Source organism: Rhynchophorus ferrugineus, unplaced genomic scaffold (genome assembly GCF_030347505.1).
Source record: "Rhynchophorus ferrugineus isolate W39M unplaced genomic scaffold, kcgeb_rfMv2 rfM6, whole genome shotgun sequence".
Taxonomy (NCBI): Eukaryota; Metazoa; Arthropoda; class Insecta; order Coleoptera; family Curculionidae; genus Rhynchophorus; species Rhynchophorus ferrugineus.
Window position 1 is genome coordinate 13,123,185 of NW_027472585.1, and position 72,089 is coordinate 13,195,273.

Here is a 72,089-nt window from a genome sequence, read left to right on the forward strand (position 1 = left end):
ACACTACTACTATATATATCACTACTATATTGACCAATATGAAATCTAATTTTATCATGAAAAATTTACACAAATAGTAACAGAATAAATCAAGCAGAAATGCAGTGATATCAGAATGATTTGACAAGACAACACAGTAACGAAGGAAACATCAACTAAACATAGAAAGGTAAATATATTCTCAAATTAAAATAAAATGCTTTACTTGAACGTATAATTATTAATTAGTTGGATTAAGTTTCCAGGGCATACCATAGATGGTTTAGGAAAAGAGTTACATGTAAATATAATAAAATAAATTTAACCTACAAAATATTGTGATACCATAATGATAAAATAAATGATATTTTATTACATTTTTATTTCATTACTTCATATATATTAGAATGTTTCTTGTGCTAAATGTGTTGCATTTGTGTTGTAGAATGTGCCAAATGTGATAACTTAACATTTCTAAGGGCTTTTCGAGCTCTATGAAAGTTAATTTATGCAGCCGCGACCGTCAGAGTAACTACGTTTTTTAATCGAGCCGATTATACAGTGTTTTATGTTGCACAACCAGAATTCTTCAAAACTTCCAGTTTTCCAGTTTTATTTTTTTAAATATATTCACTTAACTATTTATTTATATATTCATTTATCTATTCATTTATCTACTCAGTTATCTATTCATTTATCTATTCAGTTATTTATTCATTTATCTTTTCAGATATCAATTTATTATGAACATTCTCCGCTATTTATTTATTTAATTATTATAACTCATAGTCACTATAAATCAAAGATAATAGTTTTATGGTTGCAACTGTAAATATGAATTATATATGAATATATATATATATATATATATATATATATATATATATATATATATATATATATATATATATATATACATACAATGAAAATAAAGAACATTTTAGATGAACTACTCAAAAATGAAAAAGATGGAACAAATTCTCCGCAGATAGGATTAAGCTCGCCGATATATCGGTCTCAACATACGATTTCGTTATATCGTCGGATCCGAATACGTCGCGTTCCGGTCCTTAACATCTCTATCTCGTCTCAGATTGCCCGCAATGTCGCACTTTTCATTCCTATCGGGAATACGAATAGAGATAAGGCGATTTCTGCCGAGAAAATACCCTCTGTTTCGTCATTAGATTGATTAGGTGCTTTGTCACTACCTAAGGAGGGTCCTAATGAAAAATTATACGGAATACGGGGACAATTTGTCAGGATATTTACCGCTTTTTTTCTGTTCGTGCATCTGCGTTTAACGTTATCAAAATATACTGGAGTTTGCAAGTACTTATCTCGACCTATTTCACATTTTTTAATGGTATCACCAGGAATTATATTGTGACGTTAATTAAATATTACAGGTCAATTGAAAAGTGCCCGGCCTCCATAGTAAAACACATTTTTTGGCAAAATTAGTTTTTTTTATTCAACATAATTCCCTTCAGGGGTGATACGCTGATTTTAGCAACCCTCCAACTTTTCGATGCCATTTTTGTAATACGATTTGTCCTTTGCTTCAAAATAGGCCACAGTTTCGTCGATCATCTCTTCGTTCGACGAAAATTTCTTTCCAGCGAGCATTCCTTTGATATTTGAGAACAGGGAATAGCCACTGGGGGCCAGATCTGGAGAATACGGTGGATGGGGAAGCAATTCGAAGCCCAATTCATGGATTTTTGACACGGTGCATTGTCTTGGTTAAGCAGCACTTTCTTTTTCTTGAAATGCGGCAATTTTTCGACGATTTTGACCTTCAAATGGTCCAGTAGCGCTATGTCATTATCGCTGTTGATGGATGGTCTTTCCTTGTTCAAGGTAGTCAATGAAAATTAGTCCACGCGCATCCCAAAATACAGACGCCATAATCTTGCCAGCCTACTATTGCGTTTTCCATCGCTTTGAGCGTGTTCATCGTGTACTGTACATTCGGATGACGATTGGACTTCGGAATCAAATGATGCAGCCATGTTTCATTCATTGTCACATATTGACGCAAAAAGTCGAATTTATTACGCTTGATCATCTTCAAACACTGCTGCAAATCATCAACTCGTCGTTGTTTTTGGTCAAATGTGAGCTCGCGCGGCAACCACTTTGCATAGAGCTATTTCATACCCAAATATTCGTGAATGATATGATATCTTTAGAGTTTCATTCAGTTTAAATTTACGGTCAATTGAAATATTTTTTTTTAATGTTTTCGTCGGTAACAACCTATTTTGGCAAACTGTTTTAATATTTTGCTCATTTCACCACGTCTAAACTTAGCATACCAATCCTTGGCGGTTGATTTTCCTGAGGCAGTGTCCGGAAATTCGGCATCAAGCCAAGTTTATGTTTCATCTGTATTTTTTTCCATTCAAAAAGCAATATTTTATCAACACACGAAATTCGTTTTTATCCATTTTTTCAACTAACTTTTCAATTGACATATTTTCAGTTTCTTTAAGGTTGTGATTCATGTAACAATGTGTTTTTTCTTTCTCATCTGGTCTGATTTTGATGATTGTGCACAATAATGGTTGATTAGTAGTAGTAGGTGTTAGTAGTACTAGTATTTGTTTATTTATTTAATTGGTCATTGAACTTTTTATGTATAATTATATACAATAATCTATGCGGCGGACTCTGAGATGACTGAAAATCGGACCCGTAACGTGATGATGATCCATATCTAATTAAATATATGAGTATTTCTCATAAAATATGATTTTGTTAATACCTAATATATAATTTATTTCATTAAATTTCAATTTCAAATTTACTGAAAAGTCTTCTAAATATCCGTTTTGCTTTAAAACTTTCAGCGATATTTTTTTGATGTAGTACCGCTCTCTTGTATAATGGAATATAATTTTTAAAAATCAGAATATGTTATAAACTAAAAATATGATTGCATATACTTTTATACTTTGTAAATTATTAATTTAAATGTTAGATAATTGGTTGGTCTTTAAAACCTTTATATGTTTAGTTATTAAAGGCCTATAGTAAAATCAGGGTAAAAATGTCGTATAATTGTATTCATAATTAAAGGAGTGCTACACTCATTCACTCTAGGTTTCAATATTTCTAACATAGTCGACCTTTAACTAAATGATTATAACGTAGTAATAATTATAGGATCAACCATATATGTACCTGTATCTTCTATTTTTATTGTATTATATCATTTTACTTCTTAATTGTTATCTTAATTACAAAATTCCTTTTCTTGCATAAAATAATCAGTCAAAAAAAGTACGAAGTTAAATTTAAACAAAATTTAACTGAAATATACCAAAATAAATAATTCCTGTCTATAACACAGTTTCAAAATATTCATTTGAATTAACCTGAAATCAGAAAAAGTTAACCTTAATAACGTTGAGTAACAGTTACCAGAGATCCTTAGATTCCTTGAATTATATCCGAAATGAAAATTGATACCAAATTTTGCTCCCCAAAACTGCTTGTTCTTTCACAGCTAGTGCATATTTCTTGTGAATTTATTCAGCTACATTTACTCTATGTAGCTAATATTACTAATATCTAAATAAATTAAACACTTTTCAGTTTGCTGCACATATACGTAGGGTACATATGTTAGGTCTCAAACTAGCATTAAAAATTAATTTTAACACTCAAAATTACTAGGATTAATCCCAAAACATTTGTTAAGTTATATTAATTTAATTCCATCCATTCCATTCCATTTTATTATCAATCCATAGCCGGCGCAAGATTAATTACTTCTCAAACAAGACGATACTGTTGATGCCGCAATACGTCATATCGCAGTAATAATTTTCACTAAATTTTTCTGGTTAGCTGCAGCTGTAACTAAGCCTGGACAATATTAATCTCCCTGCAATCTGAAAACTGTTTACATAAGAAGAATTTGTCTTAGCGATGAAATTTGAACAATTTCTAGCTTTCAGATTTTGGACTCTAACAGTCTGCAAGCCTTAAAGGCAAGCAGAATAATTTGCAAGATAAATGCTCAAAATAGGAGGATTATAGTATTCACTGTAATTTTCTCTCTTTAACAGGCATCTCAAAAAAGCCGAACCTTTTGCAGCTTAACCGATTCGGATTATTACATATGCCACTCTCTTATTCCTGCCACTTTTATTTCGAGAAATACTGATCCCAAATACTTTAACTTCTGTACTCATAAACTTTTCGCATAATTTCAGTCACTATAATATGGAAAGTAAGTGAGGAGGCGATATCTCCTTGGCATACACAAGCTAATAGATGGTCCAGAGACTGGATAATAGCAATAAATAAAAACTATATTCGCATGCTTTTCATATGTATTACAGAATTGTTTCACAATTACTATTTATTATAAATATTCCACACATTAAAATTAACATGTTCTGTATAAATATACAGAATTTAGCGTATATCTAATATAACTTTTATAATTATTTCAAAACAAAATTGTAATTTAAAAAGATTGGCTTTCCATTATCGAAAATTGAGTTTATATTAATAAAAATCGAATTATTAGGTTTTTGTTAGCAGGTTCTCTACTGCTCTAATACGTATGCAAATATCATTAAAACAAATAACGACTTCATCTACCGACCTATCTCCGTCTTATATCCGAATATAATTGACGAAACTAAAACGAAACCCCATTTATATAAATATGCTTTTCCACTTCGGGTGGTTGCTTAACAAAAACCACACATATAAAATTCATAAAGCAAACTTACTTCTGCTTAACAACCTCATTCTTTAAACAAACCCACTTATTACACATTCTTTTGTGTTCCGCGGTCCTCCTTCCGCCGTCTAACTAAGCACAATAGAATACGAACTTCGGTCTGAGATATTTATATTTCATTAATTTTTGTTCTGTTTTGCTAAAAATTAACTATGCAATGATTCGGTTCCGTTCCTTTTGTCGGCGAACGCGGCCGCTTCTTCTTACTTTAATAGTTGAATAAAGATGAATCGGAAAATACCTCAATGGCGTAGATGTTGGTATCATGATTTATTTATTCTTAACGAAATTTATTTTTAAACATCATTATTGCTTTCTAATAGTAAAAAGTTCTCAGTAACGTAGCCATCACAGTCAGTATCGACAACTCTTACTGGAAATCACTATATAACATACAACCGTATAAAAATTTTATTATTTTTTTTATCATACAAAATAATTAAAATAATTATTTAAGAAATAATATTTAGTATTTATGTTAATTATGATAATATAATTAACTTATTCTAAGAAAGGAAGTGCGAAAGTGTTTAAAACAAACTTTTATTTTACTTAAAAAAGTATTTTATTTTAATGAAAGAGGAGACGACTAAACGGCGATAACTAGTGCCTTTTTACATTTTTAGAGGTGCCACTGGTTTCACCATTCAGTCTTGAAACACATGGCCATTGCACATAATCTCCCAGACTTCATAGATAATACCATAACATGTGTCCACAGTCTGTGTTTTGAAATAGCTAAATCGCTGCTTTTAGCTTCATATACATTGGAAACAGACAGTTCAGCATCAAAAATATCAAGAATTAAGGGTGTATGTTGTAAAATTGGATGCAACAATGATTACTGTATGATTTTCTTTTATTATTCTGCTATTATTATTACATAATAATATACTTTTAGAAGATTTTTTTTGAAGATTCTATTTTATCTAACATAATTAAATAAAAAGATTATGGCATAAACTATAAAAAAAACATACTGGGAACTAAAATAATGAATAATATCAAAACGTATTCATTAAAAACCCCATAGGACGCCTCTGTCCAAAATTCAACAGTACGTAATGTCAGTTATAATTACGAGAAGAGCTCTGATAGTCTAGTAATGAGTACAACGTAAAGGACTCATATAATAGAACAACTGTCCTTTGTGAGATCCTTATTTGCCTACGACAAAAAAGCGGGAGAAAGCGACCAGAACTGAAAATATGAGGAGAAAGAGGAGAGTTTGATACATTCTTTGTTTTTTCTTCTTTCGTGTGGTTCAGTATCAAAGCAAAAAACAACTTAAAAAGATAATTTCCAGTCGCCTTAACAGTTAGCCTTAATATATCGAATACCAGTGAACTCACGTTATCAAGATATATAATGTATTGACAAGTGCAGTCTCTAACCTTCTTTAATACCAGACAATGCTGTCCGATGCATTCGAACATGTAACCGAATCAACCAATAAAATTCGTCTAGTTGTTAAATATCTGCAAAATTCTTCAAACCATTATTGATATGAAACATGATAAACCTGTAAACGATGGTGCGGCACTTTGCTTGTTTTGATAAATTTCAAATAACTGGTTAATAGTCAGTAAGGTCAACAAAGGTCAGTCTGAGGCCAAGTAAATAGTCAGTCAGAAACAGTTTAGGTCTCGAGTCAATACTTTCGAACAGATAAGAGGAAGTGAGGGCCCCTTCTTACCAGTAAAACATATTAGTGAGGTAAATATAGATAATATTGAATATCAAGTTGCTGGGTTTTTGAATGGAAATATTTTTCTTGTATTGCAATTACACTGCTAATTGCAACAAATTGCAAAAACCAATAGCTGTGTCAAAATCTCTCAAAAGAAGAAAAACAATATAACGTTGGGTTAACAGAAAATAATACATCTACATAAATTGGCGTTAGTACTATTTGAGCGTGGGTTCGAATCCTGCTTGGACGTGGGCACACTTTATGTTCGTAATTGTTAATCGTGTTATATTTTCAATATAAACTTAATTTAATACAATTATTTCAGAGATAACTGTATCTAGAGAAAACTTAGGCATATGCAGCTTTCTTGAGTGTTGTATATCCCTGCAAAAACTGTTAGAAGGCATATGATTTAAGATACATATTACATAAGAAGTTAAGAACAGGTCTAACGGAATTTTCAGATATGTGACAGTCCAAGAGCGACTATTATGGAGTAATGAACCATAAATTTTAGCTCTGGTTTGAAAATCAGCTGTTAAATAAGAGGCACTATTTGTAATTATTATGAGCAATGTACCATACCATAATACAAAATATCTTAACAAATGGATCAGCAGAGGCTTTACTTAAGGAATGGTTTGCATAACATAAACAAAGTTTTCAAAATACTATGTTCAAGAGTGAATTATTGTAAATTGTCATTTGGTAAACATAAATGAAAATTTTAATTATGTTTTATGTATTTTACGTTTTTAAAAATAAGCCTGAAAAAAATATATGGCTGTATGCGGTATGTAAATCTTATCCTTGTAATTTAAGTCCTTAAAATATGCATTATACATATATTACAATATTAAAATAAATTATATAAATATAGTAAAATAACCCGAATCTATAAATTATTGAAGCTGTTTAATTAATTGTACATTAAGTCCTTAGATAACATATGTATTTTATATATTACAATGTTAAAATAAATTATATTTTATACTATTTCTTTCTATTAATGTTAAGTTTATTATCTTCACTGGGATTTGTTTGTACTTATAAGTTATATATTTGAAAAATTTGGTTTAATCGAAGATCTGAAAAGCGAAAACTAATATGTCCAGTTTGGACCATAATAAAAATTAAAACAATTGATATTAAAATCTTTATAAAATTCATATCTCACTTAGTACAGATTATGCATATGAGGATAAGACAAGATCCCTGATCAGCTGGTTAAACAAAAATGTAATAAATATTATTTTATTTAAGAAATCAAATAAACAAATAATTGGAAAAGGATGCGGCAACGTCGCATCCTATCGCCTCTAGTCTATTTAGTAGATAGGGCAAAAGAGAACTATTGGCCTTGGCTGCCATTAATCTGTCCCCTTAAAGGACGACGGGGGTAATTCGTCACTTAGCCCCGTTCAGCTGGAATTAAAATTTTTTACGTCACTTGGCCCGGAAGGTCGACAGAACGAGATTAGGCAATTTCGAGGCTTTTTATTAATGATGTCGAAACGTTGCGATAATGGAAAATCCTCGTGATTTTTTTCCTCGTCCGCTTATTATGAGAATTGCACTAAATATTTAACAAATGCAGGGAAAAAGTATCCATCCATTATCTTAATTGTGCTCGGGACGGACCTATTCCTTGTTTGCATAATCTGCAGATCCATCAGGGCGGCTGAGAATATAGAATGCCGAAAAAATATTGACTTAAATGATTTTTTTAATGGCGTTGACGCTTTATTATTAGGAATCGATTTGACGATAGTCTACAACTAAGAAGCAATGAAAAACACCTACCAAATTATTGATTACATAAGTGGCTCTGCTATTATAGCCCGTCCGACAAAACAGTCGTCAACATTGATGACTGTTTGACAGCATGCCGCAATGTTGCCGTATCAAATTTGATTTTTGGTTTATTTTAACTCACAACAAAACAATATACACAGACAACAAAATACTAATATGAATATATAGTATATCTAATGCATAAATGGTATTCTCGAGTGATTTTCTATACTTACTATACATTTAATTATGCAGCCACAACAGTTCTGTTGTGTATGTTGTGTAGATTTGTTTTACTATATATACATTTAACTCTTTTCCTTATCACCTATCATATAGAATTCTATGTGCATTTTTTATGCAGTGGTATTTCCTGAAGTCCTAGTCCACCTAATTAACAATTGTATATCTAGTAAATGGATTTTATATTCATTAGAGAGCCTATTTACGTTTTTGCACTAAGCACTTGCTTTCTTCGTTGTTGGGTTTCGATCTTATGCTTCCTTTTATAGTCGTATTTATATAATAGTATTATTAATTTATTCAGTTACTATATATATATATATATTTTCATTTATAAAATTATTTGTATTTACTTGTGATTTAATCACTGCATTCCCCCCCATCAATTTACCATATTATCTGTAAAAGAGTTTATTATCTGCATTACCCTTCTCTCTTCATATTTTCTAACCATTAAACACATCTTTATGTATGCAAGCCTTACACACTCCTCAATACGTTATTTCGTTCCTTATGTTAATTATGTTCTCATCTTTCATTTGTTCTGCAGCATGGCGCATTATCCATAATAATAACTAATAGTTTCCTCATGTTCTTTAACAGTTGATTTTCCAGTCATTTATTCATGGTAGTTGCCTTGGAACTTGGAGGAAAATACTAATCCTGCTCCAAGAACAAGGCCAGTTCTGTTTTTTTACATATTATTATCCATTTTGGACTTACCATGTTTCCTAAAGATAGACACGTTTAAATAACTAACGAATCTTCCGTATTTTATTATGTACCATCTATTATACCATCAAAAACTTATGTTCCCTAATAGTGTTCTAAGGAGTGATCTACATCCCTCAAAGTGCTTGCTGCCTTGATTAAAAATTGTCTCTGACTTAATTGTATTAAATAATATTTATATTGAAAAAAAAACATGTTTCTGCTCTAAATATTTCGTTGGAGACGCCGGTTTTTATTTAGATAATATGAATTAGGCAATTGCTAACAGGGCCGACCAGTACCAATCTAAGTCGAATTTTATAGGTTACAATTTTTATAGGATTCGGTTACAAGTTCCGGCAATGAAAAGGATAAATATGCTCTTAAGATATATTATTTTATTATTTTATAGGATTAGTTATAGATATTAGTGTGGTCAAGCAATATCATGTATGTTCGAATAGGATTTCTATTTTTGGATTAAAAAGCAAAATAATAAAATTTTAATTAGTAAGTTTTATGTTCTGAATTCTGAATGTTCTTGAATTCATTTTAGTATAGATATTGAGTTTTTCAAGATAACATTCGGGTGGATTATATTGGACGAGTACCCCTCTCATCATCATCTTCTACTACACAATGGAGGTTCATTTTTCGTTAAACGCGAACCAGAAATAGTTTTAAAACAAACGAGTCATATTATAACAGCACACTCATAATTCTTTAGAAATCGCCAAGTGTTATGTTCGTTTCTAAAAGAACAATCTCAAATAAGACGCTTATTTTACCCGGGCTACAAATAGCCGGGGTCTTTACTTTTATGTGCCGCTATTACCACATAAATTGTGCTTTCCACCGTAAATGTCACACCAAATCTTCGAATTTAAAGAAATATACTACGTGTGTACGAGACGTTCAATAAAATCTAAAAATTCAACTTACGACGAGATAAAGCTTATATTACCACATGCAAGGATACGGATGTATAGTAGAAATAGTTTGAAATTAATGTGAATATATATTTAAGTCCCGTTGAGACATGCCGTTGTTGGATGGCTAGATATCTGTATCAAGGTATCGATTATATAACATTTCTCAGTGATTATTATTAAAATATATTGTAACATATCAGTTATTAAGATTAACATTAAATATATATTTTCCGAAAAGCATAATTTTGTAGTATATGATTTTCACTTTATAAATTAGTAGCTAACTAAATTTGCTTGTGAAAAATATGTAAATATGAACAAAATCTTGAGAATAATAATAAGAATAATCTTAACCATTGAATGTTTTGATTGCAAATAATACTGCTGTATTATTTCTTTATTTGAAACTTGGAATTTAAGGCTTTCTTAGCTTAAAACCTCTTTTTTTCTGATAATAGGTCCTAATAGATCGGAGATGCTTGAAAATTTCAGGGTACGGTTCAATAATAGACGCTTTACCGCCACTAAAGCAAATATATAAATGTTTATCCGTCTTAAATAATATTAAATACAGATTAACCAAATTCCTATACTTATTTAATACACATTTTACTATCATCTCTTAACAAATTAATCATCTGTCATCATTAGTAGCTACTTGCTGATAGCATAATTTAATGGAATATGATGTACACTTCATAAATTATATTGCTATGTTTTATAAAGCATGTATCATTTTGCTGTGTATGGTTTAATTAATTCTTACAATTATCTATTATCACCTTAATAACTTATAAATATTAGTGGCTATTTGAAAAAATCATAATTTAGTGGTACATGATTCTCATTTACTTATATAACTATATTATTACTAATATAATATAGTTGCGGTTCTATATCTTTCAATAATATGAAAACGACGAATTCAAAATGATAAACTTCTGATTTTAACTAATATTACATTTTATAATGTAGTTAAATATAAAGTATCATTGTTTTAGTAAGTTTTTGCTTATAATTATTAAATGAAGAATGATATTCCTCCCGATAACGTTTTCAACTATATATCAGCTGACCTGTTGCCATTTTAGGCATGTGAAAGTGCAAAGTTAGTCACGTATTTATTTTATTGGGGACGCCTGATACAAAGGCCTAGGGTAAAAGTGGTGAGAAATGGAAAATTCCCATCGGGTTAAAATCTGCAACTTGGGACCTGCCCTGGAACACTTATAATGGACTTGGACTAAATGTGTTATTTTCCTTTTTGCAGCTTAATAGTTCTGATTGTTCGGTCTGATAAACTACAGAAATGAGTATATTTCTATACTATATATATTCACACAAAACCCAGAATTTCAGCAAATGTTTAACAATATAGGACAAAAACACCCACGTTGAATTTGTACTTACACAGAAAACCTTGAACTATTGAAGTTATGAAGCGTAGGTAGAATTGAATAAAAAATAATATAGTATTTATTATTATGAATATTATCACAACTAAAATCTAAAAAAACGAAATCTAAAAAATTATTATACTGGAGTGAAACTATAGACGTGAGCTCCATAGTTTTATTAAATACATACTATCCAATAGCTGCAATATTAGCTGTGTAGTTAAAATTTTTTTCATTATTTTTACCTGTTTAATTAGAAGAGAAATGTTAATAACTGTTACCCTGTGGTGTTCGATTTTTAATTACATTTTCACCATACGTTTTCTAAAGCAGCCATTCTAGCTTCAAAAAAATGTTCTGACATTTTAATGGGTCAAAATGATATGAATTTTTTCAACATAGGTAGAAACATACACAGTAACCAATAATATGTTGAAAATCATATGATGAAAATGAATAATGTGTATATATCTGATTGCCAACAAACATTCTCTTAAAATATATTTAAAATTCTCTTCATCCCAAGTTTTTGTTGCTTTAAAGATTTCTTCTATTATAACTGGCACTGTTTGTAAGATTAAACGGAGATGAAGTTGTTTCTTCGAATTCATTCAATTACCGCAATTTATTTAATTACAAAGAAATTAAGACAAATTTGCATTGTATTGCCAGTCGTTCTTGGTGTACCTTTAAGTGAAGTTCGGGCAAATGTACCGCAATGAAAAACTCCTATAATCCGTTGACTCCCAACACAAATATCGTACTGAGTGCTTGTGTACTGATATATTTTATGAGAGTTCAGTAAAAATTGGGAAACCATATAGCGTACCAAGTGTATTTGAGTAAAGTAAGTAATACTCAGAAGGTTTTTAAAGATAAACTAACGGAAAAAGATATAGGCGATATTTACAACTATAAGCTGTTCAGACGAAACAATGACCACGTACATCCTTTTATTTATTTCTTTAGGAGAGAGCTATAATGCTACGCGACTCGAAAAATTGTGAAGTTGTGAAATGTGTGTCCGATAGGAACAACGCCAGGAGATTAACTTATGTTTGAATGGTGTGATCAGTGAGATGTCTAGAGACGGGAAGATTTTAATCTTCGGAATAGTTATGTATCACTGTGCTTTCAAAAAGTCGCTATTTATTTCATAAAATCAGGTAATATAATTTACTTGTTGTCTTAAACTCTCCACATATCAAAAGTTATATGTAGCGTTAGAAACTATCGACTGAAAGTAGTCGAATCAGTCGATAGTCGCAAAACAGTCGATAGTAAATAAACTAGTGACTGAAAATAGTAATTTCAATTTTCAAAAAGCAAAATTATTTTTTTCGTGATGTCAGACGAAGATATACGAATCCTTTCCTGCATAAATTGTGAGGGAGGGAAGGACGGAGATAATTGCTTGGGGCAGTTAATTTTATATGCTTATATTTTCCAACGGTTGTATAAGCAAGACGGAGATGTATATATTCCTTCACATACTAATCAATAACATTTAAAAAAGAAAAGGAGAGATAATTATATTTGAATGTTCAGTGGATCTGTAAAAAGGAATGTAACTTTTCTATGGAATGGAACGATACCCCACAAATGTTTTATGGTATATTAACGTGTTAATTGTTATTTTTAAATAATATACTATAATAAACATGGACAATACAATAGAACTGACACAAAACCTAAAAACTGAAGATGTACAATTAACCATAAATAGTATATAAAAATTAACATATACCTAATCATAGAAAAAAACTAAACCATGACATAAATAAAAATGATCTGAATGAATAATCGAAATATAGCTTATTATTGCCATAAAAACAGTTAAAATATTTTAATATATATCATTCCCAATTTTAATCTTTTTACCCTATTTCAATTTTGACAAATATCGTTCCAATATACTGCTATATTAATATACAGTACATTGTTATCCACAAGGAAACTACCAAAAAATTCACAAAACTATATACATATATTTCATATAAATCGATGTAAGCATAAGTTGGGTACCTTTTGTCAAGGTTTCGGCTAGAACAACAGATCCAGAATGTTAAAAATCAGTCGAATGAAACGAGTGGAACCAAAAATAGTAACTAAAAGTGCACGACTGAAACAATCAATAGTAAATAGTAACAAAATCAGTCGGATCGAATATATCGACTGAAAGCAGTTGATAGTAAAAATTAGTCAATTACTAAATAGTCGATAGTTAATTTCAGTCGATTCTTCCAAACACTAGTTATATACACATGTGGTTGTATGGTACAACTTTAGTTAGGGCAGATATTTCTTTAGATAGCTTAGAGTTATCTAAAGCAAAGTAAAACATAATGAGAAGGGCTTGATAAATAGAAGATAAATTATAACCAATATGCACTTAAAATAGCATCTTCTTGAAAAGTATAGATATTTATATTTGAACTTGTGCTGCTGCAAAAATATATTTATAATGATTTATCTCCTAACAGCAATGAAACTTAATTGAATAACTATATAAAAAATTATATAATGAGATAATGAAACAAAAGATGGTAATTTTATTCGGATAAAAAAAAACAAAAATATGATACCATACTGAACAAACAATGTATCACTAATTTATATATAGAATACATTGACAAAGACCCTCGAAGAATGCGGACTTTTCTAAAAATAGAAAACTGAGTGGAAGTTGTTTCCCGTTGAGAAATATCATTCCTATAATGTCAGCACACCTCATTAGTGGTCGAGCAGGACCACTGCTGCGTTCCTGCAAGTGTCGACCTTTCTAAAATGCCATCGCGAACATATTCCCGCTTTATTAATAACTGGAGATGCTAGGGATATTTTGTGTTTTAATCATATAATATAATAATATATTTAAAGAGAATAGTAATATTTGTTCTATAATAAATTAATTTTGATTTAATTTTATTGGATAATATATAAAATATAAAACAAATCATTTGTATTTATGAAACAAAAATATTGATATTGATGATGCTTTTACATGAAAATTAAATTACCAACTTGTACTAATTTATAGGCGAATAAAACTTTATGAAATATATATACAAAACCAAATAAATCCAATTATTTTATATCAGTAGAAGTCATTAACGTAAATTAATGCTGTGTAAGTTCATTTATATAAAACATATTAAAATTTCAATATGTCTAAATGTATTCACATATTTAGGTTGATGGTCAACTGAAAATTAGCAAAATTAGTTTTTTTATTCAACATAATTCCCTTCTAGGGCGCTACACAGATTATAGCCACCCTCCGACTTTTTGATACCATTTTTATAGTACGATTTGTCGTTTGCTTCGAAATAGGCTTCAGTTTCGTTGATCACCTCTTCATTCGACGAAAATTTCTTCACAACGAGCATTATTGAGATCTGAGAACAGTAAATAGTTACTGGGGGCCAGCTCTGGAGATTACGGTATGTGAGGAAGCAATTCGAAGCTCAATTCATGGATTTTTGACACGGTCCATTGTCTTGGTGAAGCAGCATTTTCTTTTTCTTCAAATGCGGCCGTTTTTCGGCGATTTCGTCCTTCAAACGGTCCAATAACGCTATTGATGATCCGTCCTTTTTCAAGCTAGTCAATGAAAATAATTCGTTGACTAGCTTCGTAGACTACGCTACTCGCCTTTAAACCACTGTTGATATAAAATGGATGATAATCCATGATTTTGATCTGATTGAAATTGGCTTGATGGAGATTTACCTTTTAAAATGATTAATACTAAGAATCGAGCATTTTGGTGAAGATATGTTGTTGACAGGTTATTCAATACTCATTTGCATTTGTTTCATCCCTGAATCTTTTCTCTCGTGTTCCTGGTAGTGACCGAGAAAGGTGGATTAAAAATATCTCTTCTGCTTTTAGATTAATGTGATTTTCAGAAGGATAAGAAATCGCATAATTGAAAATTTTTTACCTATTTAGGACGCGTGCTCTTGCAGGTTCTTGGAAAGCTATAAAATTTAATTGCAATATGATCTATTCTGTCTGCCTCACATTTTATTTCTTAATGTTATGATCAAGCGCATTGCGTTTGTAGCTCTATAATTTTGGGTACACAACAATGAACCATCGCCTACTTACTTTTTCGCCAGCCTTTTGTTGCTGGTTCCGCAAGACATGTGATATTATATTGTTGTTTTGTCTAGAAAGAAGGGTTATAGTTAGTTTTTTTCGATACAAGTACCTGACAAGTTCTTATAATATAAAACCTGGAATGGGGTAACAAATTGGACCCATAAACTGCCTACATATTTCTTTAGAAAAATACGTATTTTTCATGAATCAAACTTAAAATAGAAGTGACTTTTTAAATTATGCTGTTTGGTATGCCTCGTTAATGACAAAAATATTAACATAATAATGCAAGGAATCGTGTTACTCTAGCATGAGCCTCCAAAAAAATCACATTCCGCACTTGCACTTAATTAAATTAAACCGGCCCGTTAACCCGCATTCGAGACGTCTATTTATAAACGTGTGACGCCACTGGTGCCATCCAGCTCACTGTTGCTTCACGCCGCATAGCGGCGCTGTCACCCGCAGGGGCGGCGAGAGATATATAGTCGCATGACGAAAAGCATCATCCACGGGGGAACATCTGATTGCGAAAACATGCCATCAATTACGACGAAAGGGGTTTATCTGTGCATGTGAACGTCACTAAGAGGGAAGTTCTATTTAGGAAAGTTTTATGCGAGCTTTTTACGTCCTTATTTTCATAGCGTCGCCGTAATCGTACGTGCGACCGTTTGATAATGCGGCCCATCAAATTTATTCGTTCGCATTCCCATCAAAGCTTAACCCTATTCAAAATGTCGGTGCTGGTTTTTCGATGAGGTTTCGACATAATCGTCGTAGTATAATTGGGATATTACTAGAAATTTAGAGTTAACGGTCATTTAATACATCCGTTTTTAATTCTCGAATATTGAACGTGCTTATCTGAATGAATTTATGTAAGTACTAGTTGTCGCCCTGCGGGCAAAAATTCGACCAAAGTGTGCTAAATTAATCAGGTTTCTCTTGAAATAGACTAAAATGACTAATTTAAAAATGACATGTCACTAAAAGTTGTTTTCAAGATATATTCAATGTAAAATCATATTGTTAGCGATCTATAACTGAACCACTACCATTTCACCGCTACCGCCTACTCCCTCTCCATGACCCGTGGCATGGATTACAAAAGGACGCTTTGAGAACGTCGAGGATACATTCCTCGATACCATCTCATACAGTTCACATCTCTCTTATAACAATAATAGTCCTCTTCATAGATACGTAGATACGTGTTTAAGGCATTACTCATTGTCTTACTTAATATATGCCATTATCCTCGTTTATATTTTTATTATTTAAAGAATTAGTATAATATACGTCTTAAACCCGATCGAGAATTTTATTTTCCGATCCAAATCTCTAACAATATATATATATTTGATATATAACATTAACTAAAATAATAAATGCCTGTGTAATATAATAAAATAATTTATATGCAAGTTATCTCAAGAACTAACATTCACTAACATTTTTTAAATTGCATTTATTTAAATATAATTTCCAGTAACTTTCAATAATCAACAAATTATAAATAAGTGTAAATTACCACGCCACTGAACATTATAAAAAAGTATCATAAGGTTATTTTCAGAACTGTAACAACTTCAGAGCATCCAATATAAGTATACATGATCTTTCTTTATTATGATCTCTTATGTTATATATAAGTGTGGAGTAATAAATTAATTAATACATGTTTGTATATTAAAACAGAGTATACAAATATTTGAAATATCTATATTTGACTTTAACATCAATTAAGTAATTTATTTTTTACAATTTAGAGATATTAAATTATTAGAGATTATATTAAATGCAAGTATTTACGAAATAAATACGTAATATAAAGTAAATAATCAAACTAACTGATACAAATTTCAAAGAATAAAATGTCATATAATCACATATTTTACTTCATTAATCATTAAACACCTTAATATTTATTAATGTTTTAAAATATTTAGACATATACCGTTAATAATACTTAATTTCTTCTATTTGTCCTATGTCTTCCATCCTTGCAAGTTATGTGGTTAGTTTCATTTTAAATCTTGCATATTTTCATTACAACATTTATGTACTCATAGAGTCCTTAATTTTTATCCATATTTATCATCTAGAATCCCATCCCATCATCAAAAAATCACCGTCATTAGGTTGTCTTCTATGGCTTTCACTTATCTATTGCTTTCTACTTTTTCCTTATGTCACATGTGTTCCTCTTAATAAATAAAAGTCTATAAAACTATTAATATTCTATGCAATATTAATTTTAACTATTGATGCACAAACTAACTAATTTATTTCTTGCAATATTCGGATAGTAGTTTGTTAAGTAACGCATTTACTACGGAAACCTACAATTAATCAGAATTGAATACCACATTTTAGTACAGAAAAATCTTAAGAACTTTTAGAATTACCTTTAGTACAATAATATACTATGTCTCTAGAACCAGATCAATTAAAAACAGTCCTTAGCAAGACATAAACATCAAATTAACTGATATCTAAGGTATATAAACTTCATAATACAATATTTACTGAAAATCCAATAATAGTTTATAGGTTTTTTTGATTAATTTCGTGCTATAAATGCAATAATGTAATAAAAAAAGTATTTAATCAACCTAAAATCTTCGTTTCAATGTCATAATGAATGTCAATAAATAATTTTATATAATGGAACACATAGCATCTTTTTCTATCACTAACATATCGATTATCACTAAAGCAAATGTAGTTTTTCTTTAAAAGCAGCAAAATAATTTGAATTAATATGCTGTTAAAATAAAAGGGAAAATGCTAAAAGCAATATACAAAATAAAAGCTGTCAAAATAAATGGTTATATCACTACATAGTATAAAACAAAGTCGCCTTTTCTGTCCCTATATCCCTATGTGCGCTTAAATCTTTAAAACTACGCAACGGATTTTGATGCGGTTTTTTTCAATAGATAGAGTGATTCAAGAGGAAGGTTTATGTGTATAATACATGCATAATATACTAAGGCAACATTGCTAATTTTAGAGGTTTCTAACGTGATGTCGTAAATTAACCTATTTTTTAGGCTTATGTAGCAATTAGCAAAAACGCTGCCTAACCCTACGAGTTAGATCAAATTAATGTACTACAGTATTGTACACCATAAAAAGGTCTACAAAAAAGTCCTGGATGGTATATGTTTATCTTTTAGGGATAACCCACATTAACCATTTTTATTGTTTACTTTTTACGTGAGAAAATGGCTTATTTACGAAGCTATTTTAAGCAATACGGCATTAATCCTTATCGAATTAAGTACCTTAAATACAGTGTGCAATTAATATAGATCAATATGGTTCCTTACAGCATGTAAATTAAACAAATATTTTCGGAGATATTACAAATTTAAAATTTGCGTTTAAAAATGTGTAATGTAATAAAAATTGTATGAATTTAGATATTCCAAAGATAGCAGGAAATCTTCATAGTAAGTATAGGGGAAGAGGAATTGTTTTACTCCAAATTTAATGCGTGCAGGCCAAGGGCAGTAATGAATGAACCAAAAATACTGGATCGATTTTAATCATGTTTTCATTGAGTGACATAGGCATATATATTTTATGCCCGTGCAAAGTCGGAGCGGGCCGCTATGTTTTTATATACAACGTTCATATTTTTTCTGTAGTGTATTTAATTTAGTATCAGCATTGCACCCGTGCGAAGCCGGGGCGGATCGCTAGTATAGAATATATTAGCGTCAATAAACTCTTAATAATGCTCCAACTTCAATACATTTTTCAATCTCTAATATATCGATTACCACTAAAGCAAAAGAAAACGGGAATCCAACTCAGATCCTAATACAAAAATGAGAAACTCTCTCGTCTAACCGAACCGAATCACTCGGTGTGACATCCATACCAAACAGAACATTTAACCGCGATTTTATATCGTCCCATCTCCCCCAACGATAAACTGCAGACATATCTTATAACCAAATTATTGCAGAGGGACCCCCCCGAGCGTTCCGTCGCCCCACTCCTCCCTCCTGCCACCGCCACCGCCGAGATGGAGACAATAATTCATGACATTTCCTCTTATTCCGTCGTTGCCGCTGCAACATTTGCAACTCCTGGGCGCGTCTGCGGCGACCGGTTTATGTGGCGACCTGTTGGCAAACGCGAATACAGGGTGAGTAATTCGCAGGCGCCAGGAATTCAGCAGGTGTATTTTACGTTCGCGGAGGGTGGATTATTTTGGTTTTGCGGTGTCGGGAATTAATGAGACAGTTTCGGGGATGATAAGTGTCGAGGGCGTTACAATTAAAACGGATAATAAGGCGCCCCGTTCGAATCCCGTATAATAAAGTATAAAATTTATCATTACGTACGTTTCGAAGGAATTATTGTTAATGCCGCTATCAAAACAGTTTTAGTATAGTGATTCGTTCACTTATTTATTTTATGTCATTATGGAAAGGAGGATATCTTATAATGCCTATATTTTATTTGTTATCTGAGGAGTTGTTATCACCGTCATCATTAATCTATAGCTGGCGCTTCTTATCCATTCTGGACAATATTAGTCTCGTATTCTTCAGATCTCTTTTTGTGACCTTGGTACCTTCTACAGAAGCTCGATTTTGCCACTGAATTTTCTGGCCTGACACATAGATGGCGCTAAAATTAAATCCATATGTGTTTTAGTTAGCCCGAACTCTCATAAGGTGCTTGTATAAATTTGACAGCTGTCGGATCATTAGTTTGTGAATTATAGCATTTCGAGTGAAGCAACTTTTGTTATTGTGGAAAAAATGGATAAAAATACAGTTAAAGCAAAAACTTGGCTTGATGCCGAGTTTCCGTACACTGTTCCAGGGAAATCAACCATTACGGATTGGTATGCTAGGTTTAGACGTGGTGAAATGAGCACCGAAGAAGTTGAATGCAGTGGACGCCCAAAAGAGGTTGTTACCGAAGAAAACATTTAAAAAATCTACGAAATAATTTTGAATGATCCTAAATTGAAACTAAATGAAATAGAAGACACTCTAAAGATATCAACTGAATATGTATATCATATCATTCACGAATATTTGGGTATCAGAAAGCTCTGTGTAAAGCGGGTGCCGCGCGAGCTCACTTTTGACCAAAAACAATGACGAGTTGATGATTCGGTGCAGTGTTTGAAACATGGCTCCATCATTTCACTCCGAAGTCATCCAAGTGGACTGCACACGACGAACCCGCTCCAAAGTGTGGGAAAACGCAACAGTCGTCTGTTATTTATGTTATTTCATTAGCTACCTTGAAAAAAGAAGGACTATCAACGGCGACTGTTACATAGCGTTATTAGACCGTTTGAAGGGCGAAATCGCCGAAAAACGGCCGCATTTGAAGAAAAAAAGTGCTACCACCACGGCAATGCACCATGTCACAAGCCAGTGAAAACGAAGACAATAATCCATAAATTGGGTTTCGAATTGCTTCCCCATTCGCCTTATTCTCCAGATCTGGCCCCAGTGACTATTTCCCTTTCTCGTATCTCAAAAGAATGCAGGCTGGGCAGAAATTTTCGTCGAATGAAGAAGTGATCGACGAAACTGAGGCCTATTTTGAAGCAAAGGACAAATCGTACTACAAAAATCTCATCGAAAAGTTGGAGGATCGCTATAATCAGTGTATCAGCCTTGAAGGAAAAAAAATTGTCAGAAACTTTGTTTTACTATGGTAGGCGGGGGACTGTTCAATTGATGTGTGACATATAAATTTCAAGTGATATATACATTTACTTTATACTAAATATATTTAAAATGTAACAAACCTACAGTAAAACATTATTTATGAATGAATTGATGATGCCGCAAATAACGGGTTAAAAGCAATAAATAATACTTAGTGAAACGGGATAGCTGCAAATAAAAGCCCTTATTTAACCGATATTTTAATACTCTGAAACACGATTTTGCAATTAGCGAATCTTTTTGCTTTATTAGAAGTAGTTGTTAAATTGAAATGATAATAAAACGCCAGATATAACTCTCGAAATGTACACTGTTGCTATTTTAATTCCTCCAAATCTGTATTTGACATGTCTGATTGTAAATGACACATTTATATTTTTTTAATGAATTTGTGCGTTAATTATTATAATTTGTGTTTTTTAATTTTGGAGTTAGTGAATTGGTTTTATTCATTCGAGCTATTTGAAAGTCAGAATTTCAGTAATTTGGCAAAAGTTGGTGATATAATTATCTATTGGTGAAAATGTTTTATATCAACACAAACTAGTCCAAGTATTAAATTTAAATTAAATTTAGACATTCCTCTACACAAAATAAATGTTTTTCGTTTATTGTTATAGAGTTATTCGGCATATTCGACAGTACTATGACGCTAGTCATGGGACTCTCGAAATTGCAAAATTTTCGTTACAATCGTTACTTTTGTTGGATGATTTGAAGAAACATATTATGATACTATTTCGTCACATATTAGTTGTAGGATATTATTTCAATGATGTATTCGCAGTGATTCTTACGTCAATGACAAAGAACCGACAAGAGGACCAACAAAGTTAAAGACAATAATTGCAATAAATTAAAGTGTTGTTCGATGCAGACGCAATTCAAATGTTCGAATAGTTAAGTTCATCAATTGTTTTCGGAAATTTGCATGCGATAGGGAGGAGTCCAAAAAGCCAAAAGAAAAGAAATGACTACAACATGATTTTACTGAAAATAGCATTCCGAACATATCGCGGCTTCGCTTGCCAGGAAAAAAAAGAATTTTCTGTACCGTATTGTGAACTGTGATGAAAAGCGGATGTGACGCGACAACTCCAAGCGCAAGAAGTTCTATCTGCCTCATCTAGAGTATTCACCAGACATAACTCTATTTGATTACCATATATTGTGGTAGAGGCAGCCTTACTTAAAGACAATAAAAAGTGCGAAAACTGTAGAAAATGGTGGACCCATCCATTTTTTTCAATATATATATATATATATATATATATATATATATATATATATATACTATATATATACTAGCGACCCGCCCCGGCTTCGCACGGGTGCAATGCTGATACTAAATTAAATACACTACAGAAAAAATATGAACGTTGTATATAAAAACATAGCGGCCCGCTCCGACTTTGCACGGGCATAAAATATATATGCCTATGTCACTCAATGAAAACATGATTAAAACCGATCCAGTATTTTTGGTTCATTCATTACTGCCCTTGGCCTGCACGCATTAAATTTGGAGTAAAACAATTCCTCTTCCCCTATACTTACTATGAAGATTTCCTGCTATCTTTGGAATATCTAAATTCATACAATTTTTATTACATTACACATTTTTAAACGCAAATTTTAAATTTGTAATATCTCCGAAAATATTTGTTTAATTTACATGCTGTAAGGAACCATATTGATCTATATTAATTGCACACTGTATTTAAGGTACTTAATTCGATAAGGATTAATGCCGTATTGCTTAAAATAGCTTCGTAAATAAGCCATTTTCTCACGTAAAAAGTAAACAATAAAAATGGTTAATGTGGGTTATCCCTAAAAGATAAATGTATAACATCGCGGACTTTTTTGTAGACCTTTTTATGGTGTACAATGCTGTAGTACATTAATTTGATCTAACTCGTAGGGTTAGGCAGCGTTTTTGCTAATTGCTAAATAAGCCTAAAAAAATAGGTTAATTTACGACATCACGTTAGAAACCTCTAAAATTAGCAATGTTGCCTTAGTATATTATGCATGTATTATACATATAAACCTTCCTCTTGAATCACTCTATCTATTGAAAAAAACCGCATCAAAATCCGTTGCGTAGTTTTAAAGATTTAAGCGCACATAGGGATATAGGGACAGAAAAGGCGACTTTGTTTTATACTATGTAGTGATATATATGTTTAATGTGAAAAACTGATCAGAATATATGCAAACACTTCATATATAGGCGTATAAATTAAATTTGAAGGATTTAAAACATATGATGCTGTAGAGAAAGAGCGTTCTGGACAGCCAATAAACTTAAAGATGAGGATTTGAATGCATTACTCGATGATGATCCCTGTGAAACACAATGAAAATAACCAGAATTGTCGGTAGTAACAAAAGAAAACTTTTACAATAACTTGAAGGACATGAGATTAATACAAAAGTTTGGATATTTTTTGTCATATGAACTGAAACCAAGAGACATTGAAAGGTGTTCGTTTATGTCTGAAATGCTCTATTGTTATTGGTGATGAAAAGTGAACCCATTATGGTAAAAGATCATGGGGGTTCATGCATCAATATCAATGGCGGCTTTAATGGCGTTCGCTATCGACTACATTTGAAGCATTTGAACCAAGTACTGTGCGAAAAATGGCTAAAAAAAAACATACATACCAATTCCGTTACATATCAATTCCGAATATGCATATATATGTCTTAATCAAACTGATGATATGTTTTACGAATATGATTATCTATATAGCGTTCTTAATATCATTAGCTTCATGAATTTTAAAAAGCTGAAGCGATGATACGTCTCTGGAAAAAAGAGCATCAATCATTAAACGCACACAGCGAACTTTATTTCAATATATCGTTCATAAATCAAGCGGCTTTCTTTAAAACGCACCCCCTTCCCACCGAAATCTTCGATAAGCAAACGCCTGCCTTGAATCCATCCAGAATAATAGAAACTATGACCAGTTTTCTCCATATTTCTCGATTATACATCCATTCATCCCGAAATAATCTAAATTCATTCAAATATCCCGGGAGGTCATGGGAATGGTGATATATGAGCGCGGAAATAAAAAGATTGCGTTGCCGACGATCTTTTGTCTGGTTTCTAAGGCGCCATTGTGGACGGCAGTTGTTTGGATCAGCGTAATTCTTCTGTCAACACGGGCTATAGGATATTGGAAGTATAGCGGCGAGAAATATTAGGAGATCGGTTCGGAAAATTCTCGGTCTTGTTATCCTTATTATATGCGGTTAAAAGAAGTGTCAATAAATAATAAATTGTGCGGGGTGAATGTATTCGGTGTTGAAACATAATATGTGTTGGAAAGTTAAATATTTTAACGGTTACACCAGTTGTCACGGGTGATAAGGGTTGCCGTTGCATGAATAACATTTTTGCGTTACCAATTTTCATACGTAAAACACCTTTACATTATTAAATTCAGTTAAACATTGATAAAATATTTACCGTGCTGAAGCAACAAATTGGGAGAAAAAAATTAATAATTCATGAGCTTTTAGTGACGGCAAAAAAAAACAAAATATTATATTAAAAAGCCATTATTTTACTGAACCAATTTTGATTATATATAATATAAAATAAAAATATGAGTAGCATAAATGATTATCATTTTTCATCAATTATCAATTATCATTTTTAAATTTAATTATTTAAAATATCAGAGATATCGATGACCTGAATATCTCATGTTTTTCTATGAGGACTTTGAATTTATGAGGGAATTCTTGTATTGTGAAGAATTTATTATTTATATATGATTATTATTATAAGTATAGAAGTATCAATCGTCTATCAATAATTACTCCAAAACAACCTGTATGGCTATTGAAGATTTTCCATGTTTTATATTATTACTAGCTTGCTATTAATTTAATTATAATATGTGTTACATGAATATCCAGTTTTAAACTTATATACGTAGCATTTTGCTTTCCCTAAAATGTATATTACTAAGATATATATATACTAAGAGATTGGATAACTTTAATAAATGCATGTGGTATAATTTCAAGGTCATAGTTTACAGAATTGATGTTCTTCAATTTGCATATAATAGCAGAAATAATCACTGTGATAAAACAAATTGATGGGAACTAAGAACAGAGTAAAGCAAAATATTAAGAAACACCCCACACTATCAATAACATTAATAAGAGTATATTAAAAAAATCGCTAATGTAGGTTTAATATCTTGAACAAATATGCATTAAAGTACAAACTTTTTTTTTACTATTCGAATGAAAATCTTATATTTGAATAATACTGATTTTGATCGACTATGTTAAGCAATATTAACTTTTGAGTATTTTTGTTCGAGTTTCAAAGCATCTTGATTGATATAGAGTACATGAGTAATCAGTCATGTGATATGATGTATATAAATGGGGGATTTACATATATTAAACCACTTTCGAATAAGTAGGGCCAATTATTTCATTAATGCATGACTCTTGAAGTAATTTTGTTCTCAGAAACCAATTGAGGTTGCTTAAAACAACATTTCCAATATTATAATGAAACAGTACATGATTTGTTGTGAGAGGATTCTTATCATTGATTATTTAATGCAGAATAAAATTTCTGTGTGATTCAATTGTTAATCAATGAATTTTGTTTAACTGAGATTATATCACCTTCTACTTCATAAATTACGCTTACATGAAATTGAGATGGGTGAATTGTACGAAAATATTTAAAATTTCAAACTTTGCTAAAACTTTATTAAAAAATTAGACCCATTTCTCATGTTACGAAAATTAAGAATATAAAAACTAATTAATATTCCTTTGCATTAGACATACCAAAATTCGCAGTGAAGAAAAATTCGAAACCGCGTAAAATATCCTTTAATGTACTATTAATCTAGAGCATACATTGATTCAACTAATTTAGTACTAAAATTACATTATAAATAGTACAGTTTTTCAACGTCTTTATTATCTTATCACTATCTTATTCAATGAAACCTACTTTTATGTAGCTCTATAAAATCATAAAGTCTGCTGTCCATTAAAAGTAGAAATATTGTTAGCTTTGTTATTATTTGTTTATGTTTAGGTTTAGTTCAGTTTTATTTTATATTATGTGGAGATTTTTACATAAACATAGTTCTTCAATTCGAATCATTGATAGGAGCTGGGCTTTAAATAATACGCACAAAACCCACATGTTTGAGAATACCAAGAGAATATTTTAAAGTCAAACGTTGAATGAAACTCTCAAAACTGGAATAATTCTGAATAAACTCATGTTTTTATCAGAATTACCAGTTTCCAAGAAAAGCTGCGCTAAATCTTAATAGACTGATTAACATATAATTTTGATTTAAGTATGCAGTAGTATCAGTTATCTGCTTTTTTAAAATTACATGAAAAATACTTCTTAGAAGATTAAAACCTACAAAAGAAGAAAACAATCTGATCTTCTATCATTTTAGTCTTAGAGAACACCACCCGACTGTGGATCCGCAGGATTATAAACGTCATTGAGACATCACTAGGGGGAAGAATATTCTGCTCCAGTATATTCTTCGAAGTCGTTTCGACTTTCAGCAAAGTGTGGCATGAAGGCTTCATTTTAAAACTGAACTTGAGTCCACAATCATATGCGTAACTTTTACAAAAATGTATCTTTATCAAGATTATGTAACTTTACCAGAAAATTATTTTAGAATTAAGCAAAACTATCCTTCTTAAAGAAATCAGAACATGTGTACTCTACTGTATATAACTGATATCTTAAGTCATGAATATGGAGCAATCACAACTTTTTCTGATAAAACTACAGTTATTGCCGTAGGAAAATATCTTGAAGAGATTGCTGAAATTTCAAACCTCCATCATTAATAGGTTAATTTTATGTCACTTGCTAATTAGACTTAAACTTAAGTTCGGATTAAAGGAAAGTAGGTCTTTACAAGTAAAATTTGCCAATAAAAATTGGCAATATTTATTTAATAGAGTAAACGATGCTGAGAGCCTTTTTTCTTCAGCTGAGTATCAGCCAATGAAATGTTTCATCTCAAACGGATTTAAACTAAGGAAATGGTTAGTTTTAAGAAATTCAAAGTTGTCTACATTGTAACAAACTGGGCTTATATAAGCAAATCTTGAAACCCGTTTGGATTTAACTCATTTAACTCTAGCGTTTTGCAAGAGGATCATCCAAGTAATTGTACGTTTCCAGAATAAAGCACAAGAATGTAGCTGATCTATCTGGGTATTGCCGAAACAGATTCACTCAACTTTCAAATGATTACTGTTTATCAAACCATTGCCAAATATGCCAGTAACCACGAATAAATTTATTCAACCATATGAATGACGATGCTATGCAGCTGCTGGACAACACAAACCTAATTAGAAGGCTGAAGAGGATGAAGCTTCATGAGTTCTAGAAATAATGCAAATGCAGAGTGTTGTGCTACTTGTGCTATATGTTAGCTTTAGTATAGTTAAGCTATTAGACTTTAGATTTAACATCACGTATTAATTTAGGTTAAAACAAAATTGCTTATTGATTTATACATATAATTAGATTTGTAATGGGATTTAAGGACATATAATAGATGCTTTAAATTAATGATTAACAAAGTTTTATTTATTTTCTCTAGATTGTTGCTGGATAGACTATAGTGTGTAAATTGTAATAAAAATTGTTAGTAGCCAATTAATGGTTGGTTTAGGAGATCAATTTTAACAACAAACAATTTTTTACAAAAATTACATTAAATATATTTTAAAAATATGTATTACAAAATTCATGTAAAAATATCAAACTTGTTTATTAAAAACTTAATTTGCTTCTAGGACATCATGTATATCGCCAACTTAATAATATGCAGCGACTAAGCACCACGGCGGTAAAAAACTAATAACTACGAACGGTCGCCGATGGAACTTATCAATAAACCATTATCTTCTCGAATAAAAACAAGGTGCCGGAAGAACCCTTTCCGCTCTCGGGGGGGTTCGATATCACGCAGCAGTATCCGAAAACTAATACACCAAGGTATTGCTACAATTTCCGACTCAACCGACCCGGTTCACTTGCTCGAAACCTGACCTGAATAAAATCACAATTCCGTCGCTTTTTTCGTTTCTCTCTCCTATTGCATAGCCCAGAAGATTTACGTCTTACACGGGGATTTATTTCATAAGATTGTATATTGAATCCCACGTTAAATATGCAGACGGTATAGCTAACCAAAATAAACTGAAAATATAAAAGCATTCAGTTAACTAACATAGGGTAAAAACGAGTTGTATTCGTATTTATTTTCTCGATAATAATTTTCCTAAAACGTAGATAACGACATGTGCCATTCAAGGAAATCATAAATCCTTTCAAATATGTATGGCACTTAAAATTCCATGTCGAAGGTAAATCGATATTTTAGAGCACTTTATAATTTTCGCTCATTTATGTTTAAAAAGATTTGAGCGATAATGTGAAATGAACTAATCGAGATTGTCGTTTGTTTTTAATTGTGAGATTTGTCGCTTCAGCGGATACCCAGCAGTAGAAACAATTGCCATGAATGGCAACATTTTAGGTCTTTTTTCTAGGGCTGTTAATATTATCTCCAAAGGTCGCTAGAACCTCGTAAGAGTTTATTTGTGAAGAAATGGCGCTCAAAGTCACTACCTTTTCTTCCTTTTTTGGTTAGTTGATTTTATTGTGATTTCTGCTGCCGAACCAAAGTTTCATCAAATGGTGAGTATGTTCACCAAGTATTCCAGTTCTCTCTTTTTAATTTCATTCTATCCTATTTATTCTGTATTATTATTTTGTATTTATTTATTTATCTATTTTTCCAATAATCTTATTAGGTATTTTATTATTTATTCTTATCTTTCCCATACATATTGAATTACGGTAAATTAAAGATAATAATCTTATGCTTGAAACTATGAAGTATTAATTATAACTATTTTAAATATAACCATTAATATATAAGTCGGTAATTGATACTAAAGTGGCCAAAGTAACTGATGTGTAGTTACGAATTGTTGATTATATGGAGAATATATAATATAAACGCCACCTACAGTGATTTTTACTAGCTTTTGGTGGTAGCGTATTTAGCGTGGTTGGTTTTTCCTCTGTGCGCATTATACGTTCATTATAGTCGGAGAAGTGGGTGTACAATCGCAAGAGTGTTGGTTATTTATTTATTTTAGTTTTTAGCTTTACCTTAGCCAGGCCTATTAGTTCAACTGGCAGTATCTTGTACGTTTGCTTCCCTTAGTCTCATTGTATGACCATTATTATTAGTACTACGCCAGAACCAGAAATGTCGCGTGTTGCCTTCCACTCCTATTTATGCAAATATCATATTTTATACTAATATATTTATAATTGCTATCAGTTGTTGCTATCATCTGTTGTATGTTATTTGTTTTCTGTTATTGTTGTTTGCTATGATTGTGCGTCATTGTTATTGACTATTATGTAATAAGATTTTTGTTAACCGTCGTAATTATTACGTTATTGCTAGTGACTATTATTGCCATTGTCTGTTGTGATTATCAGTACTATCAGTACCATTATTTTTCGGTATTATTATTTGTCAGTATTATGGTCCAACAGCACAATTATTTACCTGAACTATTTGCGGATATATTAAGTTGTTTTATACTGTTTTAATTAAATATAATTTTTTTTACGTCTTTGGCTTAAAGCTTTCTTTACAATAGAAAAATAATCCTGGATATTTTATAAGCAGTTTCACACTTTAACAAAATGATACATACTGTAAGGCTTCAATATGAAGTTGGTTGTAAATGTTCCCGAGCCCATTTAATACATAGTGTTACTATTGGTTGTGAATTCCTTAAAATTTATTGATAGGCTTGCATAATAATGGTAAATCAATGATGCTTGAAGTGCCTGAAGTGCCACTAATATCTACCTAGAATATTCTAATAAAGTGGAAAAATTTACCAGTCTTACCTGATCTAACTAAGCACATTCTTATATAGTTAATATTCTTAATTTTCACTGTATGTACAACACAAAGTGCTTCACATTAATTATATTTTCAAATGTTAAACTTAAGTGTACGCATCGATTATTGATGAAAAATTATTTGCGCAATAAGTGTTCATTCAGTAAGAACTATGAATACTAAAGTAACAAACGGATTGTTTTTATAACATTACATGATATATTTGTTGTTAAATCCTTAATGAACTAGTGTGAATTAACGTTTAACTCGTCTAGTTTTTTACATAATAATAATGATAATGTTTAATTCATTATAATTAATTAATTTTGTCCAATAACAAAGCAATATCAACAAATATCTGGAAGAAACTAATGACATTGTAGTGGATAGATCAAAGGAGGCCGAACTGCTTCTACGCGACCTTAGAAACGCTCCATATATATTCAAATTATCCCGTCGTTATTTCTATTAAATGGATGCAGCCGCAGCAAAAATACACCCTCTCCACGACCGAGAGCAGGAAGAGAAAAAAAAACTACTAAAGCGGGACCCTTTTATTCCCTATACGAAGCCGGGTATAACGAAAATCCGCAAAGCCTACTATGACCTTCATTACCGTAAAATTTAATTGAACGATTCCGGCCTTTTAAAGGGCCAAATTGCGCGTAGAACGAATTTTAAGGGAGCCCCGGGGTAGAAGCGTCGGATTATAGTCGATCAGGGCAGTTTTCAGTCGGCCCGATGTGTCGGAGATAGAATTAATTTTATGGCCGGGGACTCTTCAAAATAAAACGCTGGCGGTACTGATTAGGCCTTTGTCAACTTTCGGCAGAAAAAAAAGTAACGGGAAGAAGAATTACGTAATCGTTGTTCTAAGTATTCAATAGGAAACAGATCAATGTTTGTTCTTCTTTTAATGCATATATAATAGAGATTTGTTTATTATCATAATTCCCTTTAGTTCAAAACTGAAATCTCGAGGTATTTTTATTTAAAAGTGAACTGTGGACTTTCAAGTATATAACTATTATCATATGATAGGAAATAATGTTATTATGGACTTTATAGTATCGATATTTATAGCATAGAATGATATCGAAAATCTCATAGAATGAAGCTTTTTTCGTAACTTTACGTTCTTGTTCTTCTAGTCCCAAAATGACAGTATTGATTAGGCCCTTGTCAACTTTCGGCAGAAAAAAAAGTAACGGGAAGAAGAATTACGTAATCGTTGTTCTAAGTATTCAATAGGAAACAGATCAATGTTTGTTCTTCTTTTAATGCAACGATAATAGAGATTTGTTTATTATCATAATTCTCTTTAGTACAAAACTAAACTCTAGATGTATATTTATTTAAAAGTAAACTGTGGATTTTTTTTCGTTCGGGCCTAAAACTAGGCGGTGGAATGCATGACGCATTCCCGGTCGCAGAGACTTGCCCTGGAGTGACAAGTTGTACCAATTTATGTGAGACTGCCTCTAGGCTTACCAATACACAAAACCAAAACCGCCCCACAGTTGACCTCTGTGGGTCGCTACTGCTACTGGATTAAATTTGGGTATATGGCATCCGCCAACTGGGCAGCTGCTATTGAGCACAAAGACACGGCGATTTTATTGATTCGCGAACTTGAGTTAACACACGACTGGATATTATTATATGGGAGCAAAAGTTATGACTACAGCGATGGATGAGGTCGTTTTATACTGGAAAAGGGAGGGATGTCGAACAACCCGCGAACAAGCGAACAAGCGCGTTTTCAGAATAATTTGAGCTGAGTTGTTGTTTGTGGAATGATTGAGATATGAAGTGCTTGATTTCTGGAATGTCAGTTTTCCAATGAATTTGATTATTTCTGACAAACCATGGAGCGTTTAAGATTCTTCTGAGGGGCTTATTTTGGAAGACTTGAAGCCGTTTCACCTGGTTTGGTGTAATAAACTTGAAGTAGACATTAGGCCCGTAGAGGAGTACGAACCGAATTAACATCTTTTAAAATAAGCATTTGATGGACATGAGAAGTCTGCTAGAAGTATAGATCACAGAAATTAGCAGGTTTGCTATCCCCGAACCTTTCTGGATTAGTTTCTAGATTTGGGAATGCCAACCGAACCATCGAAGTGGAGACCTAGGTATGTGACGTTATCTAGCCATGGAATTATTGCGGTGTGAATCTTAAGTTCCGAGACGCGCAGTGGGTAACGCTTCTTATGGAAAATGATGGCCTAGCTTTTCAGGGGGTTGATTTGCAACCTCCAGAATTTGAACCACTTGACGGCATGATCGAGTTGCTTCTGTAAAGGTTTATGAATTGTAACTTCGAACCTGGTAGCCGTGAAAAAAACACGTCGTCGGCGTCAACACCAACAATCAACAATTTTCAAAGGAGCGAATATTTCTACCATATGAATTAACTTATAATTATATTACAAATCGTTTCACTAACGCTATGGTTTAATGGAGGTACTGTAATTGTTCTACTAATAATTATTTGCCTAATTGCTCCTTCAAAAGATTTAGAGTTCTCCAAATAACTGTAACTTCATTTTTTAATGATAATATTCATGAAATATTCCTTTATAGTCTAGTCTAATAGCAAAATGCTAAAATATATGTTCAAAGTCAAAATTATGGCCTAATACGTTATTATACGTTATTAAATTCTTTCAGTTTCTTAAATAATATAATAATTTGGTTCTTCCGCACCTAGAATAACCTAAGATCCAAGAAAAACCCTCAGTAAACTACATAATTTTGAACCGTCTTTGATAGAAAATTTTAGACAAATGACAATGACTAAAATTTCTTTCCCGTTCTTTTATTAATATACAAGGAAGTATCATGAACAGGACAAGATTAGAGGATACGCAGTGTCCATGCTAATATTGTTTTTTTATAACTTAATATTCAATAATGTCAATACTTAGCTTTATAATACATTTTACCATCAAGAGGAGGCCCTCGGTATCTCGTTACTGTTCTCTTTAACTCATTAGAGCCGACATTTGTTTCTGTTGACACTGACCATCTGTTGGCTTCGGCATTTTCAATGAGAACAGTCGTAAATATTAAGCAGCAATTTGAAATTTATAAAAAAAGCCAAAATAATGTTTGTTGTTTTATAACCACTATTTATTATCACTAATATTTTGAAGAATTTTAAAGACATTTGAAAATCAGTCACTTGCATTGTAACATATCTCTTTTTAAATAGAATAAAATAAGAAGAAAATAGGATTTTATTTTAAAACATTGTCTATTGTTATTCTGGATTTACTCTATGTAGGTTGGGGCAAAAGTCCCTCTGCCATTGACGCAATTTCCGCTGAATGGCAATAATGGAATGATTATTTTCAACAAATATTGTCACTATGGTATTTCTGCTCGTTCTTGTGGCATATATTTATCCATAATAAAATTTGGACGTCTACACAACAAAACGGTTAAAACGATGGTAGCGGGACTTTTGTCCCACATTATGTTTACTTTACGACTCTTAAATAAGCTTGCAGCGTTTACATTAATAATATTCTCATTAAGAATCACAGGTATTTATAAGATGGGAATAATTCACGAACTCTAGAATATTTTCCTATGCTGATTGAGCGAATCGTCAATTTAATCATAGACGAAGAACAATAAAAAGAGGAGGAAGCACGGCGAATATTTAAAGCGCAAACTACTCGAGCCCGTCGCCGTACCGAAACAGAAAACAAATAGAACGGGCGCGAAATAAAAAGAAGCGCGCCGAATATAAGATGTAAATTTAACCTTCCTCTAATCACCACTTCACACGGAAAATTTCTCGTTCCCCGTTTTATTAAGTTCGACGCGAATCTTCCTTAGTTTCAATCAAATCGCGCCTCTTTTGATGGGCACTTTTTCATTAAGTCCCACTCCAATAATTTCTCCCCCTTTCTTTTATTGGAAAGCACTCGGAGCGAGAAACGCGCAAAGCCGCTTTCTTCCGAGGGGTGGTTCGTCTTCGCGATCGTCTCCGTGACGGTTTGGTTCTATTGATGACACTACTTGTTGTCGCGCCATTGGGCGGAGGGAATCATTATTTATTAGAATTGCCGTTTGTTGCAATCGATGAACGGAATGAAAATTACGTTCCACGGTACCGAGAATAAAACATGATATCAGATTCTGGTAATTTTTCTTTCCGAAATGGTACTTAATGAGAAACATATACAGGATAGAAAATTGTGAAGGATGTAGAAAATAAAAAGTATTAATTTACTTTAAATAAACTATTTTGTTTGACGGAAAAAAGAAGTGACTGGTTGCACGGTAATATAAAGCTACACTAAGGGTAAAAAGAGGTAGAAATCATCCCGACGATATTCCGTTCATAAGATCATTCAAAACAGATGTAAACCCTTTAGATTACAGAACAGTCCATTGTCTGTATCAATCGTACAATGTCTTTAAAAAGACCACAGAGCCGGACGTGGTAGTTTGATTGAGTACCCTCCACTCGCCAGTTCGTCTTTCGTTCGTTCGTACTCGAAATAACACTGTTTCTGTTTCACCAGGGCTAAAAAACTGAGCTACTGCAATCAAGCCTTAGAGCCGTTCACCCTGAACTGCAAGCTTCTATTCAAGATCCATTCAGTGCTATGAGAAGAGAATTTCCAACTCCCCTCTAAATCCGGAATATTGACAGCAGAATTGCTAGCCATCTATAAAATGGTATAAAACATACCAGGTAATCTAAAAGTGAATGCCTCCAATTTAATGAGCTCTTTGGAAAGACTTAAACAAACTCACAAACGCCATCAGCCATTAGTAACAGTTATATGCGAATTAAATATTAACTTGAAAGTAAGCGCTAAAACCATCATGTGGATTTCCTCTAACACTGAAACAAGGGGAAATGAGAGAGCGAATCGTTTGGTGGTGAAAAGTGAAGGGTCTTTACCGGAGAACTTCCTCTTCTAAGGCAGAGATTCGAAATCATCCACTACTCTGGTCTTTATGTAATTAGGCCAGATCGAATGGGACTTCATGGAGAATAATAAGCTGTGACAAGTGAAGAGAGAATTCTACAAGGGTTTTAAAACTGTTGTTATTAGCAGACGCAAAGTGAGTATATTTTCATGACTTCGAATAGACACATGTATTTCTCTTTAAGGAAGAGAAATCGCCGTTATACAATGAGTGCTCATTGCCGCTCACTGTTAAGCAAGTGCTAATTGAGTGTCCTTTTGTGACCTTAGAGCTTCCCCTTCCGAGCAGATACGATACTTTTACCCGAATTCCTTTTAACTATTCCAATAGAGGAACGATTGCAAATCGTTCCTCTATTGACTATCTATCGACCAGTGTCAACTGGTCTCCTTTTATTTATAATTAAGTTTATCACAGGGTATCAGGATATTGTCAATAATATGGGAATGAGTTGTAGAAAATAATGGACAATACTTTGATTATAAATTATATATGAGTTTTTCCCTATGAATGCATCTTTGTAGTGAGAAAATTTTCAGAACATAATATTTTCGTTTTATTTTAGTCAACTAGTTTGTTAATTAAAATAATTTTAAGATAAATAATATAAAATAACACAAACTTTGATCTTTCGAGTTCATAGTTCATATTTTGTACAAAGTTTAGGATAATTTGTAAACTTGGGAAAAACATAATGGCCATAAGAACCAACAAAACAAATAAAACCGATAAAAACAAACACTAGATAAGATCAAGTAATAGCATATGTTAGCATGGTAAGCATTATTTTATGTTAAAATATTTTTATGTTTTAGTGTAGGTATACACTAATAATTATTAACTGTCCCTTCAAAGAAACTATAGTACTCCAAATAATTGTAACTTTATTTCTTGATGCTAATATTCTTAAAATATTCCTTTATATTCTAGTCTAAGAGAAAATGCTAAAAAACCCAAATTCAATTTCTTATATAGTATAATAATTTGATTCTTCTGCACAAACCTTCTACCTTCTATCAGACTTTTTATCCGTTGACACTTAAGACCAAATCAACCGTCTGTCTACTATAAGATTTTGAACCGTATTTAATTTTAGTCTTACAACAATCCACTCCCTCATTCTACTCCTTTCCCACTCTTTTATTAATACACAGGGTATTGTCATGAACAGGACAAGATCAGAAGGTATGCAGTGCAGATCAAGAAAATTCTTAATAATATATGAACTCTCTTAATCAGATCTAAATATATCGTAACAATTGCCGAAGAAAAACCTCTAGCTTTACAGAATATGAATATCTGTGAATGTATTTTAATTTGGTCCGATAATTGATCATTTTTCTCATCATAATGTGGTACTACGATGTACTTTGGCCTGATGGAATAGTCTGATTTGGTACTGCCATTTCCTTAAATCAATGGAGGTTTGGAAGGTCTCGATAGAAATTCATTTCTGTAACTCTATGGAATGTTAAAAAGGTAAATTTCATTCTTTGTATTTAACGGAATATTTTGAAGAAAATTGAATAAATAACAAAATTAAGAATAACTTATTAAGAACATCTTTAAATTCATAAATACCGAAACCCGTTTTATATAAATTACACGAATATAGGAAAAAAATTTCGACCTTTGTCCTATAGTTAATTTTATAATTTTCCGCTTAGTTATGGAAAAAAACGAAAATACATTTTCTTTGGTATAAAGTTTGCTTTGGTAATAGTTATAGTAATATTACTCATATTTGAATTTCTTATAAATTGTGATTATTTTTAATACATTTAAAAATACCGCGTGATCAGAGTGGGGTTTAAACGTTCCCACAGCGCTGGTAAATGGCACTAGAGTGATAAATAACGATCAGGTGTTTTGTATAAATCTAGAATACCTTAAAATTTCGTCGCGAAAGTGTAAATATGATGATGATGTATTTTGTTATATATATAGGGGCAATTTATTAAAGTTCGCAATGTAAAATTCGGATTATATACATGTCACGTTCTCTGTGAAGCCTACTGTTCCTTTCCTGTTCGGAATCAACACAAGACATGGGCTCCACATGTTGCTTGTAATAATTGTAAAAGATGTTTGGAAGGTAATCAGCAAATTTCAATTAAGTGGTGAATTAAATATAATAGATATATGAAATTCTATTTCTATATTTTAAGTTAGTATCGAGGTGATAAAAGTTCAATGAAATTTACAACACCAAGAATCTGGCGAGAACCAAAAGATCACGTTAACGACTGCTACTTTTTCACTGTGAATCCGAGTAAAAGACGTAGATGTAAAAATACAAAACCTATCGACTATCCTGATCTGAAATCCTCTTCTCCAGTCGCACATGATATGACACGACCAGTACATGAGCCACCGAAAAAATTATCGCGGAAAAGTAGCTCATCTCTTAGTTATCATAAAATTAATTCCGATAAATAGTTTTTACCTATACCAGAACAACCAAAACACCATCTTTTTACTACAGAAGATCTTAATGATTTAATTCTGCATTTAAGTTTGCCAGAAAGTAAAGCAGAGCTATTAGGCTATCGCTTAAAACAGTGGAATTTGCTTGATGATGTTAATATTACGGATCAGCGGTCTAAGCATGAAACATCCTCAACAATTTTCACAAAAGAAGATGGACTTTGTTTTTGCCATGACATAAAAGGTATGTTCGAAGAAATTGGCATACCTTGTTTCCTAGCGAATGGCGTTAATTCATTAACAGCTTTACAAAAAGCTTAAAAGCTGTTTTATTACACAACGGAAATGAAGTCCCATTTCTTCCAATCGCTCATTCAGTACATCTTAAAGAAAATTTTGAAAGCGTTAAATTTTTGCTTGAATTTGTAAAGTATCGCGAGTATAACTGGAAGCTGATTGGAGATTTTAAAATGGTAGGATTTTTATGGCAGTTCTAAGCGGATATACAAAGTATCCGTGTTATTTGTGTTTATGGGACAGCAGAGAGGATGCTAAGCATTATACTCAACGGCCATGGCCTGTAAAAACAGAACTTTGTGTTGGCAAAGAAAACGTAAAATTTGAACCAATTGTTGAAGCAGAGAAAGTGTTAATGGCGCCTCTGCAGATTAAGTTAGGGCTGATGAAACAATTTGTTAAAAAACTGGATTAAACCTCCGAAGCGTTTGAATATTTGAGAAATTTTTTTCCGAAATTATCAGAAGCAAATGTTAGTTGGGGTTTTTGTTGGTTCGCAAATCAGACAGATTTTCGCCCATGAAAAATTTCCAACGCTGCTGCATTGTTCTCAAAAAAACGAGTTGGAACAGTTTCAAAGCAGTCTTTTCTGGATTTTTAGGTAATGACAAGGCGGAAAACTGCAAAAAGCTAGTTGAAAATATGCTGAAAAATGTTAAGACCATGGGCAACAAGATGTCATTAAAAGTTCATATGTTGCATGCCCATTTAGATAAATTTAAAAACAACGTGGGATCGTATTTAGAAGAGCAAGGAGAACGTTTTCACCAGGACATTATGAACTTCGAACAATGTTATCAAGGCCAATAGAATGAAAACGTTATGGGATACTATATTTGGGGTTTATTAAGAGATGTAGGGAGTACCTATGAACATAAAGCATAAAAGAAAAAGCGTGCACTTTTGAATTATTTTCTACATTTTTGTAAGTTATTTTGCTAGTAAAACTTAATAAAAATAATTAAAATGGTCATTTATATGGTTTCATTTTCAATTAAATATTAACAACACAGATCTTGAAAAATATCGTTCAAGCAGTTTCCCAAAAAAAAAGCAAACTTTGCCAAACTTTCATGACATTTTTTTTCGTCTAATTACCCACGTGTTGCGTTGACCCACGTTATCTAACTATTTATTCCTCGCTGTATTATTTTCCAATTGACTGACACTCAATTGACTGCTAATAAACTTCTTAAAAAATCCCCAAGATATTACCAATTGGCGTCATAGCAGGCGCCGTAGTCGTTTTTTTCTCCCTCCCGAAACGAACCCGCGCTCACAAAGTGAATTTACCTCCCACCGCTAAATTAATAGGTTGTAATTTAGGTTCACCACCTCACCTGTTGTTTTTCGGGAGATTTATTTATGGGCCTGCGGTAAAATAAGACAGCCGAGCAGAAGGTGAAACTTTTCGCAGCAACAGGAAGGGATGAAATTGGGGATTAAAATAAATTGGAGTGATTTTTTAGTGTGTACGAGATTTTCCGCCGGCATAACTTTGATAAATACGAAAAGGGTTCGGACGAATCAAATCGGTCTGATTATTTTAATTGACGTATTTAATGAGGATTAGAATATATTCGTTATATATGGAACTAATATGTCTAGGGTTTATAAGGCTGTACGTTTCGGATCTAGATAAATAATATTTCCTCTCCATAAAAATATGATAAAGGTAAGGAACAGTTTTCAACATTTATCTTAAATTAAGTGTTTTAATTTTATTTTTTTCTCGTACATGGAATGAACATGTTATAAAATAAAATGAAGATCGAGCGGTAATATAAGCGTGAGTGTTATTTTTAACCGACTTCGAAAAAGAAAGAGGTTCTATGTTAGACTGTATATTTTTGTAAATATATATTCGTCGATTTCTTCGTCAATTATGGGTCGACTTTCAAAATTCTTTTTTTATTCAAAAGAGTGCACTTCCGAGGTGATGCCATTGGAACCCAATCAGGATCTGTTGGGGGAAGGGGGGAAATCGAGGGAAGCGCTCAAATTACAAAGGCACGTACAATGTTTTCACATATTTTTTAACTATGATAATCAGATATTTGTGTATAACGTTATCCCTGAGCTAATGTGACGGAAAAACGGATGTCGTTCAGTGCAAAAGCCATTCCTATTACTTTTTAAGCACAAACTTTAGCATATGGCGTATTAGTTAAAGAGTTCAGCTCCTAAACAGAAGTCGTGGGTTCGATTCCCGGCAAGGACAATATTTTTTTTCAGTTTAGTTAGAACATTTGTCAAATCACTTGGACTAGGTAGCGGGCCCCAGTGCCTGAAACATTCCTAATTTTCTATCACTGTTTTTCCTATTTTTCCTCACACGGGCTGTACTTTTACTTGGGCTATCCATTGTAATACATAATAATGAAATAACAACGTAATTTACTGAGTAAATATCTAGCACTAAAAAGAGAAAAATAAAATATCTTTACAAAAAAATTTAACCGACTTCAAAAATAAGGAAGTGGCTAAAAAGTAAAAAAATAATCAAAGTTATACTTTTAACACAAAAGAAAATCGTTTTAAAATAAAATATGAGCGTAATAATCCTTTTAAACATTAATCATTAGTGATACCCTAACGATCTAATGACTACAACTCCAAAGGTGAAAGAGTGGAAGAAAGAAAAAAAAGAATATATTTTTATAAAACAGCATAGGTAAATAATTATTGTTTTGCAAAAAATAATGTATTTTTCGGGTGAAAGGTATGAAGGTGTGTAAGATGAAGATTTTGCGTTGAGATACATGCATTACATACACAAATATTTTTTCCGGACTTTTTGTAAACAATATTGAATTAATAATATCAAATAATATTAGATAATATCAACTCTTTATGTAAATATGTTTTATGGACTTGGTCTAAAAATGTTTCAATATGATGTCTGTATGTATATCACTACATAGTATAAAACAAAGTCGCCTTTTCTGTCCCTATATCCCTATGTGCGCTTAAATCTTTAAAACTACGCAACGGATTTTGATGCGGTTTTTTTCAATAGATATAGTGATTCAAGAGGAAGGTTTATGTGTATAATACATGCATAATATACTAAGGCAACATTGCTAATTTTAGAGGTTTCTAACGTGATTAACCTATTTTTTAGACTTATTTAGCAATTAGCAAAAACGCTGCCTAACCCTACGAGTTAGATCAAATTAATGTACTACAGTATTGTACACCGTAAAAAGGTCTACAAAAAAGTCCGCGATGGTATATGTTTATCTTTTAGGGATAACCCACATTAACCATTTTTATTGTTTACTTTTTACGTGAGAAAATGGCTTATTTACGAAGCTATTTTAAGCAATACGGCATTAATCCTTATCGAATTAAGTACCTTAAATACAGTGTGCAATTAATATAGATCAATATGGTTCCTTACAGCATGTAAATTAAACAAATATTTTCGGAAATATTACAAATTTAAAATTTGCGTTTAAAAATGTGTAATGTAATAAAAATTGTATGAATTTAGATATTCCAAAGATAGCAGGAAATCTTCATAGTAAGTTAGGGGAAGAGGAATTGTTTTACTCCAAATTTAATGCGTGCAGGCCAAGGGCAGTAATGAATGAACCAAAAATACTGGATCGATTTTAATCATGTTTTCATTGAGTGACATAGGCATATATATTTTATGCCCGTGCAAAGTCGGAGTGGGCCGCTATGTTTTTATATACAACGTTCATATTTTTTCTGTAGTGTATTTAATTTAGTATCAGCATTGCACCCGTGCGAAGCCGGGGCGGGTCGCTAGTAACAATATCATTATAATCTCTATATAAATATGGTGCTTTTCACTCCTTTACTGTAACTCCCTCAATTTTTTAAAGATTTGTAATACAATTTTCTAATAGAACATGACTTTTTATTTATCAAATATTTCTCACTTTTTATTTACTCTGTAAAGGAAATTACAACACTCGAATATTAAAATGTGCATTTTAATTAGTATTTAATTTGAAATATTTTATAAAAAATTAACGATAATTTTCATAACACTATCCTCACTGGGCTTTAAATGAATTCCCAGGACTTCCTTTACAAAAAATTTTAAACAGCAGTTACAAAAAAAATATATGCATTTACGTAAAACTTGCCACGAGACCGCTTGTTCACTCAGACTATTTCCAATAAATGAAAATGCGTATGTACTAAAGTGAAATTACCTGTAGCTTATAGTATCTTAATTTTGTGTAGAGAAGAGCACTTAATGGTAAAAATACTGAAAAGTGTATGTTATTTTATTAGATACTAAGTAAGAACCAATGGATCTTCCTAGATAAGTACTTACTTTTGAGGCACTGCAGAGACAAATTAGTGTACAACTACTAGTAATGAACTAAAGAATGGACCTAAGGAGCAGCTGCGTAATTAATAAAATGTTACAATATGCTCTTGCTTTGTCTAACGTTCATTAAAAAAAATCTAATATAAAATAGATCATTATGCTTGTTAAAAATAAGACTGTAAAGAGATTACAATATGAGGATTCGGGAATATTTTCTACAACCAATGTATGGGTCGAACGAATAAGCCATAACTTCTTTCACTTGAAATACAATATTTTATTTAAAGTAAAAGTCTGCTTTTATCCCCATGTATACCAGAACTTGTATTTCAGAGATAATAGCTTCATTTTCTTTAAATGTAAATATATAAACAACGTGTTGAAATGTTGGCATTCATTATCGCGCGACTAGGGGACATAAGAGACGTAATTCGTTCATTTATCATTTCGAAAATGTGCTTATGAGGCACAATACGCAACCCCGGAATATCTATTTATTCAAATCAGATTAGGACGTTATTTCAGAGCCACCAACGACAAATTACAGAACTCCATAATTGAATTATATCGTCGAACAATTCCGGCCGGGCAAAAACGCATTTTACCACCGCACAAAATATCCAAAATAATTTAATTTCAACTAATTTCGTTCGGTTTTTATGCCGATAAACTTTCGCCGATCGATCGGTGGAAAATATCCGACTGGTTTTTAATTAAAATTGAATAAATATGGCACGTTTTAATTGTAAAATATAAAAGGATTTAAGTTAAAATTAATTTTATTGATGACTTGATATTGATATCTTTGTAAAAGCAAATAATGTTTCTACATGGATGGAGTACTAAGGGTCTATAAAATATGATCTTACTGGGCATTAAATCACATCGGGTAGATTTCTAACTAACTTCATGTTGAAGCCTCACTGACAATCTTCACTTTTTAGTATCTGCCATTTCGTCGAAGTGTGAAGAAATATTATTTTCAGTGCGTTGAAAATGTTTTAACTTATGCTGAATAAATCGAATTTGGGAATTTTTACTTCTTTATTTCAGTTTGAAGAAAATGACGGCTGAGGGTCATCGAATGCTGTGTGAAGCTTATTGCAACTTTGCACCATGGACTTCAATATCCGAATACTGGTTTCGTTGCTTTTTAAAGTAGTGATTTCAACCCCGAAGACAAAGATCGTTTTGTATAGCCTAAACAATTTAAATGCGAGTATTTTTAGGCATTCTTCGCTGTTGACACGGGTAAAAGGCAAGAAGAATGCGCAAAATTGATGAGAGTAATACAGTACACCATTTCCAAGTTACTGAAGAACACGGATCCAAAATGTAGAATATTTTGTACAGTTTGAATTGATGCCGAGATACACCGTATATGGTTATGTGTGAAATGCTGTTTTAACGGCAAAATCGGTAAGGTTTCTTGCAAAGTGTTGTTACCGGTTATGAAGAGTATCTCCACTATGACAATTTAAAGCAAAAAAACAAGCTAGAGCTCTATGTTTGGTGGGATTAGTTAGGTAAACTATACGATGAGCATTTAAAGCCTTTAAAGCCAATGGGGATCGTTACCCACTACAATTGATATATTTGAGCCAAGAACTGGGCAAAAAATCGATGGTCGTCGATGAATACGAGTGATACGAGTGGATCACGCAACAATGTTATTCATTTGCATAAGAAAGTTTGACCACATGTTGCTGAAGTGGTGAAAACTCCAAGGTGTAAAACTGGTGAAAGAGATACTCCTGATTATTTGAATAATTAAAGACCCTAATGGCAAAAACTTCATATATTTACATGCATTTTTTTATAAATATATATAAACTCATGTACTCGATAAACACAAAAGGTGATGAATTTAAATCACAGAGAAGTTTTGCTTTACTTTAAAAACTATTTTATATATTGTAAGAGATGATGGCTTGTTCAGTCGCGGGATATAATACCTCCCTCCTAAAAAGATGTATGTAGTTATCCCGTTGGAACAGCTTATAGTTGTAAAATTAGCAATAGTTAACGGATGAGAAACTGGCTTACCCAAATCTACCTTTCAAGGCCGTACACTCTGCAAGATTATCTCCAAGTTTCTGTGCACTATATTGGTTCACAGCAAATTTAGTCTGCTTTTGGCGCTTTTACATCCTGAATTGTGGTGAATATTGCAGAAGTTTGTGGACTGAAAATGTTTTTCAAAGCTTGAATATTTCTTGGTTGAAATAATTGATGGTCAAGGAGCATCTTTAATTCATATTTTGTCATATTACATCTTCAGCTATGATACTTTTGCATACACTCCACTTAAGTACAGCAAGAAGTAGGTTTCGAGTAACTGAGTAATGATTGCTAGTCCAACCACAACCGGTACCTATTATGAAATATGAACGGATTGAAACACGAATATCTCAAATTTACCTTAAAGAACTCTTTTATTGTACACAACGAGACTGCAGGTCTAAATCCATTACAATAAAAACTTCTTTCCCTATCTCTAGACGTGTTACCCGTTGTACCATTTAGTCCTAAGTTAAAGAGATGACTTCATTTCCTTGAATACATAGTCCGCAGTTAGGGCCTTAATAGTCACTTTGTATTTATGTATCTATATGTGGAAGTTAAAAGAACATAACCACTTAACCACCATAAATTTACAAAACAATATTCAAAATTGATTCGCTGCCCTTGAAATTAATAGCCGCAATCTACAATGTCCGAATAAATTTTCAGATTTAAAAAAATTGCAACGTCGCCGAACGGCATTAAAACTTTACGCGACTTTAGATGAATATCGTTCGCTTCCTTCGCCTCTTCTCTCCGAATCCGAACCGGGGGCCAGCAAAAAAATAATAAAAGCAATTCCCAGGACGAGGAAGCACAATCATCCTTTTCAAGTCAACCGTCGAAATGAGCGATTTTATTCTGGTCAGCTCTTTGCAGTTTCAGAAAGTCTCGATTGTAATTTGAGGATCACAACACCTCGGGGACCAGAAAGAGACTCGAGCGAAAATAATATGGGGAAACGGTGTGGGTAAAGCATAAAAAATAACCCCGGCGACTTAAGAGGTAGGAATTTATATCGCAGATGGGATGGGAGGACGTATATTTACATTACCGACAAACAATTTTCGTATAGAAATGTCTCGAATCTGGCCAATGGATGACGTAGCTAGCAATAAATATATTTTCGAAGTAACAATTACAATAATGATAGTTTACTCGACCGATATTGCCTACTGCTTAACATGCAGTCCGAACCATGGTCTTCGACATTACGCCTACCAACTGGCGAGCGACCAACTTGAAAATCTTCCCAGTAGACATACGGTATTACCCAGCCTGGTCGCTGGCATGACTTGGATCATTTTCCTTGTCGTGATTTAGGGCTCTTGCCTAAAGACAATCATAAATGTTAAACACAATCACTAACATAACGACTATGCCCCAGCAGAATTCGCCAACCAAGTCTGCTCAAAAACATAGTGTTTAGTGTAATGTTTTTAGAAAGACAACATTGTTAGTATCGTTTTCTGAGGAGAAAATAAATAATGGTTTTGATAATGATGCTTTTCTAAATTTTGAATGAGTAAATTATTAATGAAGCATTTATTTTATTTGAGGACATGTGCTTGATGCTTACCAATAAAAAAATTATACAATTAACAATATTCATTTAATAAGTTTTTAACAGTTTAAAGAAACGTTCCTTCTTATAAATAAGTAGCAATAATATGCCACGACGCGGTCATGAATGTAGTGACCGATAGAACTAGAGGAATTCTTTTCTTAGATGCTCCCGGTGTTACTGGAAAAACGTTTTCAGTGTTAAAATTTCATTCAGCACTCAAGGTGGCGTTGAAAAATCAGACTAATGAAACTTCTACTTGCAACCTTTCGAAGAATTCAACGATAGCTAAAGTATTGCAGCAATGTAAGTTGCTCAGAAATTGATGAAGGCACGATGGCACACAAAAATCTTTGGAGGAATAGACAAATGTAGATGTAGACGATATAAAGCTGCAATTTTAATAAGAATAGGTGTTTAAACACATAGTTAACAAAAATACAGCAACTTCTGGAAAAAAAAAATTGTAGTGACTCTGGTAGCTATATATATGGGAGTCTATATATATATCTATATATATATATATATATATATATATATATATATATATATATATATATATATATATATATATATATATTCTTTCGATTCTATAGATTCCATTCAACTTTGTTTCTCCCTTCTTATTACTCGTATATATCTTTGACTTGCAGCATTGCGAGTTCTGCGAACTAAATTGGTAGTTTAATTGGTTATTTTAATAATAATTAGTTTGACTTCTTTAATTTTACTGAATTACGTGTTGGTAAATAAAAACTTGCGGGGGCATGAGGAAAGACTTCATTCTCATGAGAATATTGAAGTATTGCAGCTTTAGGATACCACCAGAACAGTACACAGACTTAAAAGAATCAAACCATCTGATCTTGTGAAGTGTTGTGTAGTGAGGTGCATATAATAAAAAAATACAGCCGTGACATGTATAAAAATATTTCACTAGGGACTAGGATAGGGCCGATGGGTCCTCCTGATTATATGTCTAGATTTAAGACAAATCATAAAGACAAATTGTAAGTTAGCCGGAAACGACTAGTAACAATGTAATAATGAAATAATTAAAAATGTCAAAACTTATTAAAAAAATCAGTATGGAATTAAACTCTTTAATATTAGACGTGATTTCGATGAACCATCTGTGATAAATAAAAACTCACTTAACAAACTCAAATTTGAATAAACGTTCAGATTGACTTAGGCATTGAGTTATAGTAACTTGCATAAGTGCTAATACTAAGCATTTAGATGTCCTTTAATATATTTTACTTTATAAATGCTTTATTGAGATAAATTAAAGATAGATAGATAATCATAGATACACAATTTACTGAGAGACAGGATGATAAATACACTGAATACAATATGAGGTGTTCCACAGGGTAGTATCCTTGGCCTTGGCCTAATGTACTGACGTACCGACCACAAAAGCACTACTCGTATCATACTCTGAGGATACGGCGATTTTATCATCTCATGAGGACTCAAAATTAGCCATAAGTAACCTTAAAATTAATCTCAACAAAATCCAATTGTGTTTTAAAATATGGCATATAAAGACAAAATCTACTGATGTGCCGTTCACCCTGCGCCAATATATTTATGAATAAAATCGAAAATATATTGCAAAATGTAATTAAAAGGATATGCCGGACCAAGCCAACAGCAACAGCTACATCATTGAAATTGTTTTCCACAAATATGTATATCTATATACGCTCTTAACTAAATAAATACAAATAAAACTGAATAACCAATATATTCGTTGTTGGGGGTTGCAAGAAGGAACAATTCCTGTTATATGTTAAGATTGTTTGTAAATAGACGTGCTTTTCTTATATTTAATATATAGTAATGTACAACTAAGTTATGTATAATGCTCTTATTTTTCATAATGTTATTTTACAAACAACTAAGGAATATTCGGCCCTGTTAATAAGATCCGCTCGAATTTCACTCTGGTTATAATACGTTTAATTATTTCTATACTTTTGCGAATGTTTGATAATGTCTATAGAATGTAATAAATGTAGGAGTGTATTCTGACAAGGTTTCTAAGCCTCTACATGGTAAATAATTATATAAATCACAGTCCAGCAGCAAAGTGCAATTTTGTCATCAATGAAATATCTTATAGGTCGTTTTCGAACCTATTGTATGCTATGCAGTTTTCTATTGGATATTATGTTCCGATTGGTATGTCAACCAAGGAAAATCTCTAATTTTTGCTTTATTTTATCTAGCTGTACATATTCTTGATCATATATGTTTGTTATTGAACATCCGTGGATTGAAATATACCTCTAGTAACAAACGTAATACAAGCATCATACTAAATCAACATAGTCAACTAGAATTTGGAAAAAAATATTACAGTTCAGGGTGTATGGACACCAAGAGCGGTTTGCACTAGGTCTCAAAGGCGCTAAGAATGTGGAACCCATCTCATACAAGCTATAGAGAATTAATAAATTAATATTAACCCCAGATATATAGGCTATATTTATTTATCAATAACTTGTTGAGGCATCTTTAGTTTTTAATATAGCTGCAATATTTGGCACCATAGATTAGTAGAGTGTCTCAATAGTTTCGAACAGGATATTTTGTCATTCTGGTAGCAAAACATCTGCCAATTATTTCAGTGATATTGGAGAAGGAAATATATACCTCACTTTCTGTTCTAACATTTCTCAAAACGGTTCAATTATATTAGTCTGGCGATTTGTTTGGCCATGGAAGATATTTTATGCTCTGTTGATGCTCCTCAAACCCAAACTGAATTTTTATGACTGTGTACCTATACTATCACTATATATCACTATATATCTATACATCCCTTTGGTACAAAGTTGGGAAGCATTATGCTAGTTATAATAAGAACTTCATCATCATTGAGGTTGTCAAAATATTTATTTGCAGTAATCCGACCACTGATATGAATGTAAGAATCAAATGAATATCACGATATTGTCGTCCAAATTATAACAGAACTATGCTTTTTGTATATCGTGGAAATTCGGTATAAAACAGCCCAATTCAGAAAATAATCGAAGTCACACTGATGAGCAGTATGCAAACAACACTCAACAATAATGTCTCCACAATTATAAACTGTTCAGATAAGAAAACGGCCAATTCTTAGAAATTAGTGTAATGTGAAATGAGGTGACGCATGATGCGTTTACATTATGGAGGCTGTTTATATATTAGCGTTTGATTGAACTTGCTTTTTCGTTCACTCGATTAAATACTTATCTCCGTGAGGACTTATCTACGTAACTAGTATTTATAAAGCAAAGTGGTTAAGACCGGTCGACATGGTCAAGGCAACAGGAGAGTCCTACTGCGCGGGTTCGAATCTTATTGAGTCAATGCTGTATATTCGTGTTTGTGATTGTCGATAAGATAATAGTGCAAAAATCGAATAAAGGAAATCATCGCAGAGATGCCAGTAATCAAGCTAGGTAAGACCGGATGCCTTCTGGGCTTAATGTCGATGATCGTGGTTCGGAGCCCACGTTGAACCGTACGTCCAGTTCAGAGATAAACAACTGCTGGTCATACATGCTGGAGAGAAATTCGCGTCTTAATGTGAATCAAAATAAATCAGTGCACATTGTTGTCACATATACATAACCTTATCAAGAACGATGCTTCAGGAAATGAATAGAGGTTTCATCATCACATTAATATCGAGGTTCTTCAGCTTCTAAATTACTTAATTACTTAAATTACTATGACTTATACACAATAAAGTCAAAGTCAGACTCACTGCATTCAGTAAACTTATTGCCGAGGACTCTGGTTTCACGAATCCCACGCTAAGCAGTAATTCAAGTCCAATCCAGCCCTAGTTTGTAAGACAGAGACTCCAAAATATAAATAAAAAATTAAATTTACTTCTTCATTAGTTACATCATTATTAGAATTATGCAATATTGATCAAATAGCTGAACGCTGAAATTAATATAAAGAATATAGTCTTTTTTTAACTAAACTTTAAGTCATTTATATTACAATATTCCTGTTGAAAGATGATAAGACAATGATGGATGAAGAGGTATTGTTAATATTAAAACGGCAACATTAAAACCCCGTATTATATGACGCAAAACTTAGGAAAGAAGCATTCGAATCGCATCTGGAAATAACATCGAGCCGAATCACAACGTAATCCCTACGAAAATTCCTGGAAAAAATGATATATTAAGTGAGAGCACAAACAAAAATAAATAATCATTTTATCCGTGATATACGTTTCAGCGCCGCCACGACTGTATCCAAACAGTATCTGACAGGAATAGCGACGTAAATTTTCCCTAAGGACTTTCGGGAGCGGGAGTGTTATCCAGCACTTATCGGGGGGATCAAGTTCGGCATCGTAATCCGGGATTTTAAATAATAAGTTATGCAACGAATTTTATGACGATCGCATATTCGTCGGGGTGCGGAGAGGGGGTCGAAAGGGCGGGGGGGAGTCGTCAACGTCAATGTATGGCGAATTGTGTTGACAGATACGATTTATTATCCGTCAGAAATATGTTTTATCAATATTATATAGGGATATACAGATATGCTGAGATGGTTATAAATGGAGAAAATTATCATTATTATTAATCATTAGGCAATGTGATCAATATCGGTTGGTGAATTGTACAAACCAAACAGCGTATTGTTACAAAAAAGACCGGCAATACGCAGAAATAGACACGATTATCCTGTCGCATCATAACGCTGGACTACTCGTTGCGAAAGTCGTGAATGATGCACTGTTGCAGCTTAAAGAGCTATAATATCTAAGCGCCTTTTGAATACTATTTACACAGACTAATGCAGCCTAGATTTTCTGCACACGGTATTGAAATGCCGAAGGAATCCAAACATGGGCTCATGAGTATGAGTAAGACTCTCAAGACAGTACACAGAAGGAATTGAAGAATAATGGAGTGGATCAAATAACCTAGGGGAGCCAGTAATAAAAAATATATTGGGTCTCATTAAAACATTATGTAAAAGAGAGTAATATATATGAAATATGTAAAAGGGATATCCCCAAGAATTTTATTGAATGTGAAACATAACATATTAGCGACTAATATGAAGAGAACTATATAAATAGACCACATTGAAGATGAATGATTATTACTTTGGATTCAGAAAAAGGAAATAAATAATCTTGACGCTAGCATAATAACATAAACGTTATATCCGTATTCGATATGTAGTTAATAAAGGAATCAAACAAGAATATCCGAAATGTTTAACATACATAACAATAAAGGTAAGCAAAAAATCAGTCACAAGATCATGTGTAAATGCAAGTGAATGCAGATCTGGTTATAATGGATAATACGCACTGAAAATACTAGAAATTACATCAGATGAACAAAAGTTGGAACAGAAAATAACCGAAGAAAAATAAAATGGTTGTTAGAAATATCGTAAAAGAGAAAATAAAACGGAACTGGGAGTTGGAAAGTGTATACAATCTTAAAGACACAGGAATCATAACAGCATGAATGGAAATAGGGAGATAAACACAATATTATAAAATCAAACAAATCATTCTACGCAAAATATTTTTTAAAATAAGTCTATTATTAACTATATAAAGTCTTTATAGTTAAGATCGCTAATTCTGTATTAATTACATCTTACATTAGGTATGTTTAGTACAATTGTAATTGACAAATTAATGTATTACTACTGTTCTGTTGTACTTGCATTAATTCATAAGCAAGACGAGTACGGGATTAATACATCAGTATGTAGTCCCAAAATTAAAATAAAACCAATTTAATTAAGCTAAAGTTATGAATACACTTGTACACTAAACAGTTCGTGTAATTTCGATCGTTTCATTCTGATTTCTTGCGTATTGTCCAGTAGCGGTATCGCTTCCAGGTTGCTATGATTTAGCAACCTAATTTCATGTGCCACTGCGAAATATTGGATCACTTCGTGTGCCCATTTGATTCCGAGGTCATCGTGTTTTAGTGCCCCATATTTGCACCCCTTAGGCCCAAATAGGCTTTGACCGATAAACCAATATCTTCGATTCTAGGTCAAGTTGAGAGTATCTTCCGACCAACTAGTCCAGTTGCTCGACTTTGAGTCTAATCTACTCTGCGTTTTGCCTAACGTGAATGAGATCACTAATAATGAAAAGGAAACACTAACAATAGAAGATAGAATATTAAGAAATATTAAGAATTGTGCCGAGAGCAACATCAATTTAAATGAATTATGGGTTATAAAGGTCATTCTATAAATTCAAAAATTGGTAAATAATTTGGAAAAAAAATTCAATATATTATAATTGCATCCAACAAGGACTACTATGAAGGATATAAAATATAAAATCAATTGTAGAGCTTGCTTTAACTAGTAACATTTACTGAAACCAGTTAAATGGTATATAATATTTTAATTCATTCATTTTGTTAATTAAATTACATTTCAGATATGAACATAAAAACGGAATCAGAAATCAATTTAAAGAAACCTGTTTTTTAAACACAAAAAAAACAGACTATTCAATATTTCTAAAGTGAATATGCAAAGCGAGCGGAGGCAGAAGGGAAACATTGCAAAGCAAAGAGAGACTTAAGCCGCCAATGTTTGAATGAAGATTTGGCGAGCTGCCTCGCTCTGTCGCTTGCGAATCGGTGCATTGATTATCTCTATTTATCTTTGAAAGATAAACTGCAAGAGCCGAGATTAGGAAGTCGAAGGCAGGAGAATGGATGGAGACGCTTTTGTTGTGTTTTGCAGCGCAAGTTTTTAAAATTTAAATATGTTTGAGTGGAATATTGAGGCAACCGGATTTGTTTACGAACAGATGTATGTCGTTATAAATACGTGCATTAGTACATTCCAGTTGAAAATATAAATAGGAAACGAGTGTGATATTTATCTTTTAAATATTATAGTACATTATAGTGCCTCTAATTATTTAGACAGCCACAATAGTTTGTAAGTTGAAGTTGGTTATTTACATTAAATTATTTTCCACACTCTCTATGCCGTAGAGGTTTTTAGACCTTCTAAATCTATTTTTTCTACACTGCTTTTTATATAGTGGATTTTATGACCCTGGAGGTCTAATCCTTCTCATAAACAACAACAACAGTTACTGTATGTTACCTTCGTTAGAGATCATACTCTTCTTCGTATTTTTGCGTTTAGTTCTTTTTTATCTAGCTGCACCACGCATTTTCCCTCAGTTTATTCTATTATTTCTTCTGTAAATGTTTCATGATCAAATTAGATTTAATATTGGCATTTTGTCTAAAGCATTTTCTATATCTCTAAAAGAGTTAGTATTTATTATTTTCTCATATATTCAAAGCAAATACTCATCTATATTCTGAACAATTATACACCTATCGATGTGTACCCTATACATATTTTTAATTTTATTTTAATACTCCATAGTACGAATTTCTATACTTATTCTATATAAATTATAAACTTGTCTAGATAATTGTCAGCATTGTATCATAATCTGACATGAAACGAATCTCATAAATGACCAGAAAGTGAATCTTTGTGTCTGATTGTGTTCACTGTGAGTAAATATATTATTATTTTAATTTCTAACAATATACTAAAATATCGAGGCAAAGTCAAGTTACTAGAGTTTTGCTTTAACATTATAAGCTAGTTAGCGACATAAGCTGTTAAAAGCGTTTGATCCATTTAAATACGTACGAAACTTTTCCTAGTTATCTTAGAATTAAGCCCAGGTATGACAATTAAATACAGTACTTTTTAAAATGGTTAACAGGAGAAGACAATAGCGAAAGTTTCTCGAAGAAATATAAAAAGCCCTTGAGCTCGCGAGGAATCTTTAAACTGCATGGGAAAGTTTTTCAACGCAGCGAAGTTCGAAATTATGCAAGTAGTCTATTAGTATAAAAGAAGCGAAAGACGAAGAAAAAATGACGAGGTTTTGCGTCCGCTATTATCACGAGAAAACTTCTAATAGGAAAAAACGGGAGCATCCTTTGTTATTTTAACTAGGATTGAGAATATTCAGGTAGAAAATTACGCACTATTGTTTGAGATAACCTTTACAAATACACATATATAGAGATTCCTTAAAAGTGAAACAGAGAAATGATACCAGTAGTTGAAAAATCAGATTACCTTAATTAAATTCATTTTATGCAAAAATTTTAGGCCTTTGTATTGTGAATTAAATGTATTAATTCAACAAATTTATTAGATTTTCCCATAGTGATATATATTGGTAAAACTGCGTTTCAATGTATTGTTATATAGCCTGATTTAATTGTTAAATTCGATAATTTCGACATTTAGTTATGCAAATAACGGCTTTCCACTCAGTATTATTAATTTATTCAGGACTCTAATGATGGAATACTAAAAATTGTGTCTTCATCACTTTTGACAAACAACGCATTTTGTATCTGCGATGGTAGTAAGAAAATTTTAACCTAACCCTTGTTTAGATAGTTCATAAAGTTGGATGTATTACATCTCTACAGCAGGCTTTGTATAGTTCGGTAGTTTGTTGTTTAGTTACTTGTAATATACTTTTTATATTATTTTCTATACAAGGAGATTATTTCCGACAATAGCAATAGCTTTGTTTTCATTCAAGTTAATTTCCTATAAGTTCTTTTCTGTGATCTACTATTAGTTTTAAGCTAATATATTATAATTTTAAACCGGCTTAAATAAAGGTACATATTCAGACATGTAAATAACTAAACAACAAGGAAAGCATTAATATTTAAGAAACAAATACACTTTGTTGCATCGCCACAAAGCTTCACATATTTATCTTTTGCTACTTTGCTCACGAAAGCTATCGAGAGTTATTTTCTGTAGAACGCGCCTATTAATAAGATCGCTAAAAATTTATATTCAAATCTATTTTGAAGCTACAACCATCTGAAATACAAATTACAAATATTATAGGTAAAATAAAGTTTATTTTTATAAAACACTATAAAACAGTTTAACATCTCACACTCTAGACTCTCTATCAAGATCTAGACCTGACCTAGATCTTGATATCGAGGTTGTTGGATGACACTTTTGAAAACGAAATGAAAACATACCTGAGCGACCAATTTTTACTACCAAAGATGAAAGTAAAAATATACATTAAATATAACTGAGATTGGTGATTATCACCACATATACTTGTAATCTCAGGTAATATGAAATATAACAGTACTGATAGTTTATATCCTGGCATCTTGTTATGAATTATGAATTATGAATGATGATTATGTTATGTTATGAATAATTAACATCAATAAGAGACAATATTAATGGAACAACTATGATGATTAACAACAATATATGTCTGTACTAGTTAACTGCTGGCAATGATATACCATACTATGCTAGGATTAAGCATGATATGTGCAAAGGGTATGAACAGAAAGTAACACACGACGTACGAGCTTCCATCCTAACAATGACAATAATGGACATGAAATGAAATCAAGTTAAGCCAACCCACAAGATCGTGCCACCAGGGTTAATCTCGTCATTGAAAACTCACCCAAGAACCAACTAAATAATAAAAGTTAGTGACTTTAAGTGTCACGTCTCAAATGAAATCCCATAAAGTTCTAACGTTACTTGGACGTATTAAGATATTACATCTGGTCCATGAAAAATCATCAACAGTATCAGTCATTTATAGTAATTATTTCTGTTGCTAAGTGTCCGCAAAGGCGACAAATCCAACAACAAAAGAAGAGGTAACACAGCCTAGTTCAGTTTACATTATTGTTCAAACCTTTTTAAAAAACCGTCCCAAAATTAACAGGTCTAAAATATCGAATTATCAGATGGAATCATAAGCACCATAGATATTCGGAACGATTTATGATTTCTTTAAGTGGTACTTATATTTGTTAGGTTGTAAGAAAAATAATATCGAGAAAATATTAATATATAAAACTCGTTTTTGCACAATTTTAAGAACCAGTTAAAATAGAAATGCAATTATAGATTTATTTTTCAATTATGTATTATAATTACAAGTAAATGAAATATTCCGCGTTTGGGTTGCTTATATATGTTTAAGAAATGCAACGAAAAGTTGTTTCCACGGACTTACTAAGGAGGCAAACTATTTGGGACTTAACAGAAATTTTAAGGCATAAACCGAATAGTTATTAACAAATGTATGGTTAAGTAGTCAATTTAAAGTAGTTTCTTGAATTAATAAAATTGATTATTCATTTAGTTGTGCAAATTTTACCCGTTAAATGATATCCACTGAACTCAATTAATTTGAAGCCTATTTAAAACGTCGAGTAAACAAGTGTCCTTAGTTAATTCGCTCTATCGTTTGGTTACGATTGCTCCACCATGTTTGACTGGAACAAGCATAAAATGCCGAAATTACCGACACGAAGGCAGCGTTTTTTTTCTTCTTCTTCTTCTTCTTCTCCGCCCGTAGAACTTCCAAGTGAGTCGGAAAGTTTCTTGCAGTTAGTGGAGCGATTAAAGTAGCAGGGAAGTTAACGTGTCTAAAAAGAAGTTTGAAACTACAACGTTTTTCGGGGTCGCTCTACCCGGACGCTCATTAAAAAGTTCATTAAAACGATAGATATAATATGGCGGAGATATCGCCGCTACAAACCGGCACGTAAAAGGGTGGGAAATTTTTCGGTGCGTCGCCGCTTCGAATACGGCGTTCGCTGACCCCCCGACCCCCCCGGCCGTCGCCCCGGAGGCTCAACACGGCCCGGCGCCCTTGCTTGTCGAAAACAAAACGACCTGTTCTGCTTTTCTACGTAGGCCCGCTTTAATTTATTACCACTCATAAATCAAGGTTGTTCATTCGTTTTTATCAATACATCTAAATTAACGTCTCTTTTGATGATGGTACCGCAATAAAAACGGGTTTATTTAATTATATCTAAAGGAATGCTTGTTCTGAAATATATATCCTATTGTTCACGTCATTAGGATGTCGAATGTGTCGGCTATGGCAATTTGGAAATTCGTTTTATGCTGAGAAGGTGTTTTTTCTTACTGTTTTTATTCCAGTTAAACGGAGATAGCCTGATCTCTTAACATGTAACTGATATATTGTAAAATAAAATATAATCTTGGATTTACCGAAAGGAAATCATTCTCATAAGAAACAGGTGACGTATCAAGATCAGGTTGATGTTACCTCTATATATATATATATATATATATATATATATATATATATAGCGAGTAGTTTTCAATATAAATATAATTTAATACAATTATTTCAGAGAAGACTGTTATTTTGGAAAGTATCCAAACATTTCAAAAATTTCAAAAAATTGTTATTCGGTTATCATACATGAAGTATTTAATTGCGTTTTGCGTATTTTACTTTTTAGAAATAGGCCTGAAAAGAGATAAATGGTAGATCAGATTGCTGAACAATATGGCCACGAAGTAATATATTTTCCTTCCTATCACCGCCTTTTCAATACAATCGAACTGGTATATGGTTTAGCAAAGAAGTGTTACAACGATTCTGGTCGAGGAAGATATATTCTGGAACTATGTGGATTTGTGGAAAGTAGCATTGTCTACAATAACTCGGTTTAAATAAACTTAAGCAGATACAATGAATAATAAATTGACGGTAAACTAAAAAATAAAAACGGTGAAATCATAAAGAAATGTTAGATATATTGGGGATTAACAGCTAGTTATTCACTAGAAAATAAATTCTGAAAGTAATAGTGATTTAGTGAAACTTTCTAAATGTGATATTATAATTCAGTGTTGACAATTACACAGACATGGCGATGAGAGTGGAAATAACAAAAGCTAAAGGATGTATGTGCATAGATATGTATGTACGGTATGTGGGGAAAAATCATTAGGGAGAATGCCGTGACTTAATTTAGTTTTATCAAGAAATATATATGTATACGGGTATTAAGAGAACAAACCAAGGAGAAATACGGTGATTTCAAAATTATTTTGCATTGCACTGAAGGAAACAAGAATTAAACGCGAATGAGAGCGCAATACATTACTTGGGTATAAAATTATTAATAATTATATTAATTAGGTAGATTAGGCATTCAGAAGATGCCACCACTACCTAAAAAATGAGCGAGGAAGCCTATTTGATAGGTGGCGTGGAAAAGAGAATATAATAAAACACATTCCTAACCTACAGACTAATATGACTGTATAATTAACTAGACTTTGTCCTTCGATAATATATGCATTAGATCTACTATAACGTTAAAATAAATTATATTTAGTTTCATTATTTTATTCAAATTGGATTATTTTTACGTCAGAGCCAAAATGTGCTAAAAAACTCCTTGCGCAGACATTGCGACGTTTTGACGTCATAAATTTAAATGACGAATGGCTACTATTTTATTAAATGGATTATAGAAGTGCTCTAGAGCCATGCATTTTTGTTTACAATTTAACGTTGTATTATTACAAGTTGGTCTTTCATAACATTTAACATAAATATGCTTGTTCGGTTTGTATTCATATGATTCCTTCACTTCATATCCAATATATTTATACACTTATTTATATATGCTACTTTAGAAAACCCTTTTTTTAATAAACATAAAAATTAATCTTTGTCGAAGGTCTATTCAAAGTCAAAAAGAACAGGGTTAAACTATTGGCTTGAGTAACATTTTCACACAAAGCTTCGATAGAGCTTTAAATATATGATCTATTATCATTTAGCTCTGATATTATTCAGTGTTCAGCTACCATGGTTACTACCGACATTTTTCACTAGACAGGTACATGTTTTTACTAATTCATGTACAAATTTTATCTATCTCAATTGTCTGTATAAAATTATCATTGAAGTGCTTCTTATAATGATTTGTTACTAATCAGAGAAGATTGTTAGTTATTGCATTACCACTTGTAATTTTCAAACATTATTCCACGATTGTAAAAAACAGTTCACTTTAATTTAGTCGTAAAATGTGTCGCATACAACATATATCAAATGGTATGGCATAACATGAAACATAAAAGAACTGTAACAGTGTATTCACACTTTTATATATGTTTTACACTTATCAATAAGTCTATTTCCATCTCGACAGTAAATTAAATTAGAAACATCACGTTAGTCAAAAAGCTTAGAACCAAAATACAACAACTATACTGGTTAGTCGGAAGATACTCTCAACTTGATTTAAAATCAAAGAGGTTGATCTATAATACAATTATAAAGCTAATTTGGACCTATGGGGTGCAAATATAGGGTTGCAGTAACAATTCAAATCAACTAGTCATACAACGTTGTCAAAACAAGGTTCTTCGATTGATTACCAATGCCTATCGCTGTGTAATCAACGAGGAACTGCACGATGACCTGGAGATCAAATGGATTTGCGAAGTTATCCAAGATTTCGCCTTGAGATACGAATGAAGATTACTAAATCATACTAACGTGGAAGCAATACAACTGCTGGACAGCGCGCAGGATGTCAGGAGATTGAAGCAAACAAAACCATACGAACTTATATAAAGTGTATACATTTAATATAAACTATAGCTATAAGTTATTATAATTTTATAATTGAGGATTACATATTGATGTATTTTCTCGCACTCTGCTTGTTAATTAATCCAAGTACATAGGAAAAGTAGTAATAAATTCATTGTAAATTAAGATTGAATTAAGCGTGTCTAATAAAGATGTTATAAAAAAAATAAGACTACCAATATAAAAATTTAAAACTTAACAAAATTTTGCTTTGAATGCATAAGGATTCCTTCAGAATTTATTTAAATTATTATTATAATAATTAGGATTATACTAAAATATAAATATTACTGAAAAAGTTAAGAATTATACCAAAAGTTAAGTAAAATAATTTCCTGTAAAAATATTTTTTAAGCATATTTGAATATATTTACATTATGCTTACATCAATCAATAATTATAGAAGCAACATGATTAACAATTTTAATCATGGTGGCATTTGATCAATAAAGTTTTCTTTTTATGTTAACTCCAAACCCGAACTTAATTAGCATTGGTAGAAATATAACTGGAAGTGTTATATAATAATCGATCTTTGTGAATGTTACAGCAACAGCAAAAAGCACTTTAAAACATTTCCATCAAAAGTTCCATCAAAAACAGGTGATTTTGCGAACACAGCAAAATGAACCAATCATAGTTTTTATAGGATTGTAAATAATTTATCTTTTTGATGAACATAATATAGTTTATTTAAACTACAACTACAACTTCATGAAAGTATTATAGTACATATTCCATAAATGCTTGATACATGTATATGTTTGCAAACATAGTCTAATTAAATCATGTGAGAAAATATATATTATTACTCTCTGGTCTATTGCTGTTTCTGTGGCGTTTTATTTAAATTATAATTACACAAAACACAATTTTTTATTGCAATATTTACCAGTTTGTTTTTATGGAACTACTTGTATAAAATAAAATATCACATCCAGCTTTACAGCATATTTGATAACATATTTAGTAATAAAAGTTACAGAAATATTTGGGACGAATATAATACCTAATAGGGTTGTCCTGCAGTATATTTATGTACCGCCAATCTCTTTTGTGTGCACTTGTTATAATTATTATTACAAACATGAAGCAATAATAAATTATCTTAAAACAAGTTAAAAAGGGATTTTTGAAAAAGCCACACAAACATTATAAGGCTATCACGAAAAGCTCTAACTTGACCATTCCATCCCGCTATAGTCCCGCATTACGAACACGTACACATACACACACACGTAGAAACAGAAACGACAATTATTCTAGTGGATGCGACGTTATTTCGCCTGTTATTAGAAACCCAAAACTCGGGCCGGCAAAAAGGGTCCGCGCGGGACGCGGAGCCGGGTGTGGGGGGCGATAGGGCGTCGGCCGGGAACACATCCCTTAACTTAATCGTATAAATGACGAAATTTAAGCCCCTTTAACCCGTGTTGTACTCATCTCAACTCTTCTATTTGCGGTGTTTTGGACGAACAAGATATCCCATTTAAACATCTGCTTTTCGATGGACGGATCCTATGGGATTCCGCTTGTCAGTTTCTAGTTGAATTTGGTCGTATATTTAGGGCGAACTCGGAGCGGCGAGGTTCCAATTAAGGCTATTGCACACAGAAATGCTGCTTAAAAAATTAGTCGTTTTTATAAGGTAATTAATTTATTTAGCAAGTTTATTTTACATTATTCATTTGCGATAAAGCATATTATTGTAAATATCACAAATCTTGTTAAAAGTTTATTTAGTTTTCAAAATATAGGATAATTTTAACATAACTCACATTTATGCACCATATGTTGACAAGGTAAAACGCTCAATTTTGAAAAAACTTAGGTTCCCTAAAAGTGGAATAAAAACAACGCAAAATTAGATCCATCCAGAGTTTAAGAGAAACCAAAAGAGTAACTTTAAAAATTGAAGAGGCCACTTAAGAGTTATCTGCTAATTTATGTCCATTTTTTAACGATTTTAAACCGTTTTGTTTTCTCCATCTTTCAATCTTCTTTAGGAACAATATTTCGCTTCAAATATTTTTACCATATTCAATCACATATTTTTTTATATGTTAATTCGTTTGTCCAAAATGAATGCACAATAATTGAATGAGGTTTATTCTATTTTCTTTCATATCTTCCTACTCATCCTTCCTATTCATTTCAAAAATAATCATTACTTGCAGGCAATATATGATTGAAATTCATTTAGAGAAGAAAAAAAAGTCGTTAAGAAAAACTAAAGTTGATTATTGAAAGACCTATTATAATGATTAATGGATAATGCGAACTAGAAGAGAAACATATAAAACTTGCCTAAATATGGCTTATGAAAGACCTGAATCTTACATATGTTTAGGTATCTGTATTCTGCACTTGCTCTATTTCGATTTTGTTGAAATTTACAACAGCTGACGATCATCAATATTTCTGAAGCCTATGCGACATGTATCACAAACCAAAAATAAATAACAAATCATATCATAACATAAAACTTTGTCGGTAGAACATACCAAACCGATACAAGATAAAGTATATACTTGCGGTCTATATACAAATTATGAAAAGTCGTTACTAATTAAGAACAGTTGATCACTGAGACACATATTCTGATTATTTGAAGCCTGACAACTCTGAGTCCTCAAGAGGACTTGAGATTAATTTTTGATGATAGAAAACAAGACTATTGTAAACGTTTTCTTGTTCTGATATTATAATGATGTTAATGATATTTTAATGCGCAAGCTTGAAGATGATTCTGTACAATTACACAGACATGTTCCGATAGAAAGTAATTATTGGTTACTAATGAATAGCTAGTTACTAATAGAATCATGCAAAAAATTAAATAGCTATAAATAAGTCTGAATAGTTTTTTAAAAATATTTCTAAATATATTTTACTTCAAAAATAACTCTTGGAAAGTAATAGCCGAAAAGAACTTCATAATATCTTAATTACGTTTTTAATATTTCTTTTACATTTAAGTCAGAAAAAAAGTACGAAAGTCAGAAAGTCAAGAAAGTAAGTTACGAAAAAAAGTCAGAAAGTAAGTTACATGTTTTAATAATTAATCCTGATGTCCTGAAATCCTCGTCATTACCAACTTTACTTTTGAAAAACTATTTTAAGACAATTCTACATATTTACATTCTTCGAAATATATGTTACTCGTACAAGATAGTAGGATATGAATGCCGCAAAGACTGTTTTCTATATTCAAAGACTGTTTGACAAGGTTCGATAGTATTCTTCTATGGCTTCTATAGATTGGTTTTCCTAGTATTGGTGACTACAGATTCCAATACTCCTTTGGTGGCCATTCACCCCGAACTGCAAGTTTCTGTTCAAATTCCGAGGAACTGCATGTACAGGGAATCCAGGAAGTAGGGGTGTTTTTGAAAGCTTGGATATTTCTCCCTTGTAATAGTTAGATTTTTAATCAACTTTCGATGAACTTACAGCTTCAATTGCTATGATTTTCCAAAACTCCACTTAAAGACATAAAGGAATGCTTCAAGTAACAACCTCACTTCTTTTCTTGACAATGAATTTGATTCCAGTTAATTAAATAAATTCGATAGTTTATTTTAACCCCGGAATCCTACGGGCTGTGCCAGTTATAAAATGTGAAAGGGTTTTGAGAATAAAACCTATTAATTTACTTAAAAAATCTGTTTTATTAAACGCAAGAAGTAAGTGTAAAAAACTGGTAAATGTTAACTAGTATTTTAAGACACTGTTAGAGCAATTACTCACTAAATCTCATCATAGATGGTGATCAGTACGCTAACCAAAGTACTTTCCAACACCCTTTAGGATACCTTCCATCTTTATGACAATACGCAATATTCTGTCGAAAAACTATATTGGTTTGTCAGCTATCCAACTCTTGCTCTTGCAACGAGTGTTAGAGAAAGAATATATGATGTGCGTTGCTCGCAACAATGCACTGCACATTTTAATCAATAAACCTCGGTAGATAACTGCATTAACAGTTTTATTCTGTTTTATCAACTTGTTTTATAAGCTTCCTTATGATTCTCCATTTCAGTAGCGAGATTTTATGGCTGCAGTATTGCAATTGATATGAATAGTTCTTCTGTACTAACCCATTATTTATTGTGCTTGCTATTGCCATAGTAGATCCACTTTTCATTTCCAGTCGGAGTGCATCACAGAAAACTTTTATTCTTGCTCGGCCAGCAATGAATCTGCGATGTTGATATTGTTCGAAAAGGCATTTTTAGCCAATTCATGTTATGTCATTTTCTTTTCTTTTGAGTTCAATAGAGAACATGTTTACTTTTACCCTGGAATCCTACGGGATGTGCCATTTATAAGACAATAACATGTACCAGTTATAAGACATGAAAGTGTTTAGAGAACAAAAACTCTTAATTTAATAAAAAATATTTTTTATTTAATGCAACGTATTTTAAGACACTGAATTAAAATAATATAATTTTCTTTGAGATCCAAAGAAACGTAAAGTATTAATTATTATTTTGAAAAAAGTAACACCAAGTATATAATATTGGGAATAAGAAAACTAAGTAAAATGACGAGAAGGCAAAACTGTAAGGAAACCGACTTTGTATTGGAGAGAAATACGGGGCCCACAATTAAAACGCGAAGGTCCTCTTTTTATTCGCCCTAATACCGGCCAAGTTTGCATTTATATTTCAATAATTAAACGGTTTCGAGCACTCCGGATGTGGAATAAAGCCTAATCGGCTTACGTTCCGAGTCCTGGGTTGCCATGCGATATATTTTCTGCGCGAAAATGACGCTAATCGGTTTGAAATAATAATAATAATAAAAAAACACATCGAAAAAGGAAGCTAACGGCACAAGACTTAAATATTCACTGGTAGACTGTCGTCCGTTAAGTACTAGGGCATTAAAGGATATTTGAATCAAAGCCTTTTTCAATTGAACTTAAAGCTACAAAAGTAACAAATCAGTTTATCATGTAATGCTCTTTAAGTATTTAGTAAGTATATTTAATTATTTAGTCTCAATTTCCCACTGTATAACAAATTTAATAAAATTATTAACTTCAACCAAAATAACAGCGAAGTTACCTTATCACGATGCCAAATTTATTGACAGTTTCTGTTAGCAAATTCGTTTTTGAATCAGGAGGTATTTTTACTACACATTATGTACTAATAAAATTAATATTATTTGATACGTCCAAACAGGCAACGGAAGCAGCCTATAAAATTAGCAAAATAAAACAATAGTAATAATAATTATTATAGTATTGGCGCTTTGCTTGTTCTGACAAATTTCAAATTGCTGCTTAATATTTGTGATTGCTCTAATCTAGCCAATCTCAAATTGAATTGAGGAAATATGGGTACTCTCTTGCCAGTACAGTGCGTTAGAGAGGTAAGTATTGATGAAGTTGCTACTTTTTTATTAGAACTATTTTTTAGCATATTGCAGCTTCAGTGAATATTAGTAAAGGCACTGTGACTAAAATATTTAAAAATGGAAGAAGAATATAATATTAGAATCTCTAGGAGTCTGCGTGAAAACCAGTGACGTAACAAGATCATCTTGATGTTCGCTTTATCCGGAATCAAAAACATGAATTTATGAAAAAAGTGAAGATAGGGAAGTGTTTTGCAGGTAGAGGAGACTGTTAATATGCGAGGTATTCTTTATCTCTTACAGATGACGGCAAAGGCGTTTGGGAGAATGGTATGTCCAAACAAGCAAGAATTTGCACAAAAAGTAAATCTGCTCTTATTACCTAGTGGATTGGGGCACCAAAAGATACTACTACATAAAAAACGAGCTTACAAATCATAGGTAGCGTGGAAGAGATGTACATATAACAAAACAACTCTAATCTACAAACTATTGTGGCTGTACATTTATTATTATAGTTAATTAACTGTGGTTAGATCATAACTTTAAAATAAATTGTATTTGATAATATTAGTTTTGATTCGTAATTTTATTTATGTTAATATTTTCTTATGTATCTAAGCCAAAATAAACTAAAAATCCAAGTTGATGCGATAAAATTGCGAGTATGTGACATAGTACTATAACTGATGAATAATTTCTAGATGTTATTAATTATTTTTGTATAATATCGTTAGATAATAAGCCTGCTAAATATTTGCTCGCTTCGTTTGAAAGGAATTTAAAGAGGTTATCCTTAAATACAGTTGAAAACTTGGAGAAAATATTTATAATTTTTAAAGGTAATTCAATATAATTTTTTAAATTTACTTTGATAGGATATAAATCTTAAATATTCTTAATGTATGCCAACCAATGAGCAACCAACCAGCTGCTGCTGTTGCCACATGACTTCGAATGTTCTTCACTAAATCTCATATTTGGTGATCAGTATGCTAATCAAAGTACTTTCCAACACTCTATAGGATATCTTGCATTCTTTTTGACAATACGCAATATTGTTTCGAAAGAACTATATTGCTTTGGCAGCTATCCAACTTTTGCTCCTGCAACGCGTGTTAGAGGAAGAAAATATCATGAGCGTTACTCACTTTCCAGAATTTTTTGCAACAATGCCCTGTTAATTTTAATCAATAAACGTCAGTAGATATCTGCATTAACAGTTTTGTTCTGTTTTAGCAGCTCGTTTACAAACTTCCTTGTGATTCTCTATATAAATAGCTACACTTTATGGCTGTGATGTTGGAATTAATGTTAATGGTAAATGATCCACTTTTTATCTCGAATCAGAGTTTGTCACTGAAAATTTGCTTGACCAGCAATGAATCTACTATGATGATATTGTTTGAAAAAGCATTGTTAGCGAGTTCATGTGATTTCCCTTTCTTTTGATTTTTTCCCATGGCATGTTTCAAAATACCTGGAAATAACTGATTCATTAATTCGTCAAGAAATTTAACTGGATTTTTGTCTAATCAGTCATTTACACGAAAACCCTTACTTTTAAATCATCAAAACTAAAACTGACAAAGGTGCTTGATTGATTTCGAAAATTTCTCTAAATCAACAACAAAATATGTGAAAATTGCTATTTTGAGCATTCTGTGTTTATCCTCGGGATGACACGGTAATGTTAAATGGGAACCATAACTTTATATAGAGAAAGTTTAAATTATTTAACTTAATAGCTAAATTACATTATATAATAGTTCCTTGAATTGATATTTTGCATTATCACCAATACGCCAGGTCTACCGAAAAGTCATTATGGGTTTATCCAACAGATCTCGCTAGGATTAAGCATGCAATGTTATGATTTAGCGCATATGTCATTTTATTCCACTGACATCAAGCTTCAAATCTATACCTGTTATGTCTGTGCCAGTAATACCGTCGAAGATTTACACCTTTTAGAAAATGCCAAGTTTGGTGCCCAAAATGGTTTTAATTAACATTATTTTAATTAAAAGAAAAAAGCCGCTGAAGGTCATCGTTTGCCAATAGAAGTTTCGTTGAACATCTTCTAAACTTAAAAGCATGAAAGCGTGGTTGTTAAAATTCAAAAGTGGCGATTTCGATGTGCAAGACAAAGAACGTTCTAGTAGATCGAAAATGTTTGAAGATACGAAACTGTCGCGAGTAGTTTGGAAAATCCAAAAGATGGGAAGATGGATGCCACATCGATTGGCAGGAAAGTGGAAAATTAAAATTTGGTATTTAAAATTCTGTACCAAAGTTGTGGTCGGGTTATAAAAATGTATTTATTTTGAAAGTCTTATGCGCATAAAATGATTTGGCGAATCACAAATTGTTTCGGTAAACGTAAAACAATGCTCTGTTCTTGGCAGAACCAAAGTAGCATGGTATATTAAAAACTAATGAAACCTACTTTAACAGTTAATAGTGAAACAGCATTGATCTAGAAACATCTAGAACATGGTAAAGTGATATTACAGCAGTACAACATCGTTTCATAAAGCAAAACCTCTCAAAGAAACATTGGAAACACTATTAAGGGAAATATTATCGCACACGTCGTACTCTACAGACATTGCCCCATCCGACTATTAACTGTTCGGATCAATGAGACACGCGCTTGCAGAGTAACACATTAGTAAAACCAATTTCCATGCTTTTGTTCAAAGGACATACAGCGAAAAAAATCCAGTTCATCTGATATGTCATTAATCAAAATAAATGTAAGCACCAATTCTAGTGGTTTTCTGTCATGTGTAATGTGTAATCCAGCATGTCATTAACATGCTTGATTGCGGTAAAATATAATTAGAAAACATTCGATTGTATAAGGATGGGAGTATTATTTATGATTATATTGAAATTATAATACAAAATAACTATAACCTTATTGCTTTTTGACTTGTCTAAAGCGTAATATTTTTTATAACATTTTTATTAGATACGCTTAGTACAATGTTAATTTACAATTAAGTTATAACTACTTTACCTATGTACTTGGATTAATTAACAAGCAAGACGAGTGCGAGAAAATTCATCAGTATGTATTCCTCATAAAATTATAATTATTTATTAATTATTAACTTATAGCTATATATAGCTTGAACGTTAGTATGATTTAGTAATTTTCTTTCGTGTTTCAAGGCATTTTGGATAACTTCGCAAATCCATTTGATTTCCAGGTCATCGTGCAGTTCTTCGTAGGTTACATAGTGATAGGCATTGGTAATCAATCGAAGAACCTTGTTTTGACAGCGTTGTATGACTAGTTGATTTTAATTTTTAGTGCAACCCCATATTTGCATTATATAGGTCCAAACTGGTTTTATAATTGTATTATAGATCAACCTATATGATTTTAGATCAAGTTGAGAGTATCTTCCCAGATATATCTAACCAGTATAGTTATTTTATTTTGGTTCTAATGTGTTTTGCTGTTTGTCTAACGTGATGCTTCCAATTTAATCTACCGTCAAGATGGATTCCAAGGTATTTAGCTGATTCTGCTTGAGGAATCGGGCATCCATTGAGTGATATAATTAAGTCTTTATTATTTGGCCCTCAATGCAAAATTAATGTAGACAGAATTGGAGCTATTAAGTTGTATTTTCCAATCTTTAGTCCATTTCTAGATTTTGTTGACTGCCACTTGCACTTTTTCTATTGCCCTAAGCAGAGGTATATCTTTTGCCATAATAATTGTGTCGTCAGCAAAGGTTTCAAGAAGTGTTTCTTTTGTTGTTGGAATGTCAGCAGTGTAGAGCATATACAAGAGAGGTCCTAAAACGCTACCTTGTGGAACTCCAGCCGAGATATTTTTAAATGTCGAGAACGCTATCAAGAGTCATATGTCGTAGCGTAAAATAAGATAAGGCTAAGAGCAAAGGCAACCTTATTAAAATCTAAATTGCTATTTCACCGTTATTCCAACACAAACTTCATTAAATTCCCATCTAAACTTACAGCTATTCGAATCGCAATAGTCTGCAGTCACCATTAGCATCTGTTTACCATACTAATAATCCTAAAACTAACAAATAGATATGAAACGCCGGAAAGCCGGAATAAGTTTAATATAGGCCCCGAATTGAAATTTACTTCGGGTAATAATCTTTCACTTAAAACCTCCTCCTTTTTCTTATCCTCTCCGGCATTAACGAGACCTTAAGGTAGCGAACTTTATTAATTCGAACCGACGATCGATTCCGTTCGTTTCAATCTCCACATTTACCGTTCGAATCCACGGAGATGGTGAAGTTTTTCCGGGTAGCCCGTGGTGTTCTGCCGATATCGGTGGGCGAATCTAAGTTGAACTATTACCCGATTGGTCGTATCTCGACTGGAAGGCAACTTTTGTATCCGAGCCGTTCCTTTCCTACCGCCAGCTGTCACCTGTCATCTGCACCGCTCAACTTGTCTGCCTTTCGCCGTTTTGTACTTCAAATATGACACTCACATTGAACCAGACAACATAATTGGGTTTCTCCATCGGAATCTAAACTTCGGCTTGTTTTGAATCGAAATTTCGCGTACTATAAAGTTTCAGTTAATTATCCTTTATTGCGGTGACGGTTATTATTTCCTCGACGATCTATTTCGCTATTGGAAATTCTCATTTGTTTTCGTTCGTCAAATGTTTTAGGGAAATAATTCCGTTGAATATTAATAGAAATTCGACAAAAGGGTTTTTATGGTGTACTTTTGCGTTTGAATGTCATACACAGACTATAATAATTTTGCTCTAGATTATATGTAGATGCATTCTCTTTACTTATGTAATATTTTAAACTTATAATAGTAAAGCTTGGAAACTAATTTAAAAATCGTTTTAACTTAACAGGTTGTCAGATTTAGTTTGATGATCGATAGTTATTGGTGAATGTATAAAGTATTATTGTAACCAACTGTTGAATGTGATGCTTTTAACATTTCCTTACATGCAGTAACAGTTGTATATTTGGTAATATTGACTTATTCGTTATATACAGACGCTATTCATGAAATGCATAAAATTTTATATTAAAAGTGTTTTACTCTTATTGTTTGATTTCAATAAATCTAGTGCCAAAGACAATCACAAACTTTGAGAAATATATGGTAGTGCTGCTGGTGACAAGGATTTAAATGTGGTGATTTTAACATCATTTAAGAATAACTGTCTACGGCCAAAAATGTTCAAAAACTATAAATTGTAAGATTCAGCAGTTGAACCCATAAGAAAATTAATTGTATGCATGCAATGGCAAAAATTGAAAAAGGCAAAGTTGTAAACGCATGAAAGGAAATAAGAGGGTGTTAAATAGTTGAAAATTTGCTGGCTAGGAAATCGAATTGTAACAGATCCGAGCAGTACCAAGGGCAGAAAGACATGGGTTTAACTCAGGTCAAGTCACCTATGAACATGAATACTTACTATGCACATGGTAGTAACAGCAAAGTGTAGTTTGTCACAGACTGCCAAACCGAATAAAATTGTTAATGCTTATGGCAGTTGAATATACTGAACAACGTTTTCTTGCAAAATAGGTCAAAGAGAAAGTAGAAAGTTTGTGAAAGATACAATGTCAAAGTTCATATGGAAAGCTCTGTTACACCTAGTGTACTTACTGAAGAGTGATTATCTGATTTGATTTTCACTTACTGAGATCGATGCAGCGTGGTTTGGGTGTTACGCGGTTCCAAAATGCTGAAACTCATTTAGCAGTGGAGTGTTTCTGTATGCCAACAGAGTCTATTTGCTGGATGCTAAATTTAAGTGAAAAGTAGAAATCAAAAAAATCCGATAGGTCCCTGAACCACAGTTCCAAGTGCACAGGTCACAAAACGACAATAATATGGAGAAATTCTGGATCATTAGGAATTGGTTTGCTACATCATTATTAGTTATATTAGTGCATCACTAGGGTTTCATGTATATATTATAGTCAAATGCAATACAGAACAGTGGATCTTTCCATAGATTCATTGAAAAGGACCCATAAAACTGTTCTGCTTGATAATGGTGGTTTTTATTATTCCATTCATGTAGATAATTCCGCTTATATAAATAAAATCTAAACGTATTTGGAATTGGCTCTTCGCAAATTAAAATCTGAAGACCACGTTTGGCAAATGCGCGGCTAAATTTAGGTTAATTGTATGAATATGACCCGAGCAACAAAAACCGAGTAAATCACTGAACCAAGAAGAGTTGGCCATTAAAAGAATGTCCTCTAAGAATCATTGGCAAGGGAACCTAAGTGGGATAAAGAATAACATTTAGTGGAAGTTAATATATTTTTCCGTTATATTCTCTTTTAATTTAACGTAGCTCGTTAACATAATGACTTAAAGTATCAGGAAATGTGTGGTCTGATGAATAAAGGAAATCATTTTCAAATTTAGTCTATTCAAACATGTTCTGACACAGAATCTAAACAGATCTTTAATTTAAACAAACTGTTACTTTATAAGTAAATTTTGAATCCAATGTACACCCACAGCGTGCACTTATGGGGTTGTACAAAGAAAACCATACTAATATGATCCAAACTTATCAAAGAATATCATCCATAATACGATCTTAAAGTCCTATGGCACATTAGAAATGAATGTCTTAATAAACAAGCAAAATTAGCAACGATTAGTAAGAACTGCGAACACCAACTGCGATTGCATGCCACTTTTGTTATTGTGAAAAAAATGGATAAAAATGAATTTCGCGTGTTGATAAAATATTGCTTTTTGAATGGAAAAAATGCACTTTAAGAAAAAACTTGGCTTGATTCCGAGTTTCCGGGCACTGCCCCAGAAAAATCAACCATCAAAGATTGGTATGCTAAGTTTAAACGTGGTGAAATAAGCACCAAAGACGGTGAACGGAGTGGACGCCCAAAAAAGGTTGTTACCGACGAAAACATTAAAAGAATCCACAAAATGATTTTGAATGACCATAAATTAAAATTGAATGAAATAGCAGATACTCTAAGGATATCAAGTAAATGTGTACATCATATCATTCATGAATATTCGGGTATGAAAAGGCTCTGTGCAAAGTGCGCAAGCTCACTTTTGACCAAAAACACCGACGAGTTGATAGTGCAGTGTTTAAAGATGATCAAGCGTAATAAACCCGAGTTTATGTGATATGTGATAAGTCCAATCGACAGTCATCCGAGTGGACTGTACACGATGAACCAGATCCAAAAAGCGTGGGAAGGCGCAA